The sequence below is a fragment of the Abrus precatorius genome, unplaced genomic scaffold (genome assembly GCF_003935025.1).
Source record: "Abrus precatorius isolate BTA unplaced genomic scaffold, Abrus_2018 Scaffold6, whole genome shotgun sequence".
NCBI lineage: Eukaryota > Viridiplantae > Streptophyta > Magnoliopsida > Fabales > Fabaceae > Abrus > Abrus precatorius.
This window is the reverse complement of record NW_020874406.1, coordinates 19,247,326-19,308,273: the sequence shown is the minus strand read 5'-3', so window position 1 is coordinate 19,308,273 and position 60,948 is coordinate 19,247,326. Positions and strand designations below refer to the sequence as shown.

General features: G+C 33.5%; 2 protein-coding genes, 1 non-coding gene and 1 pseudogene across 4 annotated transcripts; 1 reads left to right on the top strand and 3 right to left on the bottom strand.

Annotated features, from left to right (window-relative positions):
* Positions 1-496: 496 nt before the first annotated feature.
* On the bottom strand, positions 497-2,942 carry LOC113870338 (glycosyltransferase BC10-like). The gene is made up of 3 exons (XM_027506931.1): positions 2,752-2,942; positions 1,892-2,556; positions 497-1,138 (listed from the first exon to the last, which is right to left on the bottom strand). Exons 2-3 carry the CDS (start codon positions 2,423-2,425, stop codon positions 497-499), a joined length of 1,176 nt encoding a protein of 391 aa, XP_027362732.1. The 5' UTR covers positions 2,426-2,556; positions 2,752-2,942.
* Positions 2,943-9,611: 6,669 nt separating this feature from the next.
* On the bottom strand, positions 9,612-9,718 carry LOC113870543. The gene has a single exon (XR_003505566.1). It is a non-coding gene; the product is annotated as a small nucleolar RNA R71 (small nucleolar RNA).
* Positions 9,719-19,471: 9,753 nt separating this feature from the next.
* Positions 19,472-22,603, bottom strand: LOC113870337 (annotated as a pseudogene).
* A 12,659-nt stretch (positions 22,604-35,262) lies between these two features.
* On the top strand, positions 35,263-41,036 carry LOC113869364 (nicotinamide adenine dinucleotide transporter 1, chloroplastic-like). 2 transcript variants are annotated; one of them, XM_027505657.1, is made up of 9 exons: positions 35,263-35,767; positions 35,936-36,019; positions 36,517-36,623; positions 37,199-37,247; positions 37,431-37,543; positions 37,950-38,044; positions 40,028-40,116; positions 40,227-40,321; positions 40,434-41,036. In XM_027505657.1, exons 1-9 carry the CDS (start codon positions 35,686-35,688, stop codon positions 40,818-40,820), a joined length of 1,101 nt encoding a protein of 366 aa, XP_027361458.1. In that variant the 5' UTR covers positions 35,263-35,685; the 3' UTR covers positions 40,821-41,036. The 2 variants fall into 2 exon arrangements, with proteins under 2 accessions (XP_027361458.1, XP_027361459.1); XM_027505658.1 differs by having other exon boundaries at positions 35,274-35,767; positions 37,434-37,543; positions 40,434-40,935.
* Positions 41,037-60,948: the final 19,912 nt, after the last annotated feature.

Here is a 60,948-nt window from a genome sequence, read left to right as displayed (position 1 = left end):
TGACCTTGTTACTTTAGAGGCGTCCAAACGCATTTTACTTTGCTTTTGCCCGCCAACTTTTTCTGTTCTAATTTGTTTAAGTTGAGCTTCCTGATACCGACGAACTTATTCAATTTGATGATCTTTGAATGTTAACTTAGGAAGATATGAAACCCAATACAAAGAAACTCAGTAACCGAGATCCATGGAGAATATGCTGGACTGTGATCGGAGAATGAGTTTATCAGAAGATGAAAACACTCACAAGATGGAAAGAATGAATTAAATAATCAGTTTTATTATTTGAACATTTAAAAATTAACATTGTTGATAACATTGTATATAATTATGTTTATTTTTAAATTTTTAATCCTTTTTATATATTTGTTATCTGAAAACATATTCTTCAAAATCGAAGTAGACGCGAGAAGATGTCTCTCTTTAAGGGCATTTACCCTTTCGTTTCATAATTATTAATTACTAGTGTGAGACCAATGCTTTTGTACATGTTAAAGTATTACAAGTGGAAGTGCATGACCCGTGGAGCAAACCTCATGAGCCTTGTCAATGAAGGGGGCAAGAATTTCCTTGCAAACAGAAAACAAACATCTGTGCTGTTTCCATTATACTCACATTTCTGATTCCTCAAATTCTCCAAGAACTCCACAGTAATCTCTGGTCTCACAAATTTAGCAGGGTGTAGCCCACCCTTTGACCAGTCAACCCAAGTCAAACTCCTATTTGAATTCCTCTCCCAAAACTTGATGCTAACAAATGTTGGCAGGTAATGCTCATCAGCATAACATGATTTCTTGCAGTACTCTTGAAAAACTGGGAAGTAGGTTCTATCTGATACTACTTCTAGTGCAAGATCTCTGTCCATTTCAAACCATTGAGACCCTTTTCTCCACTGTTCGAGTGTGACCATTGGCGACATGTGGATGTTGTAACGTCCACGTCCAACTGCACTAGGCTCATCATAAGCCATGACATAGTTTTGGGTAGAGTTCATCAAATAAGAGTAGATTGTTGAAAAGTTGAAGAGAGGGATGCATGATTCTGATATGAGAACAAATCGTTGGTTTGAGAAATCAAGAAGGGCATTGGCCAGCAGGCGACGCTCTGCTTCAATCATGTTGAATTTTCCCCATTCTACTTTCTGCATTATTATGTGAGTTAAATCAGATGAACAGCATTACTGTTTAAATGCTAATCACCGCTTCTTTCTAAATTGAGACAAAATGATGGATCTAGAATTAGATTTAAGTTTCTTAGATCTTTCGACCACATTTTCTTATGTTTATTCGATTCAAAATGGGAATGAGTAAATGCCATACGAGGCTGGCAAATGACTGCTATATTGGGTAGTTTTTAATCTCAAGGGGGGTTGATTGGGTAGATCAAGAAGTTTAAAATTTGAGAAGTTGTAACTCATAAGTTTAAAATCCTTTGCTCATTTTATTTTTAGTGTGTAAATGAGTCATCAAACTAAGGCTTTTATTGAATTAGATTTGTGGATCTCTTTAACCTAAAGCTTAGCAACAAAAAAAAAGTGTCATTTCTCTTTTATGATTAGTTTCTCTGTTTTTTTTTTTTTTTTTTTGGCAAGGATTCGTTTGAAAACCCTTTTTTTGTCACGGAAATGATATTCAAAGGCCAAAGAGGCACTAAAAGATATGAAGCAATTACATTTGCCCCCTCTTCTTTGTTCTGTTTTATTACCTTCCCCTTCCTCCTTCTTTGGGCTTACTTTATTTGTGCGTACTTTTTTTTATTTTTTTCGTTCATTTTTAGTTGTTCTTTCTATTAATCACCTTGCATATCTACAATAATTTTAATTCAATAGAATACTATTCATTCGGAATAAGTAATTGTGAATGTAAAAATGTAATTGAAGAATAAAGCAACTAACCTTACTGGGAATTCTCCTGCCATGAAACACTGGACTCTCTGGGTCTGATCCAATGTAAGATGGATTCGAATGCACGTAAATAGAGTAGTACCCTTTATGCCCTTTGAAGAATTTTTGCCACAAAGGAGCTAATGGCACAGGACCCCTTACCAAGAACAAGAAGGCCACCTTTGGAACTCGATCAAAAGGGTATTCATGGATCTTAGGGGTCATTGACGCTCTCCATAACAGTTCTTCATCACTCATACCATGCATCGCATGAAAAGGCCCAATAAACTCTTTCAATCCTACATGACTGAGGTTAGATAGTTTTGGACTTTCAATTGGAGGCAGCATTGGTTTGTGCAATGAAGAGAGTGAGAATTGAGAGAACTGTAGATTGAAGGTGCAGCTTTTAATATAGAAACTGATGATGACTCCAATGGTTATGCCAAAGGCCAAAAGGAGGAGATAGGGAAGGAAACGAAGCTGGAGATGAGCATTGAAATGCTTTGAAGCAGAATGTAATGGGTATTGATTATTTGAACTTTTCATTTTCGAAAGCTGAAGAAATTAAAAAAGGACAAATTCCCTAGTTTTGTTATCTGGGTATGAAGAATAACAATCTAAAAAAGACTTGTGGGGCTTTTATCAATCAAGGCTAACAAGTGCCAAAGTGGATATTCCTATGGAAGAGTTATTATAAGGATACATTTGGTACAGATCTGTCTAGGGCTTATGGAACAGGTGTAAAGTGTAATACTTTAAAATAAAGTTAATGAACAAAAATCAGCGGCAAACTTATCTTCTAATCAAAATATCTAAATAGTCATAAATAATAATGAAACAATCACAGAAAGGTCCATGGAATAAAGGATCACCAAGGTAAAACTTTTCCAATTTTGAGATGGACCCTTGAACGGGTGTGAGAGATATAAAAAGCTGTATAAGAGTTAGAGAGATTAAGGTCCTGAGTGCTTTGGATGGTTCAAATTTATGCTCAAGGGGATGCGGAAGCTGTCACATGGAGTTGGTGGCTTTGAAGATCACTCGATAAAAAAGCCCTTCCTCTTTTTCTCTCTTCACTTCTCAGTTTATAATTTATTAGCACAGAACCGTTATTTGGTTGTTTTGGAAACCTGTAGAATGGGATTAACTTCTGTTAGAAAAAGAAACCATTATATATTACACACACGTAGTTGGAACTTGGAAACAGCGACTATTGTGTTCAAACTTTAGAAGGAAATGCAAAATTTGTAGTCCAATAAAGACCAATTTACGTAGCCGCCACGCCTGTCATTTTTCTTGACCGTGACTTTGATTGATTGGTTGATGCTTTTGTCACATAAGAGTAATTAAGAGAACTGAATGGAATGGAGGCCAAACATACATAGGAGCATATTGAAGACTTTTCAACGGACTTAACGTTCGTAAGATCAAAGCCAAAAAATTGAAAATGATGTTACTCAATTAATAAAGCTAAAAAGAAAAATAATTTTTCTCTGAGTAATTGTCGCATCAAGCAAAAGTTGATGATAACATCAAGAGATACTTTAAAATTTATCAAATTTTGATTTTTTTCTGTGATTTTTTTTAATTTTCATATTCTTAATAAACAAAATTAACATATTTTAAAGAACTTAAAAATATATTTAAGTCTAACGTTAAAATAATATCAACACAGATTTTAATATAAACTCTGCTATTTTGATGTACCTTTAAGCTTTTAATTAGATATATCTTAAATATCCTACTTTTGCAAAAATTAGTCGAAGCATGTTTAGCACAGCTTGAAACTAATTTTATTTTTTATTTAATTAAACTTTAAATTTTGTTTTGAGTACAAATATAATCCACCAAATACCAACAATTATTTTTATCATAACCATAAACATACATTTGATTCGTTTGAGAAATGAAAGATGAAACAAAAACAAGAATAACTATTCTAAGGTTGAGTTAATAATAATGATAGGAATGCACAAAGAAAAAAATTATAATAAAGGATAAAATAGAAAAGGATAAAATGTTATTGCTCATTTAATTAAAAGATAATGTTTATTTTGTATATAATTTTATTTCAACGTAAAAAAATATTTTTAATCTGCCTTTTTTCTAGTTCTCTCTTTAGGTATGGTTGCATATTTTGCTTTTCAAATGGTTTATCTTATCTATGAAATAATTTAGCTAATTATAATTTACAAATTAATTAGAGAATAATCTCTTATCTTATATACAATATCATTCCAAAAAAATAATTAATTTTTCTTTTATTTTTCTTTCTCTTTTTCTTTCTCAAGAGAAAATTTATGATTATATGTATTATTATCGAAATGGACCATCAAATCAATAAATTAGTTCAACATATTATAATTTACAAATGAGTTGTTAAATTTATATTTAGTTACTTATTCTTATTCAATTTTTTAAAAAGAAGATGTAAAATAAAATTATAAATAGAAAATTTGTTTTATTTTCATTTACTAAAATAATAGTTATTTTTTGGGTGTATTAGAGGTTTGAGAAGTTATGTGTAAACAAAGGATTTATAATTTTTTTTATTAAAAAATTATAAAGGTGAGTGTTTGCAAGTTTTTACATTTGTTATATGTGAAATAATTTATTTTATTTAATAAAAAATTATAAAATAATAAAATCTTCTTAAGAGTTTGTGAAATGTCAAACAACATTAAGTTTATGTGTTTCTTCTTCTCTTTTGTTTTCTTTTTTATTGAGTGAGTGTTTCTAAGCATAAAAAATTCAAAGGAATTTTTTCTTTTCCCTTGATAATGGTGTCAAAGTTGATGGTTCATCTAAAGGATTGACTTGAATGCATATTCAAGTAAATTGGTGATGTGTTTGAGTTCCTAACGATGTGGGAGTCAAGTGACATGTACTATAAATACTTGTAATTAAAATGATTTAAAGACTTTTGTTGGAAGAAAAAATTACCTAATGAAAGAGATTCATACTTAAGGAAGAGATTGTTGAAGTTGAAGTAACAAGTATGAGCTAAGAACTCCAACATTAAGTAAGAATAAAGAAGTTGAATAATATAAATGATAAAGATTCACAACTTAAGAGCTTGAAAGTTTTAAGTTTCATGGGATTTATGAATCTACTTGTATGATTTAATTGTGACGGTTAATAGAAATCTCTCTAATATTTTAATCCCCTAATATATTACATCATTTTTCAAAGTTTATAATTTATGAATTTCTACCTTGATGGATTAGATAGATAAATCAACCAACGCCATAAATATTAATACAAAAAAATTATTACCTATTATTTTTATATTAAATATGCATGCTATGTTACATGTAGACACAGTTAAATTTAGAATTTTTATCAAATTAATCGGTAGTATAATAGGATAAATATTAGAAACTATATAATTTCATGGCAAATTCTTAATTTTTAATGAAATTGGTAGTTTTCTAACATAAAAGAATCTATTTTTAAATCTAAGTTCTATTTTATTAAAAATGTTTAAATAATTAGTGACTTTAATATTTTACATCATTTTAAGTATTTCAAAATATTTTTAAAATATTTCCTTCGACAAGACAGTTAAATTTTATAAATCTCAATTATAAGAATAAGAAGATAATAAAAGCCTAAGAAAAAAAAAATTGTATTTCACTGCCTAATTCTATCATGCAAATGAAGGGGTTGAGGCTTCAATAAAGTTAACTAGTGTGTGATTGGGTAAAGATGTTTTTTTCATGAAAAACAAACAAAACGCTCATTCCATCATTTTCTTACAAACAACCAGTGACAATATGTTTTTTTATCTTTTCTCTCAAGATCATAATTTTATTTTACTTAATATAAGAGTAAAGATGGAGAATATATAAGAGAGGGCACGATGCTGAAGATTGAATTTGCTAACAAAATTTAATAAAGCATAAAATAAAATTTTATTTATGATACAAAATAATTTTTTTATAAATAATATAAATTATTAAAGTATAAGTCTTATTAATTATAACATAATTAATATAAATATTATAATTATTGACTATCTTGAAATGAAGATTTTGGACCATATTTTAATATGAAAACTTATAACATAATCCTTAAATTATTGTTATAAATAAAAATTAAAGTGATTTTAACTTTTATGGTAACCAAAGTTTATTAAATATTAATAGTTTTGGGCGGCTGTATCGTAACTTTCCAAACGAAGAAGTTAGAATTATACTGAAGCTTCTAGGAAGAAAAATTGGCCATAAAGCATCAATCTCTATTTCATTGCGTCAATCTCAGCACGTTATTCACCTACAATTCTATGTGTCATTCAACTACTCACCTTTGAAGGTCACCTGCTAATCATTCGATCAGCAGTCTCTACGCAAAGGTTCGCATCCTACCCTTCATAAACTTAATGCCTCTAACATTGTCAGTGCAATCCCAGTATTACATCTGCAGAGAAGTAAGAGAAACATTCAAACACCAGAGACCTCCTAATCTTAATTTCTATTGGAAGTTCTATTTCTAATTATTCTTTCAAAAAGAAAATTGTATTTAATAGAGTCATACCCCTAAAAATAAAAGAATCAATTTTTTTTGAGATTATTGCAATCAAATCTGGTTCCTCGTTGAAGCTTTGCTATTTAGAAATGCAACATAACCGTCTCGTCAATTATCATGTTGGGATGTGCATGCCTGAAATTTATTCTATTATTTGGATCAGATGTGATGTGATTACTGTGCTCATTATTTAAATTTACACACGTAGCAGATTGAATGTTACCTTCAAGAACTATACAGTTATTTATTCAAATGCAACTTGTCTATAGTATATTTTAGTTAGCAAATTCGCTCCTGTGCCTACAAAATCTTGATACTTATGGGATTTGGAAATAGATTTGGGAAACTTAAATAAAAATCAATAATAATGAAAGGCGAGATATAACAATAGAGAGAATCATGAAGAGAAGAACAAAAACTTGCCATGGCTGACCGTGGTGCTTGACCCGGGATACAATTCCATAGATGGAGAGAAGGAGGAAGAAGACAAACAATAGCCCAGTTCACTCTGTTCCTTGTATTTTAAAAAACTGTCAAAAAGAAGTTGCGGTAGAGTTTTCTAAACACCGGTTAACAGACTTATATTTAGGCTTAAAATTTTTGACCCTTTCAATAATTGAAGGAACTAGAGAAAAATTATAGAACAGAAAATTTGTTTGCAAGAGTGTTTACTAATTATAGTCTGTTCGATTATAATTTTTTTTTCACTTCTAATTATCAAAATGCCATTGCTTTTTCACATTGTTTTCTTGTTTTTAAATTTTTTTTTACATGAGATGGAGAAACTAATAAAATGGAATTTTTAAAATAAAATAAAATAAAATACATTATTATAAATATGTCCTTTTCTATAAAAATTTCAAAAAATATTTTTTTATACTACATAAGTCACACTACTTTAAAACAATTTTAAATTTCATATTATGTAACTTAGTGATGCACCATTGTGCTAGTGTATAAGTCACACTAAATTTATACAACTTATGTGTAAATGCACTATTATATCTTTTTGGTACAACTTATACTTTAACACGATTGTTCTCGACATTTAATTATATATAAGTCGCCATGAAATAAAGCGACTTAAGCTAGGACATCTATTATATAAAAAAGTCAGCACAAAATTTTTATTATTACATAACATTCACCTTTGTAAAATAGTGTAATCTTAATAGAAATATGACTGAAAATTGTAATATTATTTCACTACAATAACAAAATTATAAATACCACATAAAGAGTTACTTTTTAGTAGTGTTTGACTGATCTATATAGTTGTCTATCGATCCATCAATTATTTATAGTTGCAAAATAATATATTGCAGTAATTAGGGCATGAAAATAGCATGCATCTAATGAAAATGTTGTACAAATTGCCCATTGATAAGTTCATATTTTGATATATTTTATGGCTTATATTTATACACTTAAACTCTATTTTATATATATTTACACTAATTATGTTATTAATTATCGCAGTTTAGCTGAAAGTTATTATTAGCTCATTATAGAGATATTTTGGATAAAAATTAGATATTTTTAGTCCTTGGAAGTACTATGTGAAGTTGAGTTTAAATTTTGAATTTAAAATTTAAACTTGGATATGAAGATTTGGAGCGATTCTGATTGTGGATAAAATTGATTTGAAAAGATAGAGCTCAACCAATTAGAAACTCAGGTCATAGCCTATATAAGGAGGCCTTATGCTCCATACTTGACACTCCTACTTTTACACACTTTCTTTCCCTTCTTAGTTCTATCTAAACTCATCTTTGAGAGTCATTGGAGACCATTGGTAAGGACGACAAGTTTCCTCTTAGAGTCTAAGCAAGTGATTGATCACCCCTTCGGAAAACGAGTATTCTCTTCATCTTCTACCTTTCTGGGTTTCTTTTGTTTGAATTTTCCTTTGTGGTTTTAAGTTTATTAATCACGTTCTTTGTAGTTTATTTTGTTATAAGTAACTAAACTCATAGCTAGGGCTATGACAGATCCTACTACAAACGTTATGTGATTTTTACTTTAATGTTGGTATTAGTTTTTCTTTAATGTTTGGTTTTATTCTATTGGATTATATTATGTATGTTAAGATTTGACCACCCTTAGCATTCCATAGTTAGTTGCATTATAGGCAACCGTACCACATGTAATTAACGAAACTATAAGATAAAACGAGATAAAGGACTAGATTAATCATACTTAATTTCTTTCTTTCAGCCGTTATGAAATTAACAAACTCATAGGGATGCTTTCTTGACCAATTACCTTGCATGATCATTGAGGTGTTTGCTCAGAGAAAATAATATTGACATTGCATGATCATTCGATGTTAATAGAACTAATTATGAGTGGTTGGCAAATATTTTGATACCAATATCTAGATTAAACTAATTAGAACATAAAGAAATGTAGTAGGTGAACCCATAAGTCTTAGTTTCATCTCATTTGATCTCTCTCATATATTGTATTACTGTTATTTTAATTTATTGTTAACATTCATCTCTATTTTTGGTCTATTACAATCTCGTTATGTTTAAACAATCGAATCAAGTTATTCTTGGTACTTAAATAATTTCTGTAGGATGATAACTTTGGAACTCTTTTTTACTTTTTGATGGGTACACTTGCCAACGAACAAATTTTTGGCCCAGTTGCCGGGGATTAGTTTTCAAAATAAAAAAAATCGAGTATTTGGTTGATTTAAACATTTTTATTTTTATTTTGTTTTATGCTCACTCGTTCTAAACCTATTGTAGAACTCGCTTTTGATTCAGAAATCAAGAAAATCGCACATAGACTAAGGAAGGAGTGTAGAGAAAAGAAAAAGATGGCAGAAGAACGATCAAACTTGGAGTACATGACACCCATTGTTGAGGGTAATGCCAAGAGTATTGTAGCACCTGACTTAGAGGCCAATAATTTTGAATTAAAGTCTGCCTTGATCAATCTAGTCTAGAACTCTACAATATTTTCGGGGCAACCTGACAAAGACCCTCACCTTCATCTGAAAATATTTTTTCGACTCACGGATACTATCAAATACAATGGGGTCACCAAAGATGCTATAAGGCTTCGCCTCTTTTCATTCTCTGTCATGGAAAGGGTGAACGCATGGTTCTTCACACTTCCATCTAATTTAATTACAACGTGGGATGGCCTGACACAACAATTCTTAACTAAATATTTTCCACCATCACTCTCTGCAAATTTGATGACAGAGATCTCCAATTTTTAACAATATGAGTCTGAATATCTGTTTGAGACGTGAGAGCGTTTTGGAGAACTTCTGAGGAGGTGTCCACATCATGGTTTCCCTGTGTAGAAGCAGATGCAGATTTTCTATGTTGGACTTTCATCTTCTAATAGAGCCACAATTGATGTTGCCGCTGGAGGATCCTTCTTATGCAAAGGGCCAACTACAGCCTAGACATTGATAGAAAATTTAACATCCAGTAATTTTCAATGACATACAGACCATCACAGAAGCAAAGAGAAGGAGGTCGCTCCAATCTATCAGGTACAAAAGTAGCGACATAATAACAAATAAGCTAGAAACTCTATCAAGACAAATGGAATTAATATTAAGAGCACAAGATCCATCAATAAAACCTCCAGAAACCAAGGAGATCAACTTCTTAAGCAACAACTACAATTCGGGATGGAAAAATAATCCTGCAAATTCTAATGTCTATCGTCCTCCCCATATACAAAATCAAGGAGCAAGACCAAAGGGAAAGGAGGCTCCTAGATTTTAGTCTAACTTTCAGGAACAAATGATGCAATATATGCATTATTTTGACAAGAGGATGAGAGAGCTTGAATCTAAGTTGGAACAGGAAAACCTTTAAATAGACCAACAAGCCCAAACAATAGACAGAAGGTTCTCTGAGATAAACTCTGATGTGAAAACTCAGTCATAAAAAATAAAGGTACAAATTCAACAACTTGCCAATCTTTTGAGTCAAAGAGTGATGGGAACATTACCATCTCAACCTGAACCTAATCTAAGAGAGCAATGCAATGCCATCACCCTTAGAAGTGGAAAGAAATTACAAGAATCGTAGAACAGAGGCTCATGCATGCCCATGTTTAATGAAAAGAATGTCCACAGTGATCGTACAAGCACTCTATGCTTACTGATGAGCGTGCCTGTACTATAATAGAAGCGCGCCCGTGCCTAGACAAAGCACGCCCATGTCAATGATAAAAGCATGATCGTGCATCTCCATGAGCAAAGTAGTGCTTTAAGCGCGAAGCCTGAAAAAGAAAAGAATGAAAAACCTCTTGTGCAGCAAAGGCCCTATGAGCTTAAGATACCTTTCCCACAACAGCTAGCTCCAAGCTCACCCTCCATACGATGAAGAGTTCAACAAGTTCTTAGACCTATTGGGTAAAGTGCACGCACATCGATATGCCCTTTATCGATGCCATATCCAAAATGTCTAAATATGCTAAATTTTCAAAGGAGATTTTGACCAACAAGAGAAAGCTGAGAGCACATGAAATTGTGAAGCTCACTAAGGAGTGCTCAGCTATACTCCTTAGAAAGCTTTCACCTAAGCTTAAGGATCCAGGGAGTTTTACTATTCCTTACACCATTGGAAAAACTCATATTAATAAGGCCTTATGTGATTTAGGAGCAAGTATTAACCTTATGCCTTATTCTATTTTCAGGAAACTTGAAATGCATAAACCTAAGCCGACTCTCATGTCACTTCAGCTAGCAGATAGGTCAATCACATACCCTAAAGACATAATAAAGAATGTATTTGTAAAAGTTGGAGAGTTTATATTTCCTACTAATTTTGTGGTGCTTGACATGGAGGAAAATGATGATGTCCCTATCATACTAGGGAGACCATTCTTAGCCACTACAAAGGCCATCATATATGTGCAAAAGAGAAAGCTCACATTAAGGCTAGATGATGAGGAAGTTGTATTTCAAGTTTTTAGTTCTCTATAGTACTCTTCTAGCTAAGAAACCTGTAACTTTGTGAGCACTGTGGATGTTGATTCTCCTACTCTAAATTTTGTAACGCATGGAACTCCAAGTAGAGGATCAAGGAAGAAGTCATCTCAAAAGAAGAAAAGACAAAAACTCAAACCATCTACTATTAAGCCTCATAACTTAGAGCTTAAATTTTTTTCTCTTTATTTTGATTCTTTTATTATGATTAATATTTCTGGTGTGACAAGACTGTGGAAAAGAAATTGTTGGGAAAACAACTACATATCAAGGGAGTCACCTCTGAGACTCATGCCTTTTTCCCACCATGATTTAACAGGACGTCAGGCTCGTGACGTAAAACAAGCGCTTACAGGAGGCAACCTGTGTTTTATTTTTTTTTCACTTTTATTTATTTTATGTTCTTGTTTTTCAGAACAGGATGGTTTTTCTATGCAATTTGTCTCACATTCAAGGAGTCCCTTTTACTTTATTTTTCTTGTCCTCTTTATCCTTACTTCTTCTTCTTTTCTCTAAACATTGAAGACAATGTTATGCTTTAAGTATGAGAGAATTCCATTATTACTTGTCTCATTACTTGCTCTAAAGTAATTTTCTGTGCCCCTATTTTGAGGAAATTTTGAAAATTTTATCTTAAGTAACTCAATTTTTTTTTTTGAAAATAATAAGAACATGATTGAGTAATATTCATTGAGTTTTGGAGTAAAAAAAAAATATAAATATATAAAATGATTTGAGATCTCTAATTTTTTGCTCTACATTAAACTTTAACCCGCATATGAGTTTTGATCCTTAAAGAGTATTTTTATTCTAATTTAATTGTATCTCTTTCCTCATTGCTTTGTGTGATTGTCTCCTTGAAATTTATGCTCTAGAACTTGACTTGTAACCAATTTGAAGCTACTCCTTTTGATTGCATGTTTTAAATATGATTGAGACATATTAGGATTATTTTTTTCTTGGCCTTCAACATGTTTGAGAAAGATATACAACTAGTTATCCACTTTGAGCTTTATTGATTTTTCTTGGTCCTTTATATTAAAATTATGAAATATTTTGTTGACCTTGGGTTTGTAACTGGAGCAATTAAGTTGTTGGACTGTTAGACAAATTCTTCTCTATACCTCTTATGTGAAAAGAAAAAAAAGAAAAAAAAGTGTAAGTTGCAAAAGAAAAAAATAGTAAAAAGAAAAGGAAAAAGGGTTACATTTGAATGAAAGAAAAAAGGAGTAAAGAAAGTGAAAATATAAACTTCAAGAGTTTCATTTATAAACCTGGGGGATATTTGTGATTGTTTTAATTAAGTTAACCCTTTAGGTATCTTGTTCCTTCATTTATCTCATCTTAATTATTATAACCTTTTGGCCACATGATTTTTAATTGCATTCAATTGATTTAGTGGAGAGTTGGTTTACTGTCAAGCTTATGGTAGTATATTTCTTCTTAGAGGGACTGAGCGTTTTCTATTTTTATCCTTATACACTAAAAGAGAGAAAGGGGAGTAGAGTATCACAGTTTGATGATCGAGCAAGAAGATAGAGAATATACAATTTTAAATATCTTTTGATCACTTGAACTCAGTGATCTTTGTATCTCTGGTGTTTTGAGCTTCTTATTTTAATGATATGTTTCAAATTATTCCTTTATTCTTTAGCTGGGGTTTTTGCTTGAGGGCAAGCAAATCTCAAGTATGAGGGTGTTAATAAGCTTATATTTTGATATATCTTATGACTTATATTTATACACTTAAACTCTATTTTATATATATTTAGACTAATTATGTTATTAATTATTGCAGTTTAGCTGGAAGTTGTTATTAGTGCATTATAGAGATATTTTGGATAAAAATTAGATATTTTATTCCTTGACAGTGCTATGTGAAGTTGAATTTGAATTTTGAATTTAAAATTTAAACTTAAATATGAAGATTTGGAGCGATTCTGATTGTGGATAAAACCAATTTGAAAAGATAGAGCTCAACTAACTGGAAACTCAGGCCACAACCTATATAAAGAGGACTTATGCTCCATACTTGACACTCCCACTTCTACACACCTTCTTCCCCTTCTTAGTTCTACCCAAACTCATCTTTGAGAGTCATTGGAGACCATTGACAAGGACGACAAGCTTCCCCTTGTAGTTCAAACAAGTGATTGAGCGCTCCTTCAGAGAATAAGAATTCTCTTTGTCTTCTACCTTTTTGAGTTTCTTTTGTTTGAGTTTTCCTATGTGGTTTTAGGTTTATTAATCACGTTCTTCATAGTTTATTTTGTTATGAGTAACTAAACTTATAATTAGGGCTATGGCAGATCCTATTACAAATTTTATGTGATTTTTACTTTAATGTTGGTATTGGTTTTTCTTTAATGTTTGGTTTCATTCTATTGGATTATATTGTGTATGTTAAGATTTGATCATCCTTAGCATTCCATAGTTAGTTGCATTGTAGGCGATTGTACCACGTGTAATTAATGAAACTATAGGATAAAACGAAATAAGGAGCTAGATTAATCATACTTAATTTCTTTCTTTCAGCCGTTATTAAATTAACAAACTCATAGGATCTTCATACTTTATTGATCAATTACCTTGCATGATCATTGGGGGTGTTTGCTCAGAGAAAAGAATATTGACATTGCATGATCATTGGGTATTAATAGAACTAATTATGAGTGGTTGACAAATATTTGTATACTAATATCTAGATTAAATTAATCAGAACATAAAAAAGTGTAGTATGTGAACCCATAAGTCCTAGTCTCATCTCATCTGATCTCTCTCATACATCGTATTATTGTTCTTTTAATTTATTGTTAACATTAAGCTCTATTTTTAGTCTATTACAATCCCGTTACATTTAAACAATCAAATCAATCTATTCTTGATACTTGAAAATAATCTCTGTGGAACGATAACTTAGGAACTATTTTTGAAAATCCTTTATTACTTTTTGATGGATACACTTGCCCACAAACACTCATAGTGATTGGATAAGGTGTGATTAAGTATACTATTTATCCAAATTTTAGTAATAATGATATGAATATGATGTTTAATTTTCAAATTCGATTTCCAAAGATTTGCATAATGAAAATATTTGTAATGTTGTAAGAATGTCAATTTAGTTTAGGAGATTCTAATTTGCAAGATTTAGTTGTTGGGACACGTGCTCCCTAACAAGTTGACATAAATAATTTTGAACAACAAAGAGGAAATGTTGGTGATATTGTGGCTAGTGCAAGCTTTGCAAAACTTCCTAAACCGTTCAACGGTCAGCCTATTGCTAGTTTTGATTGTTCAAATCAGATTGAGCATATGGAAGAAGAGCAATTTGATGTCTTATACCAAATGAAATTGTTGAAAAATTTGACAAAAGATAGCACAATCTCATTTTTAATGACAACTTAGTCAATACTCAACATTGAATTTTGATGCAATGATATGGAGTAATGTTGATGTGTTCTTAAGTGAAGTTAATAGATATCACAATCTCAAGAGAGCACTAATTAGCAAGTGTATTAGTATTATTGTAGTAAGTTGTAAAATAATTTTATAATTTATTTGAGTCTCAAGTATTGTCCTCAGGGATCAGATCTTTCAATTATCACTTCATAAATCAATAACTAGTTGAGTTAAATGAAATTTGGAAAGGTTTTGAATCATTTAACAATTGAAGTAAAATGTGTAGTAAAATGCAAAGCTTTAGTAAAACAGAGCTATGAATTTAGATTTGTAAAGATATATGGAATGAAGTTAAGACTGATTTCACCTCTTTATCAATTACAAAAAGGAATGAGATCTGAACTCTAAGTTCCTTAATTGATTGATAATCAATTTCTTTAGATTAATCAATGTTCAATCCCTTGACTCGTTGATCCTAATATTCAATTAACTACTCTAATTCTTATTCTTTAGGTATAAATCAATCAAATATTGCATTAGGCATTAGAAATTAAGAGATCACAAGATCATGAATACTTCTCTCTAAGATATCAATAACATTGACATTCAATTCAAATTTGAGAAATTAACTCAACTTCCATTGATGAAAATTCTCTAGGTTCAATTCAATTAAATAGCTAATCTAAGAATTATATGAAGAATATAATTAAATGTTCAATACAATCAAAGTCTTAAAATCCAGATCCACAATCAATTTATAATATCAAAATCGAATCCATTAATCTCTAACAAAAATAAATCAGAACATATTCTTAAAAGAAAAAGAAAAAGTAAAAGAAGAAGAGCTGCAAAATTTCTTCATAATTCCAATTCCTAGCCTGGATTCCTCAAAGTTACCCCATTCTCCCTCTCTAAGGATGGAAACATGTCAGGCCAGGTCAGGCTTTACCTTAAACAGGCTTGACTTATAACATAATTATTAGGCTTGAGTCTGGCCTGTTACCTGTTAAAGACTTTATTTTTAGCCTAGCGTGACCTGTTTAGATGGCCTGATCTGGCCTGAAGCCTGTTAACAAAGCCTGTTATAAAAAGAAAATCTTAATATTAATAAAAATATAAATATTTTATTGTTAAATTAGTTTATATATATTTTTACTTTTTATCTGTGTTATTGATAATTATTAAATAATTGTAATAATTTTATAAATATTTTTTAAAATATTATTTGAGCATTAATTATAAATGTTTTATATTAAATAAATTTTAATTATTATTTTTTGATTTATTTTTAAAATTATTAAAGATTTTAGTTTTTTTTAGGATCATATTTTATTTGTTTAAAGACATCTTATATTTAATAAATAAAGTCACAGGAAACACATAAAATTGATCACAAAAAATAACATTCACATAATTTGTTAAATCAAACCTCTAATAAAATGCTCACCCGTAACCCAGCGGATAAAGTATATTACATAGTCCGTTTTAAGGATTGGTAACTTATCCATTCAATGACTTTGGCACCGGACGTTCCCAAAATGGGTACTGTAGTCTCGGGTCGGGTGAATTCAAGAAATAACTCTTCACGTGCGAAATTATAGAGGGTCCCCTTTAAGATCAAACAATTCCATCGAATTGAGTATGATTGTATGTGTAATAGCATCTACTATATCAGGAATATCAATGAACCCGATTATTGAAATTGCTCAGGATTCCTCACTTCTTTCTCTCATTCAAACCCGATTATTATATTTTAAAAAATAAATAAATTTAAATTCAATGTAATATATATATATATATATAATGAAAATAATAATAACTATTATATTAAAAAATAAAATAATTACAAAATATTTAATTTTATTTATTTCATTAATTTGTTATTTTAAATTAACAAATACACATAAAATTAACAACACTATAACATTAATATAATATAAAAAAATATTACTGATACAATAAATTAAAATATATAATTATATATAAAATATAAATTGATAAATTATCTAATAATTTAAATTTTTATTTATGTAAATATTTATGAATTATTAAATTTCAAATGTATGTTAATAAATTTATTAAATTATTAAAGATTTTAATTATTTTTTATGATAATTATATTTTGTTTGTGTAAAAATATCTTATATTTAATAAATAAAATTATTGTAAATACATAAAATTGATAACAAAAAATAATATTCAGAAAATTTGTTGAATCAGCTAACAAAAATTATTATACTTAAAAAAGTAAATAAATAGTTATTGTAAAAATTATAGGTAAAAAATATTTATATTACAAAATTTAAGAATGTAAAAAAATAACATATGAGTATAGTAAAAATTAATAAAATTTATATTTAAATTAAAATAACTTATATTTCTAAATTTTATCTTAATAAAAAAATATATAATAAAATTTAATATATATATATATATATAATGACAATAATAATAACTATTAAATTAAAAAAAATAATTATAAATTTTTTTATTTTATTTATTTTATTAAATTAAGAAATATACGTAAAATTAACTACACTATGACATTAATATAATATAAAAAATATTACTAATACAATACATATATTATAAATTGATAAATTAATTAATAATTTAATTTTTTATTTATATTTTTTTATAAATATTTATTAATTATTGAATTTTGAAGGTATATTAACAATTATATTTCTTAAGAAAAAAGCTATTTACATCTATGTCAAATTCATGAAAAATAGTTATTTAAAATTTGACATATTTATATTTAGGTATATTGTTGTACGTTGTGTATATGGTATGTAAAAGTTTTTTATATGTACTTTACTCAAAAAATTTATACTAATAAAAATAAAATACATATTAAGTTACAAAAAGTATATATTCTTATATATAATTTATTTAAAATTATATTATTTATATTATTTACTATATGGTCCTATTATATATATATATATATATTTATTGTATATGAAATTTTTTATTTTATTTTTCTATCATTTTTTTATAAAATTTTAGTTTTGAATAAAATATAATTCATATTTAAAGAATTTTTATTTATTATACATAATATATTAATATAATAATTAAATAGTAATAATAATAAAATTTAGAATATAAAAAATATATTAATATAATATTGTTATTTCATTTTTTAATTTTATTTTGTTCGATTTTGATTGCTTCTTATTCTTGTTCAAAAATTTAAGCACTCTTTAACTTATTTAAATGTAACAAATATGATAATTTATTATTTAAAAAGTATAATTGTGTATAAATATTTTTAATTTTTAATAGAATATAATTTCTATTTATTATAATTATAAATAAAAAATTATAACACAATATATTAATTTAATATAACAAAATTAAAAATATATTATTAAATAACTATTATTTAAACATGTTTTAACAGCTGTATTTTTAAATTATATATATATATATATATATAGACCTACTTGTCAGGCTTAACAGACTTTAAAAATAACTCAAACCTAACTTGTTTACTTAAACAGGCCTTAAAAAAGCCTAAGCATTGTTTGTTTATTAAAAAAATTAGACTAGGCCAGGCATAAACAGGGCTTGCAGCCTGACCTGTTTCCATCCCTATCCCTTCCTAACTCTCCTAAGGTATAGAAATAAAAAAATGAAAAAAGATTTTCAATTTCTAAATTGAGTTCGTATTTATAATTTTTCTGCCTTTTTGGCATAATTACTGTGAGTGCATGATCATTTATAATTTTTTTTTCAGAATTTAGCATGCGCATGTTCACTTTGAGTGTATAGAGTGAACACGCACAACTCCCTTCAAGTCATAGCTTTTTGTACTGATCACTTTATGTGTAGAAAGTAACCATGCGCAAAGTGATCACTTTCTTTACGAATATTGATCACGTGCAAGGTATTTTTGTCTAACAGACTTACTCGTGTTCACTACGAGTGCACAAAGTAAACACGCGCAGCTCTTGTTGTGGTAATAGGCTTTGAAGTGTTCAATTTATGCAAAAATAGTGAACACTTTCATTCCTGCTTTTGAACAAAGGCTTTGTAGTGTTCACTTTGAGTAAAAATAGTGAACACTTTCACCATATTTTATTGAATTCACTCCAAAGCTGTCACTTTATGCATAAATAGTGAACACTTTCATTCTTCTTCATGAATAAGGTCTTTGTAGTGTTTACTTTATACAGAAATAGTGAACACTTTCATTCTTTATTGCTAGATTAACTTCAAAGTTATCACTTTATGCACCAATAGTGATCACTCCCATTATACAACTTTGAATTCTTCATTCTTTTTGTCCAGATTTGTCACTTTTTTTTTATTTTCTCTTCTTGAATCCTTACCCTCAAGACTCTTAGTTTATAATCTTCTACAAAACTAGTTCAATCAACAAAATTACATCAAAATTCTATTAAATTCACACAATTTGAGTTATTAAAGACAAAAATTGACTTTATTGAATATTTATATATTTTTGTGTAGTTTTTACCTTCCTAATTACCTTTTTTTAATAAAAAATAACATAAAAAACTACGTAAAAACATAATAAAATTTAAATTTATCAGTAGAATTGTAAAAAATATTAGTTTGAACTTTACTGTTAACTACTTCAATTTAATAGTAATAAAAATATATGTCCTACTAAGACATAATTTGTAGAGAACAAATAGAACTGGAAGTAAGACAATTGTTTAGGGGTAAGAAAATTATTTTATTTATAATCAGGAGTTATAATCACTCAAATGTAAGAGCCATTTAAAATAAACTCTAGAATCAAATTTATCTGCAAATACAAATTCACTAATTACTTACATACAGTGTGTCTGAGTATGGCATAAAATTAACTCTAAATTAGTATTTTTTGGCAATTTTTGGAAATTCACACTTAACCACAAAAAATTCACATAATTCCCTTTCATGTTAATCTAGGACGATTCACAATGCTAAGATATCATGACCATTCATTCAATGTGCATCCACTAAAAGCCAACCATCCTTCCTAGTAGGGTTGTAAAATGAGTATTTGTGAATTTCAATAACGTCGAAAAACAGAGATTTACTTGTACCAATTGCCTATTAAAAAACCAGTAATATAATTTTCATTGTAACAAAAAATTAAGAGTGCACTGTAGTCATTACTTATATTAGCTGCAGCTTTACTTCGTCGAAATTGATTCACATGTTTGTGATGCAGGGAACGATGAATGTGTCGAGAATGAAGAAAGGAAAGGTTTGGGTGGTACTCGCAACAAGTCAATGCTTGCTTCCATCATTTCCACTACTTTACTCATTGCGGGTCGATTGGAAGGGTCAGTTTGTATGCACCACAAGCTGACTATTGTCATTTTTCTCACCATTTCTTTATCACCTTGGTTTTTAATACATCGCAATTGTAGTTCTTGATTTAATTCAAGATGGTTGTAGATCCAATTTGGAAAGTAATTTTCACTTGAAAACTCTACTCTGCTATCATTAGTTTTCTCTCTAGCACCAAGCATTTCCAAGACCATCATTCCATAACTATAGACATCAGATTTATGTGACACCCCACCAAAATTTCTGCAGAACACCTCAGGTGCAATATATCCTGCAGTGCCCCTTGCAACCATCATTGATATAATACTTTTTTCTCTTGGACATATTTTAGCAAGCCCAAAATCTGATATTTTTGGGCAAAACAACTCATCTAGCAGTATATTATGAGGTTTTATGTCAAAATGCAAGATTTTAGTGTTGCAACCCTTGTGCAAATACTCCAATCCTCGAGCAACACCAATAGCAATATTGTACATAGTTTTGCTATTTAGTGTGAGATGAAGCCTTGAAGGATCTTTCTCTTCATATATGAACTTCTCAAGAGATCCATTTGGCATATACTCGTATATGAGAACTCTTTTGGAGCCTTCCAAACAAAATCCTAGTAAACTGACAATGTTAACATGAGATGTCATGCTAATACTAGCAACTTCATTGATGAATTCTTCTCCGTCACCTTTTAATTTACTTAAAATCTTCACTGCCACAAGACTTCCGTTTTGTAACCTTCCTTTGTATACACTACCATATCCTCCTTGGCCTAATTTGTTTTTGAAGGAGTTGGTCATTTTCTTGACCTCCAAATAACTGTACCTTTTGGCTGAAAGATGTCCATGCTGCTTCAGAAAATTCTCAATCATAAGGTAGGTGGGATTCACCTTGTGGCAATAATATTTTCGTAAGATGCAAGCCAAGACAATCAAAACTCCCAGTGCTCCAGTAACAGAAGTAGCTGTAGAATTTATTTTATTGAGAAGTTAAAATGACAAGCAATATATATATATATATATATATATGTATGTATATAATTGATAAACAATTTACGGACAATTTTATTTTAATGTCTAATATACATTTTTAAATTATAAGTAAATGTTAATCATAAAATTACATATCTATAAATATTCAATTTATTTAAAACTTGACATGCATAGTTAACATAAACATATAATCTTATTCAACGGTTGGATTGTTAAAAGTCAATATTTATAAAAGAGTTATTAATTGGAGTAACAAAGAGATTTAACATACTATGTAACAAGATTAACCAATAGTTTGCGAAAGATTTATCTGTGAGATCAAAATTAAATCATTGGCAAAGATAATCAGAAGCAGAAAACGTTGTACCTGTTGCTACCACTATCTTCACCTTTTTATTAGATTTCTCTGCAAAACGTAAAAATAAATTGGGAATAAAAACAATAAACAACAATAAGTAAATGGTAGAACCATAACTAGAAATAGCCACGGTAGTTTGGACCTACATTAAATCCAGTTTCTTCATGCTGCCGCAGGATTACAACTAATAAATTATTGGCTTAGAAACAAACCATATTAAACTCTAGCAGATAGAATTTGGAATATTTATTTGCTATTCAAACTCTTTTTCATGTAAGTAGTTGGTTTAAATGATACATTCTTAGTTTCCCTTAAATTTTGAATTCGAGCCTTGTGTATGAAAACAATTAGAATTTCACTGGAAGAGTTAGTCTCACCAATAATATGAATGATTTTAACTTGAACAGGATTGTTTCTCATAGATGATACTTAAATTGGAAAAAAAAAATGCATTTTCCATGTACACACAAAGTACCTTGTGCACAAAAGAACACTCCTTTGTTGTCGAGTTGACACTGGCCCCTTCTGAGATAATAACAAGAAGAACAAGCAGGAGATACGTGTACTTGGATAGGAATATCAGCCGATACATAATCAAAGAGTTTTTGAGGATCAGGAATAAAACCCGCATCTCTGATTGGTAGCCGAACCATTCCACATGCTTTAAAATACTGATAATTGTTGTTGGAATTAGAACCAAGGGACTCATCATCCACATCCATATTTGTGGTGCGATAGAATATGTCATTATCTGGGCATATTGTAGATTTATAGAAGGTTGAAGGAGGGGTGACATGAAGGGTGCGATTGCATATGAATAGTGTAACATTTGTGAAGTGAAATGAAAAGAAAGAAGTGGCACCTAAAGTGTAGTTTTTACTGAAGACCCCACAACTTCTGGACAACAAATGGTCATGGAAATCTTGATCTTCGAACAATATGGTCTTCTCATCACGTGTGACATAAAACCATTTTTCGTTGTTCTTAACGGTTTTAACCGCATCTGGGTCACGATCTTCACAACCATGTATCACCAATAAGCCACAGTGGGGGTGTTTGGTGTCAGTGTAAGGGAAATGCATAGTGCCAAGGTCCCCACAATGAAACGAAGGAGGACACTTTCCATTTGCGGCTAACACAAGGGTAGAAAGGAAGAGGATGCAAAACACTTTATTCATGACCTTCTCCAATGTGATCTACTTTTGTTACCCTGCTGTTTGTAATTTAATCTAAATTTTAAAAGTATAAGCAATTGAAAGACTTGAAAGTGGGCATTTAATGAATTGTGTGGTGTGTCATGTGTTGGGTCAGTGTGTTGACTTTGAACAAGTTAGCGAAGACTACAGCACGTCGTTTGGACTTGTAACCCGTCCTAGGTGAAGAACGATCTCTCTCATCTAGAACAAAATACAAGGCAAGGGCCAAAAATTAAATAAATTTTGTTATATACATAATGAGTTTTTAATACATTGAATAAATATTTTTAATTTAAAAAATTAAGATTGTATACTAAAGTATTAAAGAAAACGTATATAAAAGAAAAATGAAGACTCCATTTCACAATATATGAACAAAGAAATTATACGTTTAAAATTATTTAAAAAAGAGTGTGAATGAGATATTTTTTGTATTAACAATTAGAAATTTCAAAATTAACTAAATTTAAGTAATAATTTTTTAAAAATGACAAAATATGAAATGTTAAATATAAGTCTCACACTTGTGATAAATACTTAAAAGTGAGAATTTTGTCATTAATTAAACATGATTTAAACAATATAACATCTTAAACAAAAAAAGTTATACAATACATTAGGAAAAAAATTTCATATTTAAAAGAGTAAAAGCTTAAACAAATGGTAGGCTTCAAATCAATGATCTTTTATCTTAAATTTACTTCATTTTAATTGAATCAACAAAAATCTTGTTTAAGCTAAATAACTTAAAAGCTCTTTTCACTTGCTTAGGAGAAATTCACGATGATTTTTTTTTCGCTTAAGTTCTATTTTAGTGACTTAAGTGAATTTTTTTCATTTTAACAAAAATATACTACAAGCTGTTGTTCTTATTAAAACAATTAAGAATCTAAATTTGAAAACTAACACTTTTAAGTGCTGAGAAAAAAAATATCAAAATTTATGACCAATAAATCTAAATATTTTAATCAAATACTGACAAAAGAAGTCACCATTTTAGTCCCAATGTTTTTAGAACAAAATAATTTTTTTCCCTGAATTAAGTAAAATTATATTTTAGTGTCTAATATATGTTATAATTATTGATAATTTTAATTTATGCTATAATCTAAAAAGTTACATGACATAACAAATAAGTTAACGCTTTAAAAGAGGAAAAAATAAGAGAAAAAAAAATAAAAAAATAAAGTAAAAAAAATTTGTATTCAAATAAGAAAAAAATGATAAAAAATTAATTCTACTTATTTAGATGAATAAAAAAGAGTACAGAAAAAATAATTGATTTGTATTAAAAATATTCATAAAAATTAAAATAATTTTTTAAAGAATTATGTGTAATTTTTAATATTATTTAAGTTTGTAAAAAATAAAAATATTTATGCCCGTCTCCTTTTTTTTTTACTCCTCTTTTTTCACTCCTTCACTATTTCACTATTTATTTTCCATAATTTTAAAATGAGATTATTTTATGGTAAATCTTATAGAAGACAATCTCTTTCATTTTTTCGTCACTTCCTTCTATACCTCTTAAATTCACTTTATCTAAATAAAGTGTAAGTTCATATGTTAATCAAATATATGTGACATGTGTCATGTAATAATTATGTGTTAGAATATCAACTCAAAATTCATAAAAATTATAGGTCTCATATTATTTTAGTTTCTAAAAAATTATTAATTGAATTAATTTTTAAACAATCTTTTTATGACCTAATTAATTAGTCAAATATTTTTTAAATATCAATTTAATCAATCAAGGATTTTTTGGAGACAAAATTTAATAGATTTTGAAAAACAAGAAAAGAGTTTCTACCTATGTCATATTGTTACGTCATTGTTAAGTTTCATCTGTTGCATTCATCTGGTATTTAACATGTCAACTCAGTATATCATTAGAGCAATTAAAACATGAGAAATGATAAAAACTAACAAATAATTGATGGGTTAGGAGTGTTTATAATCTACACTTATTTTTATTTTATTTTTACTCTTGTTTGATGCGAGACTTTGAGGGATAACACATAAAACCTAGTCAAAATTAATGAGTTTATAGGTCTTAGTGACATCGTATGTAGAGTGTCACAAAGCTAAAAGAACACTAACTAGCAAGTGTACTAGGTAGTTATAGCAAGTAATAAAATTTGGAATTTAGTTTGAGTCCCAAGTATCGTCTTCAAGGATTAGTTCTATCAATTATCACTTCACAAATCAATAACTAGTTGAGCTAAACAAAATTTGAAGTGTTTTGAATCATTTAAGAACAAAAGCAATAAACTGTAGAAATAAAAAAATAACAGCAAAATATAGTGACAAATTTAGAAATAAAATGATATGTGAATGAAGTTATTACTGATTTCACCTCTTTATCAATTGCAAAACTAAAGTAGATCTAAACTCTAAGTTCCTTAATTGATTGATGATCAATTTCACTTATTTAATCAAAGGACAATCCCTTGCCTCAATGATCCTAATATTCAATTAACTACCCTAATTCCTTATATGTAAATCAATCAAACATTGCATTAAGTATGAGAAATTAAGAGATCATAAGATCACGAACTCTTATCCCTAAGATATCCATAACCTTGACATTCAATTCAGATCTAAGAAATTAACTCAACTTCCATTGATGAAAATCCTCTAGGTTCAATTCAATTGAATAGCTAATTCAAGAATTGCATTAAGAAAAGAATTAAACATTCAATACAATCAATATCTTAAAATCCAGATTCACAATCAATTTACAATATCAAAATCGGATCTATTAATCCATAAGAAAAAGAAATCAAAACATGTTCCTAAAATAAAAAGAAAGAGAAAGAGTAGAAGAAGAGGAGCTACAAGATTTTTTCATAAATCCAATCCCTAGCCTGATTCCTCAAGATCTAGAGCTTGGAAGTCGTCCACAATCTCCCTCTCTAACTCTCCTAAGGCGTGGAAATGAAAAAATAAGAAAAAAAATACAAGTTTCTGGGCTAATCTCTTATTTATAGAATTTCCCGCCTTTTTGGCATTATCACTATTTTTTATAAAAGTAGCCACACAGAGGCCTAGTGTTCACTTTCGTGTACAATAGGAGTCACCCAGAGGCCGCGCGTTCACTTTCGTCTACAATAGGAGTCACGCGCAACTTGCTTTGCTAGAGACTTCTCTAGAACAATCACTTTTGTCAGCAATAGTGATCACGCACAGCTTGCTATGCTAGAGACTTCTCTGAAACAATCACTTTTGTCAGCAATAGTGATAACGCGCAGCTAGCTATGCTGAAGCTTTCTCTGGAACGATCACTTTTGTGAACAAAAGTGTTAACGTGCACCTTGCTATGCTTGAAAGCTCTCTGGAACGATCACTATCATCAGCAATAGTGATAACGCACAGGTCATCCTTCAATGTTAGGCTCTGGAACAATCACTTTTGCCAGAAAAAGTGATCACGCCCAACTCTTGCTTCACCAAACCTTGTTCCTTGATTCCAATTTTTGTTACTTTCTTCAACTTTCCCTCTTTATCTTTCAATCTTATGATCTCAACTCAGAGTTTCCTGCAAAATAGGTTTTGATCAGTACTTTTTACATAGAAAATTCACAAAATCTAAACAATTAAACTACTTAGAAATGAATTGAACATTCTATTATTTTTATGAGTTTTCCAACTTTCTCCATCATGTTTTTCATATGAAATGTATTAAAAACTAAGGTAAAATACTAGTAAAATCTGCATTTATCATAGAGTTAGGTTCTCCTTCTAATGTCCTAAGTCCTCTTTTGAGCACCAACATCATTAAGCTCACTACATATTGAGTATTATTTGCTTTGCCATTCATGGTCCTTACGACTTTTGTTAAGGGATTTTTGTAAGTATACCAAGTTTTTGATGTAGTATAAAATGTTGTTGTATCCACAAAGAATATGGACACTTAAGCAGTTTCAGCTATCCAATTTAAATTAACAAATTCTTAAATATTTACAATTGTACAACTAAGTGAAATTTGGATTTTTTTTTTTTTATATATGAGCTCATTGAAATTAAAAGGTAAGACAATAAAATGTAAACTAAAGTACTAGGATAAAAATGGCGATTGGATACATTGAACAACTACCAAAGTTCTATAATGAACTCTTATTATATTCACTCATTGGATTTCTCTCACCTGAGATTCTAAGATATATTTATTCAATGATAATTCTTTACTTAATCAACAAACAATTCAATATTACTAGTAAGAGTTATATAGTATATAATAGATTAAAATCTATTCCTAGAGTCTCAACCTATTGCATGAGTTTATCCCAGCTAGATCCCAAGGTTGTTTTCCAATTCACCTCAAGTTCTCAGATCACGAATCATTCTTCGTAAAATAGAAATAAACATTACAATCAAAATAAATACACCCAACTCATGACAAATGAACAAACATATATTAAAAATACAAAAACATTCAGAGTATGAAAATTAAATCAAATCCCTAGAATTTTATGCATTCAAGGCATACATTACAATAAAAAAATGCAAGGAAAAGATATAGAAATTAGTTCCCCCAATGGTTTTTGATCACTTTACCAAACTCCTCCATTGTTCTGTAATGCCAAATTAGGTTAATGTGTATTGGGGTTTCAAAGCTTGCTTTGACTCTCTCTTTTCGAGATGAATCTTCTATTTTTGTAAAGCAATAAGTGAAATCTCGCTCAAGCGAGCCAATTTTTGTTCAAGTGAAAAACAGCCTAAGAACAAAGTTTGTTGTAGGATTTCTCGCTCAAGTGAGCAAATTCTCACTCTGGTGAGGTCCATTCTTGCTTAAGCGTGAAAACCAGCAAAAAATTTGTTGTAAATTCAGCATTTTTTACTCAAGTGAAGTAATTTTCGCTTGAGCAAGACTTGAATTTCTAGACAATTTTAACATATCTAACTCATCTTAAAAAAAAATAAAAAATAGAAAACAACTTCAAATTTAGCAAACTATATATGCATTTTGAAGCTTCGAATGCGTATAATCTAATGCAACTAGAATTAGTCAAAAATAATATTTGTAGAAAAAGTTATGACCAAAAGAGTTGATAGAAGTCAAATTGGCTAAAAATATAAAAATTACATTATTCATGCAAAATAAGCCTAAATCATTTCTATCATCGAGAAATGGTAAAAACTCTCAAAATAAGACATATGAAGGGTGTTTTGAAGACACGATAAAGCTATAAATGTGAACACCTCATCAAGCCTTTACCCTTAAGAAAATTCACATAAGAAAAGTGGATCAAATATCTTCTATTATTTGAAAAAATTAAGGATAAAGTTGTTGAACTTAAATGACATGAACTTAAATGCATTAAAATATAAATTGCATGAAATTTAAGTGCAAACTATGTAAAAAAGAAGCAGATGAGTGTCGATATATATACTGACAATTACTAAAATATGACACTTATTGACTTTGTTAAAAAAAAATGTCATGAGAATCTAGATCTTTTCCTATTATGATAAGAAATGGACTTGTCCAATTTATTTTCGTTTAAGAAAATTTAGATTTGCTTAAGCAAATTATAAAAAAATGATGAAAAATAATATAAAATTCACTTAAGCAAATCTTCTTATCTTTTTCTTTCTTTGAATGCTTGCCTATAAAAATAGTCTTAAAAATCTATCTTTGAAAATTTTGTGGATGGATAAAAAGAGAAAGTGATGATAGATAGAGTTTTTTTTACTGGAGGAAAATTTTAGATGAAAGATTGGAGAGGACAATGTGGAGGATGTTTAGTAAATGAAGATTTTGTGAATTTTTTGTTTTGTGTGAGAAATTGGAAAGCCACACCCCCTTATTTGAAACAATCTAAAGTTTTGATCTTGAATGATTGTTTGAGATTGCACATGGGTAGGGAGAAAATGGAGATTAAGATTAAACCCAAACTTGAGCATGAAAAAAAAAAATAGATACTATAAGATTTAGGGGTTGTTTGATTTCTTTCTCAAAAATAATTTTCTCCTTTTTAAAATAAAATATAATATAAAATGTTTTTGAGAAGGAAATCAAATAACTCCTTAATATATCAATAATATTAAATATGACAAATTATAAATAGTTTTATTTAATATTTTTAATGTGTATTTATAATATATTTATTATAATAACAGATAATTACCTAGCTTAAAAATAAGAAAGGTCAAATGAAGTGTATTATATTAGGATTTTAAAGGACTTTTTTAGTTGAAAAAGTCCTGTATATTTTAAAAGACTTTGTAGGATTTTTATTTTTTTAAGATTTTACAGAATTTTGCAAGATTTTAAAATCAGGATTTTAATTGATTATGCAAGATTTTAAAGTTAAGATTTCAATGGATTCTACTAGATTTTGTGGACTTTGCAGAATTTCATAAATTTTTGACATAAAGAGTTCAAATTTTTTTTCATACATTCAAACTTAAAAAGAGTCAAAGACAAAAAATAATAAAAAACAACAATTTCTCTTTTTGCCTAAGTTCTAAGATTTTCTGCTTAGCTTTGGCGCTGATCTTAAAAGGTTTAAAAAGAGGTTTTTCTAGTTGTGGTTGGGAGGATGAAGAAGCAGTTTCTTCAATTTTCGTTTTGACAGGATTAACAGAGATTTTCTCTCCTAAAACCTGAAGGTATTTATTGGTATAATTGGCCTGTTCCATAAGGCCTTGGATGTCATGAGGAGTGATAGACTCATCAGCACTCTTAGACTTGAAAGGAGTGGCAGTAACAGGGTTACCGCCTTTGTCTTTCAGATTAGGCAATTGGTATTGAGATGTGGGCGGTAAATCACTTTGGACTATTTGTCCATCTTTGATTTGCCAGGTTATAACATTAGCAGAGGAGGTACTAATAACATCTTCTTGCCAGGGATAATTAATATTATTTCGAATGGTATAAGCATGATACCAATCAAAGAATGGAATATTTTGTTTGACTTTTTCGAGAAATTGATAGAATTTCTCTTGGATAGCAGACCTGTCTTTTCCCCTATAATTTTGAAAGAACCACTCTCTTTGAGGTTTCCATTCCTCAGAGTAAAAATCTTTCCTAAGGGTTTCCTTATCTATAATGAATTTATGAGATAACATCATAAGACTCATTAAGGGAAGAGTAAGTTGGAGATTGGATACTCTGATTTTCGTCTTCTTTTTCAGAAGTCTGATAAACATTTCTAGGAATCCTAGAAGAAGTGTCTAAACCTTGAAGATTTAGAGAGGGGTCATGATTAACAGACCTAGGAATATCAGGTCTAACATAAGATCTAGAAGAAAAAGATCTCCTAGCAGAGACAAAATCAGATCGATTACTATAAGCATCGATCCTAGAGGAGAAAGAGTTTCTCCTATCAAAGGTTATTTCAACCTTTCCAGAATTGTCCTGTGAGATGTCCTGTATTTGAGGAGCAGGACGAGGAACACTAGGTGAGGCTTTATCCATCACCCATTTTTCTGGGAGAGTAACCTCATCCCATTTAATAATTCTAGGTAGAGAAACATTAGCCTTTGTCATATCAGTGATAAACAAAGTAGTTTCTCCCTTTTGAGGCTTGAGAAGGACTCTAGAGGCACAAGAATTCATGACCTTATACTGAATCCTATAGATTAATGCGGCGGGAATAGATCCCTCTTTCATGTCTAACCCATGAAAGCAAATATTAAGAAATAAGGAGTCTAGGATGTGTTCATCCATAAGACTCACAGTTTTGTTGGGAAAATAGTTAAAATAAATCGGACCTTGACCGAGACTGGTTTCAACTGTTCCTATGAGAGAATCATCAAATTTATTATGACGAATGTCTCTGAGACAAATTAAGACAGCAGCATCTATGCCTATGTCTATCAAAGGTTTAATTGCTACCTGAACACATCCTATGTGAAGATACTTGTACTTTCTTTTATGGTCATTGAGGGAGGATTTAGACAGGAGATGAAATTCTTCCCCTATACCTTTCCCTAAAGGGATATTATTTTCAACAGTCTTGATAATATAATCAGAACTGTTTTTCTTAGGTTGGTCTTCAGGAACATATAAAGTATCCTGAGGAATGACTGGGATGGTCCAGTCATCCATACTTTGGTTGATCTCTTCAAAACGAACAGGAAGTAGGAATATAACTGTTAATTGTCTGTAACTATGTTCTTCTGGATCTGGACTTTAAATTCCTTTATGAAATTTCTGTAACCATGGTTTATAGGCTGGACAGCTGACAGGCCCTTCGGGTGAGATCAGTAATGATCGTCCCTGTCTGTAACAACGCCACGAACTAATGGTACTGAAATATTGCTTTTGTACAGTTCTGCATATCTGAAAATCCTTTACTGGAAGTACAGCAGTTCTTCGTTCTTTTGAATAGGGCTGTAGCAGTAAGTCCCGTATGGTTGAAAGGGCAGTAAGGCTAATTTGACGATGCTGTATTCAAAAGAAACAAAAGAACATAAGAAGCTGGTGGCTATAGTAAAAGAATTTTCAGAATTTTGTAAAAAAAAAAAAAAAAAAAAAAAAAAAGTCCACAAATAACCAGATCCAGTTGAATAAGTTATAAATAATTAACAGATGTATTGTTACGGAACCAAATGAGAGTGATGAGCCAGATGTTTTTATATCATGTCTAGACTCTTACGCTCTTTCTCTCGCATTTCCTTTCGTTCTGGCTCCAGTTCCTCCTCCTCCTCTCCAACTAAAACCAATCTCTTTAATGACCAGGAGAATCATTCTCCTGAAATTATACCCAAGCACAACCTCTTCGACGAAGAAGTTCGTTTTGAAGAGATCAACCAAAGTATGGATGACTGGACCATCCCAGTCATTCCTCAGGATACTGGCTGTAGAACCTTACAAAAAGCCCTATAAGCGCAGGTACAATAGAAAACCTAGTCCTAAGAAACAAGGGGATAATGTCATCCCCACCAATATTCCCAAAAAACCCAGAACAGGCGTAACCTGTTACAATTGTGGTAAACCTGGCCATATTAGTAAGTATTGCAGGCTAAAGAAAAAGATTAGTAGCCTCAATCTAGAGCCTTCTTTAGAGGACCAAATCAATAATCTCCTGGCTAATACCTCTGATGAAGAGGAAGATTCTAATAAAGAATCTGAAGAAGAGGTCAACCAAATTTAAAATGATGACCAAGCTTCTTCTTCTGACAGTGATGAAACTCCAGAAATCAATGTTTTGACAAAAGAACAAGATCTTCTTTTTGAAGCTATAAGCTCTATTTCGGATTTTCAAGAAAGAAAAGAATTTTTAAACAAATTCAAAGAGGTTTTAGAAAATAAACCTAAACCTAAAGAATATTTTACTTAAAACAAATTCGATATTACAGATATTTTCAAAAGATTAGAAAAAAATTCTAATATTAAACCAACCACTATTCAAGATCTCCAGATTGAGATAAATAATCTCAAGAAAGAAATCAGAGAAATTAAAGATCAACAACAAATTCACCAAGTTATTCTTTCTCAGTTAGATGATGATTCTGACATTGAGAAAGTAGAACTTCCTGAGGATAATGATTCTGTAAAGGTTGACTCTGGTAATCCAGAAGAAACTTTTATGTGTTTGATCAACAAGGTCAAAATACAAAAATTTTACATTAATATCAGAATCGTTATTGATGATTTTGTTCTTGACACTTTGGCCCTTTTTGATACAGGTGCTGATTCAAATTGTATTTTAGAAGGTTTAATTCCTACAAAATATTTTGAAAAAACCTCTGAAAAACTCAGCACTGCTAGTGGTTCAAAACTGAAAATTAATTATAAGCTTTCTAAAGCTGTAATTGAAAATCAAGAACTTAAGATTGAAACAAACTTTCTTCTTGTTAAAAATTTAAAAAATGAAGTGATTCTGGGAACACCTTTCATAAAAGCTCTTTTCCCTTTGCAAATTTCGAAAGATGGTATATCCACTCGACATTTAGGGAAACAAATAACTTTCAAATTTTCTAATAAGCCCTTTACAAAAAATATTAATTTTATTCAAAACAAAGTTAATCAGATTAACTTTTTAAAAGAAGAAGTTTCTTTTGCTAATATTGAAAAACAATTAGGTAATTTTTCACTTCAAAAGAAAATCCAGTCTCTTTTAAACAAAATCCAAACTTCTATATGTTCTGACCTACCCAGCGCTTTCTGGAATAGGAAAAAACATATTGTCAGTCTCCCTTATGAATCAGGATTCAAAGATACCCAAATTCCCACTAAAGCCAGACCAATTCAGATGAATGAAGAACTCCTCCATTATTGTCAGAAAGAGATTACAGATCTCTTAGACAAAAATCTTATCAGGAAAAGCAAGAGTCCTTGGTCTTGCTCTGCTTTTTATGTTAATAAACCTGCTGAGATTGAAAGAGGTACTCCCAGACTTGTTATCAATTACAAACCCCTCAATCAAGCCCTTCAATGGATTAGGCATCTTATCCCCAATAAAAAAGATCTTCTTAACAGACTCAATTCTGCTAAGATCTTTTCAAAATTCGATATGAAATCGGGATTTTGGCAAATCCAAATTTGCGAAAATGATAGGTACAAGACTGCCTTTACTGTTCCCTTTGGGCATTACGAATGGAATGTTATGCCCTTTGGTCTAAAAAATGCTCCTTCTGAATTTCAAAAAATCATGAATGACATTTTCAATCCTTATTCAAAATTTGTCATTGTCTACATTGACGATGTTTTAATTTTTTCTCAATCCATTGATCAACATTTTAAACATATAAATGTTTTTATCAATGTTATTAAACAAAACGGTCTTGCCGTTTCAAAATCAAAAATTAGTCTCTTTCAAACCAATATCAGATTCCTTGGACATAATATCCACCAAGGTACCATTATCCCTATCAGTAGGTCCATTGAATTTGCTGATAAATTTCCTGACAGGATCCTTGATAAAACCCAATTACAGAGATTTTTGGGATGTCTCAATTACGTTGGGGATTTCATCCCCCACCTAAATAACATCATCAAGCCTTTACATGATAGGCTTAGGAAAAATCCTCCCCCTTGGACTGATGTCCATACTAATGTCGTTAAAGAAATCAAAAACAAAGTCAGGAAGATAAATTGCCTATATCTTTCCATCCCCCAAGCCTTCAAAATCGTTGAAACTGATGCCTCAGACATAGGTTATGGAGGTATTCTTAAGCAAAAAATCAAGTCTCATGAGCATATCATTGCATACACTTCAAAACATTGGAATTCTGCACAACAGAATTATTCTACTGTTAAAAAGGAAGTTTTGGCAATTGTTTTATGCATTTCAAAATTCCAATATGATTTATTAAACCAAAAATTTTTAATTAGGGTAGACTGCAAGTCTGCCAAAGAAATTTTACAAAAGGATGTTAAAAATCTTGCCTCAAAACAAATTTTTGCGAGATGGCAAGCAATTTTAAGTGTTTTTGATTTTGACATAGAATATCTCAAAGGCACTTCAAACTCCCTTCCTGATTATCTTACCCGTGAATATTTACAGGATAAGTAAGATGCCTAGAAAGGCAGTTACCCCTTCTAGGGGAGGAACCACCAGTTACAGACAATTAACAGTTATATTCCTACTTCCCCATCAGGCTCTGATACCAGATTATCTAAAGTGGATCAAGGAAACAAAAATATGTAAATTAAAAGACTGAAAGGAAAGTAGGCAGTAGCAGGACTACTAAATGATATGCAGAAATTAAAAGTGCAGTATGTAAAACAGTTAGCTCTGGAAACCTCAAAGAGAGTGGTTCTTTCAAAATTATAGGGGAAAAGACAGGTCTGCTATCCAAGAGAAATTCTATCAATTTCTCGAAAAAGTCAAACAAAATATTCCATTCTTTGATTGGTATCATGCTTATACCATTCGAAATAATATTAATTATCCCTGGCAAGAAGATGTTATTAGTACCTCCTCTGCTAATGTTATAACCTGGCAAATCAAAGATGGACAAATAGTCCAAAGTGATTTACCGCCCACATCTCAATACCAAAGTGATTTACCAATTGCTCCTGTGTTTAAATAATAGGCTCAAAATTATAACCGGTAATGTTAAAAATGAAGGTTCATTCTTTAGTTCAATTGAAAATTTACTAGAATGACATTCCTTGCATTTTTACCAATAGATGAATGGAACGAGAACAGTAGTACAATATTATATATGAGTAGTAGTGCATTATTATTAGTAGAGAAAAAAATGAAGAAGATAGAAACATAGAAAAAAGGAGATGAAAAACTCACATAAAAATTCTTTAAGCACTTAAAAAGTCACTTCAAACAATTTTCTAAAATTTGATAGGTTTGAACGTGATTATTTATAAATTTAATATTTATAAATACTACTAAAAAATCATTAAAAATCTCTTTAATGTAACAATCTTTATATTTTTTAATATTAATAAATTATTTTTAAATTATAAAAAGTCTCAAATTAATATCAATAAATTTTTTAAAAATTTTAAAAATTAAAATTAAATATCACAAAACTATTGTAAATCACAAAAAATTTCTAGTTAAATACTAACTTACTGTTTTAAAAAAAATCTTTTAAAACATTATGAAATCTTAAACCAATGCATTCCTAAATCTTTTCCCAAGTCGGGGGTCTGCTGCAACTTGAATTTAACCTGCATCTGGTTATTGGTTAAACAAAAGTCAGAGTTTCAGGTGTCAGGAGCAACCCAACTCAAAATTCCCCACTTTTTCGCATACGTTCCTCTCAATCTCAAAGACCCAGAAAGAGAAGAAACAACTCAACCAGAACGAAAAAGAGTAGAAAGAACCCAACAAATTCGCATGGTCTCTCAACTTTCAACTCTCGCGACTGGTCGTTGTTCTCACAGTTTCCCCATCCCAAAGGACACGTTGCACTTGCACATCCCTTCTTAGACCAATTATCCGCATAAACAAAACCCTTCTTTCAAGTTAACCCCAAAATCATTGCCACCCCTTTTCCCCCTCTCAGCACGTTGAAATGGTATAAAGAAACAACAAGTTCATAAAGATCTGCCATGAGAAGAATAATTCCCTTCCCTTCTTCTGCATACGAAGGAACTACTTTCCTTTAATTCTGTCAAACTGCGCGCTTTTAGATTCTAATATGAGTTGCAATGACCAAGCCTCTGGTGCTAGTCTCAACATTAGGGGCTTACTTTGCAACGCTGGTGCTGGTGCCGCTGCTGGTAATTAAATTAACCCTTTTTCTTTAATTTGGCTTCAACCCTTTTCGTATTTTGGTTTCAGCTTTATTGGGTCTCTCAATTTGGTAACTTTTGTTTCCCAGTTGCTGTTTAGGTGATATGATTGTGTGACATTCGCTATTGGTATATTAACTTGATTTCATTGTGCAGGGGCAATTGCTGCTACATTTGTGTGCCCGTTGGATGTGATCAAGACTAGGCTCCAAGTACATGGTCTTCCTCCTGCACAGAAAGGTACCCCTCTTTGTTGATTCCTTAGTATTGGGTTTTAAACTGCATTTCAAAGTCATGGTTGTGTTGCGGTCTGGTGTTGCGGTCTGGTTTTGCAATCGCGGCTTGATGAGGTGCCATTGAGATGGTCGTGAAATGGTCTGTAATTTGAGACATTGGGAATAGGTCATGGACAATAGTGAGATTGATGTTGAAATTGTGTTGAGATTGGGAAGAGGTTTTTGAGAATTGATAATTGACATATGTTTGATAGGTTGATGTATTACGTTAAGTTTTACTGAAGAAGTGCTTCTCCTTTGAGAGTTTAGTGTTTGTGACCGTGTCATCAGCATGACTTGAAGCTGGGCTTTGTATATTTTATCGTTGAAACTTGAACCTGGTTATGTTAGTTCAATTCAAAATGTATGATATATGTAATGGTATTGTTCTAGTATGAGTGAATTCTGTTGTACTTTTGGTAAGTGATTATTTGTTGAGCCTAACACCTGCTGTTCTCCTAGGTAGTGTCATTGTCACGAGCTTGCAGAATATAGTAAGGAATGAAGGCTTCAGGGGAATGTACAGGGGCCTTTCACCAACAATATTGGCATTACTTCCAAACTGGGCAGTGAGTTTCATTCCCTGTTGCCTCTCTAAAGTTTTGTATTTTGATCAATGTCTGTTGCAGCTAAAGTTGCAAGGGTCTGTGAAGCGGGGAATACCTTCTCTTTCTGTCTTGTTTCAACATTATTTGTCTTCCATCTTCTCATTTCATACACACAAAACTATTGATAAACATAGATGAGACTTAATTGATTAGCCCAAAATCTGGTGTTACATGGGTCATATGTTTTGTATATCTGACAATAATCTTCATATCAATTCTTATTTGTCATGCAATCCTCTCTAGTTCCAGTCTTCATTGACCTTCATAATTATCGTTCATCACCACTAGTTGCAAAATCCTTGATCTCCTTAACACATGTTTTCATTTTCTTCATTTGCTTCATTTTATAATACAATCCAATGTTGTCAAGATCGGGATCTTACCTAGGACCGGGAGGGATGGTAAAAAATCGTAAATCAAGTTTCTTATATTAGAATGTGGATAATCTTTCTTTTATTGTTTAATTTTACATTTGTAATATTTTCTTTTGATAGTTCATATCTTTTCAAATAACAGAAAGCCTATTACAATTGTAGGTTTACTTCACAAGTTATGAGCAACTAAAGGGCCTGCTTCGTTCACGTGGTAAATATTATCTCAATGCTGAGTACTTTTTACACACATCTGTTCTTCTCTTAAGTTGTCTGAAGTATTACACCATATTCTGTTCAAACTTTTTTTTTAATTTTTACCAATTTTGGTTTCTTTAGATCCTGAATTAAAAATTTTACCTATATTTTTTGACATTCTTTATTGATAATACTGTAGCAGATGGTTGCAATGAACTCACAACTCTTGGCAATATTATAGCTGCTGCTGGGGCTGGGGCAGCAACAGCAATTTCTACAAATCCACTGTGGGTTGTTAAGACAAGACTCCAAGTAAGATGGTGCTTCTCACGTCTGTAATCTTGGACAAGACTACAATCTTCTCTTTTATTGCTCTTGTTCTCTGCCCTTTCACTGTAGATATTTCTCAATCTTCCATACATGCATATGGATCTGCCATCTTATTTGTTTCAGTGTAATTTTGATTATTTTTAAGTATTCCAACTAATTGGTTAGATTGAAAAGATTCTGATTATTATAATTTAATTTACATCTCTGATGAGAATAGGTTTAGAATACATCTATAATGTATCCCTTGGTTATGCCTCGTTCTGTTCTGAAGAAGTTTATTATTAAAATACTAGCTATTCATTTAATCTAATCATGTATACCGATACTGATAAATGTTTTTGTTTTTTTAAAATTGGACATTAATTAATTTTTTCTTGATACCTATTAGACACAAGGAATGAGGCCTGATGTTGTTCCTTACAAGAGCGTTTTTTCTGCTTTGACAAGGATTACACATGAGGAAGGCATACGAGGCCTATATAGGTCAGTTTCTGTGTTCCAATTTTAGTGTTGATGATTTGGGCTGATACTTTATGGAATTTCCAAGGGTTGATATATATTATATGTCACTTTTTATGTATATATGTAGTTGTTTTTATTTTCATGATGTCTTTCCCAATGATTAATGGCCAACTGATAACCTGTTATTGTACAACAAATGAGGAAAACATTAAAATAGGAGAAATGGAGTTTCTTTTATCCCTTTATTGTGGCAGACACTCTAAATTTATTATTAACTTCCGCATTTTAGATTGAGGAAAATGTATTCTCTATTATAATATGCTATAAAGCCTATCAATTTGGGTACATAACTTCACCAAATAATATCTTTATTCAGGAAAAATGACCATTAGTTCTGTTTAGCATTTTTGTGTATTTTCTTTTGAAAGGGAGAAAACCTATTTCCTATTTTGATAAACTATTCACTTAACAAAGATTGTAAATCATAGAAAGAACTGCATTTGGCAAACTGCAAGCTAAGATATATGAATAATGTATCAATCAGTTAAAGTGAGATGAATCATGAAAAAATAATCAGCCTTGCGTAAAATGTTGATGACAAAATAATTCCAGTACCTATATTGATTAAGATTACCCTAAGCCTCTTGAATTTCGGATCTAATTAGGAGTAGGACGTAACTCATGCTATAGAACTCGGATTGGAGTGTTTCCAAAACGAGAAGAAAAGTCACGTTGTGAATCACAATTTTGACTCAAAAATCACTAAAAATGAATTTGTCGATCATGAGATATGAGCAAAAGATATTTCCGACACGAATTGGAGTTTATTTAGCATAAAAGACTATGAACTCTAAAATTCAGAATTGGAAAAAACAAAATTGTTACCTTAGGAATAGAATAAGGGGAAGGTAATATGATAGGAATGGTGCAAGAAATAAGGATGCTTAATAAGTCAACAAGATCGCCACTATAATGGGTGAGTTCTTGATAAGATCAATGGTTGCAAGATCCCTAGCAAAGAAAATACTCACTATACTTTGATTCCAATAATGTATATCCTCAAATGATCTCCAAGTGTTTTAATACAACTTAGTTTAGGAGTTTGTCCACTTGGACTTGAAAAATTGAAAATTAAAAAACTAATTCCTTTAGCACAAGAATGATATATATGTTTCACTGGTTAAGTAGGCATATTTAACTTCAAGTATCTGAGTTCTAGTCCTATTGTAGACAATAATATATATTTGTATATTTTTATACATGGTCTCAAAATAAATAAAAAGTCTTGTAAATTTAGATTAAAGCTTTGAGATCTTCTCCTCTCATTCCAAGTGGGCTATGCATGTGTACATTTTAGAATTAGAATTCAAGTGTCGGGCTTCATTTGGGTCAATGGCTTTACATTAGGGTTGGGCTTCTAGCAAAGAGCTCAACATGTGTTTTAGAGTTTCTTGCATTTTCCTTGATCTAGCTCTTGTCTTGGCTTTGGGCTTCCAGCAAAGAGCTCAATATGTATTTTAGAGTTTCTTGTGTTTTCCTTGATGTAGCTCTTGTCTTGGGCTCTCTTAAGCCTTGTAATGGATCTTGGACATCTTATGGTGCTTGGGCCTGGACTTTGGTCTTAATGTCCACATCGTATATACTTTTGATGAAAAATAAAGATGTCAGTCACTCGATCATGTTCATATTCTTGTTTGAATTTTCCAAGTTTTGGTATGCAAAATCTATATAATAATGTTACAAATTGAACAGTTGGATCATTGAGAATTGTGTCTTATAGAAGTTCTTGAGTGAACTAAGAGTATCAAATCATACTTAGTTATAATCTGATCCTGACCCATGTTTATCTCCCTGATGCCAAGTCTAGAAAGGTTAAACAAACAGCCTTCACTTGATAACTGCTGCACAGAATCAAATTAGCTTTTGAAGGGAAAAAAATAATAGTGTGAACTGAAAGAATGATAGCCTGAGTTTGTTTTTGTGTATTTTGTTCATGTGAAACAGTGGCATTGTGCCTTCATTGGCTGGCGTAAGTCATGTTGCTATTCAATTTCCTGCATATGAAAAGATAAAGTCATACATGGCAGAGAAAGGTACAACTGCTAACAATAAATTATGTATTTACTCAGCAGTTGTTGAAATAAGTGAACTTTTTTTTTCTCTGTTTTCGTACATGTTACTCATCAAATTTCCAATATTTCAGATAACACAACCGTTGACAAGCTAAGCCCTGGGAATGTTGCCATCGCATCATCAATTTCAAAAATAATTGCATCGGTAATGACTTATCCGCATGAGGTATGTATGACCTCCTTCTGGCCAAATTGCTAGAAGATAATTTCAGGATCCTGTTGTGTACCAACTTTGTTTTTCCCATGTATATGTAACTACTAGAATTTCACACTTTCAGGTAATACGTTCCAGGCTGCAAGAGCAAGGCCAGGCCAAAAATATTGGGGTTCAATATGCAGGGGTTGTTGATTGTACTAAGAAGGTGTTTCAAAAGGAAGGCATTCCAGGGTTTTATCGTGGTTGCGCAACCAATCTGTTAAGAACAACACCATCTGCTGTTATTACATTCACCAGTTATGAGATGATACACAGGTTTTTGGAGCGAGCTATACCTCAGGACAAGGGGTATCCTCAAGGCCCTAAATCGAATGAATTTAAGCCCCGGCCAGAAGCCAGTGAAATTGATGTGAAAAATGGCACTGGTAAGGGGCATCCACCGTCTCAGTCTAACATGAAATCTTCATCAATTCCTCTCGGAAACAAAGAGCAGCTAACAAGACATTGATAGGCAATAATTGTGTTCTTTTTTACTGTCTTTCTAACATTTAATTTATAACTTGGCTCTGATTTTTTCGTTTTTATTTTTAGTCCGGCATGCCAATGCTAATTTTTACCAGAATTGTGCATTATATTGGCAAAAAAATAAAGGTCCCTGTACTTATAATAAAATTGAGTAAAATATAGGAGGAATTGAAGGATTTCCATGATTGGCCTTGAACCTGATCTTGCTTGTGTTTATGGTTTGTGTTACAATTCAGTCTCATCAAATATTTTGATTTTGGTCATCACACTTCCTCCTCACTTCAATTAAACAACTTGAGTGGCTCTGAATTAAAACTGTAGCCCATATACGTTTGCACATTAAGTGAGCTCCCCTTTTTAACTCTTGGGGACCATACTTTATCTGTTTGTACAGGTTCCAATTCCCAAGACTTGAGACGAAATACTTAAAAGGGAGTGGAGACTCTCTCATTTTTAAGGCTAGGCTTAGTGTTATCAACACAAGCAATAATCAAACTTACACCTTTCAAATAACACAATCATTACTACACTTGATTCAATTCCTATTGGTATATTTGTAGTTTATATTAAAGGGTTCTATAATGTGATTTTATCAAAGTTTGAAGGTGCGAAATCAAGATGAACGCAAATTATATTCTCTATTAGGAAAGCGGGGTGGGGGGGGGGGGGTTCGTAAACGCTTAGATACTGGAGTCATAAAAATAGCTGTGACGGCAAGTTACTAGGATTATTGTCTGAGAGAATTCTAATGCAAAAAAAAAAAAAAAAAAAAATCCCAATAAAATTGTATTTGTGGCAGTTAGTTGTGGATTATCATATACAAGGAGATAAGTGGTTGGTGGGAACGGAACAAACATTAAGAGCAAAACTGAAATATAGAGAAAGGTAGCCCATTAGTAGTCTGACTAAAGGATTTGAAAGGGGCCATGAGTCCATGACACTTTATCTCCCAAACTCTACAATTATGGAGCTGAAAATGATAAAAGGGAGGTTGGGCTATACGGGGAGAAGTAACATCTGCAAATAGGAAAAGATGTCAAAAAATGATGAGGATGGGATAGTTAGCAAGGGTGACGTGCTATTTGGAGAGCAAGACAATGTAGACTATATAAGGATTAAAGGATGAGATGAAGAGATATTTTTCCTTTTTCATGTTTTGGCACTTTGAAAGTTGGATAACTTTCCCAAGAGAGTAAGAAAGAAGAATGAAGGATTTTTTTGTCAAAAGACCTTCTTACAAATGTGTTCTCTAAATTCACAGACTTAGAGTGCGATATAGAGATGAATAATAAAATTTCATAATTTATGAATACTACAAAACACACTAAGTGTATTTGAATGAGTGTTCCTTGTTATGCTTAAGCGAAGGAATGACACTTAAACAACTTTGAGAGTGCTTTACCAAACAAAAATTTATGGGCGATATTTGGCTTGAAGGACTTTCATATGCACTTTATTCTAATAGCGACATTCTATACCTTGAAAAGAAGGGTAGCGGTTGCTCTTGGATGTAGCTTACATCTTGAGGCATTAAACAATCTCTTACAAGAATGAGACATGTTGAGAGATGAGAGTAAACTCATTTTCTCTAAAAGAACATGTTACACTCACCTTGTTCACTCCTACAAGTCGAGTGTCCATGAGTTTCTATTCATTCTTGTGTACTTTATAAGTTTACAAACCTAACTTCTTGTAACATTTTTTATACATAAAAGTGGTGAAAGAGTTTTACTTCTTTGAACTGATTCAATTGGAAATTTCTTTTTTCTTTGACAATGGCTAGTTTGATATATCTAAGATCAATACTTATTACAGTGTAGATTTTATTGGGGACAAGGGGAGCCAATGCCACCCCCAAAATCATTGAAATGAAAGATATGGCCTTTGTAGAAAGATATTGGAGTCCGGTTTTGTAGAAAATGGATCTCCGACCTGAAAGATATGGCCTTCCCAGTTTGTTCCGACCAGCTGCACCCCTTCAGATTCTGAGCGTTTTCGGGCAACATTTACTGTTTCGATGATATCTCGAGTTACAGGCCAAGTTTCGAGACAATTATTTTTTTGTTGCAAAGCTCTTTTCTGGGACTTCACTATGGACTCTGGTTTTACAGAAAACAGAGCTCGCAGATGAAAGCTATGGCCTTCGCAACTTGTTTCATACAGTTGCACTTTTAGCCCGTTTTACTGTTCTGGCAATATCTTGAGCTGCGAGACAAGTTTTGAGCCGGTTCCTGATTCATTTCAAAAATCTTGTCAGGGGTTTCACTCAGGAGTCTGGTTTTGCAGAAAACGGATCCCGGACCTGATAGATATGGCCTTCGCATTTTTTTTCGACTCGCTGCACCCCTCTAGATTCTGAGTGTTTCTGGGCAACATTTACGGTTTCGACAATATCTCAAGCTACGGGCCGAGTTTTGAGATGATTCTTTTTTTGTTTCGAACCTCCTTTCTGGGGCTTCACTATGGACTCCAGTTTTACATAAAATGGAGCTCGCAGAAGAAAGCTATGACCATCGCAACTTGTTTCCCACGGCTGCACTTTCAGCCCCGTTTTACTGTTTTGGCGATATCTTGTGCTGCAGGATGAGTTTTGAGTCGGTTCTTGATTCATTTCGAAGATCTTGTCAAGGGCTTCACGCTGGACACTGATTTTGCGGAAAATGAATCATGAACCTTAAAGATAAGGCCTTCGCAGTTTGTTCTGACCTGCTGCACCCCACCATATTCTGAGCGTTTCCGGGCAACGTTTACTGTTTCAACGATAGCTCGAGCTATAGGCCAAGTTTCAAGACGATTCTTTTTTTGTTGCGAAGCTCTTTTTTGGGGCTTACTTGTGGACTCCGGTTTTGCAGAAAATGGAGCTCGCAGATGAAAGCTATGGCCTTTGCAACTTTTTTCACACAGCTCCACTTTCAGTCTCGATTTACTGTTTCAGCGTTATCTTGAGCTGCGGAACGAGTTTTAAGCCGGTTCCTGATTCATTTCGAAGATCTTGTCATGGGCTTCACTCTGGAGTCTGGTTTTGCGGAAAATGGATCCCGGAGCTGAAAGAAATGGCCTTCGCAGTTTGTTCTAACCGGCTGCACCCCCAGGTTCTGATCGTTTCCGGGAAACGTTTACTGTTTCGACGATAGCTCAAGCTACGGGCCGAGTTTCGAGACGATTCTTATATTGTTCGAAGCTCTTTTCTGGGGCTTCACAATGGACTCCGGTTTTGCAAAAAACGGAGCTCGCAGATGAAAGTTATGTCCTTCGCAACTTGTTGCACACGGCTGCACTTTCAGCCCTGTTTTACTGTTTCGGCGATATCATGAGCTACGGGACGATTTTAGAGCCGGTTCCTGATTCATTTCGAAGATCTCGTTAGGGGCTTCACTATGGAGTCTGGTTTTGCGGAAAACGGATCTCGGAGCTGAAAGATATGGCCTTCACAGTTTTTTCCGACCGTCTGCACCCCTCCAGGTTCTGAGCGTTTCCGGGCAACATTTACTGTTTCGACGAAAGCTCGAGCTATGGGCCGAGTTTCGAGACAATTTTTTTTTGTTGCAAAGCTCTTTTCTGGGGCTTACTTGTGGACTCTGGTTTTGCAGAAGACGGAGCTCGCAGATGAAAGCTATGGCCTTCGCAACTTTTTTCACATGGCTCCACTTTCAGTCTCGATTTACTGTTTCAGCGTTATCTCGAGCTGCATAATGAGTTTTAAGCCGGTTCCTGATTCATTGCGAAGATCTCATTAGGGGCTTCACTCTGAAGTGTGGTTTTGCAGAAAATGAATCTCGGAGATGAAAGATATGGCTTTCGCAGTTTGTTCTGACCGGCTGCACCCCTCCAGGTTCTGAGCATTTCCAGGCAACGTTTACTGTTTCGACGATAGCTCGAGCTACGGGCCGAGTTTCGAGACGATTCTTTTTTTGTTGCAAAGCTTTTTTTTGGGGATTCACTCAGGACTTCAGTTTTTCCAAAAACGGAGCTCGTAGATGAAAGCTATGGCCTTCGCAACTAGTTTCACACCGCTCCACTTTCAACCCTGTTTTACTAATTCAGCGATATCTCGAGCTGCGGTATGAGTTTTGAGTTGGTTCCTGATTCATTTCGAAGATCTCGTCAGGGGCTTCACGCTGGACATTGGTTAAGCGAAAAATGAATCCTAGACCTTAAAGATATGGCCTTCCCAGTTTGTTTTGACCGATTGCACACCACCAGATTTTGAGCATTTTTGGGCAACGTTTACTGTTTCGACGATATCTCGAGGTTTAGGCCGAGTTTCGAGACGATTCTTATACTGTTTGAAGCTCTTTTCTGGGGCTTCACAATGGACTCCGGTTTTGCAGAAAATGGAGCTTGCAAATGAAAGCTATGGCCTTCACAACTTGTTTCACACGGCTGCACTTTCAGCCCCGTTTTACTGTTTCAGCGATATCATGAGCTGCGAGACGAGTTTTGAGCTGGTTTTTGATTCATTTTGAAGATCTCGTTAGAGGCTTCACTCTAGAGTCTGGTTTTACAGAAAACGGATCCTGGAGCTAAAAGATATGGCCTTCATAGTTTGTTCTGATCGTCTGCACCCCTCCATGTTCTGAGCGTTTCCGGGCAACGTTTAATGTTTCGATGACAGCTCGAGCTACGGGTCGAGTTTCGAGATGATTCTTATATTGTTTGAAGCTCTTTTCTGGGGCTTCACAATGGACTCCAGTTTTGCTGAAAATGGAGCTCACAGATGAAAGCTATGGCATTTGCAACTTGTTTCACACGGCTGCACTTTAAGCCCATTTTACTGTTTCGGCAATATCATGAGCTGCGGGACGAGTTTTGAGTCGGTTCCTGATTCATTTCGAAGATGTCGTTAGGGGCTTTACTCTGGTGTCTGATTTTGGGGAAACAGAACCCGCAGCTGAAAGATATGGCCTTCGCAGTTTGTTCCGACTCTCTGCACCCCTGCAGGTTTTGAGCGTTTCCGAGCAATGTTTACTATTGCGACAATACCTCAAGCTATGGGCCGAGTTTCAAGACGATTCTTTTTTTGTTGCGAAGCTCTTTTCTGGAGCTTCAGAAAATGGAGCTCGCAGATAAAAGCTATGGCCTTCGCAACTTGTTTCACATTGCTGCTCTTTCAGCCCCGTTTTACTGATTCAGCGATATCATGAGCTGCGGAACAAGTTTTGAGCCGGTTCCTGATTCATTTTGAAGATCTCATCAGGGGCTTCAATCTGAAGTCTGGTTTTGTAGAAAATGGATCTCGGACCTGAAAGATATGGCCTTCGCAGTTTGTTCTGACCGTGTGCACCCCTCCAGGTTCTAAGCGTTTCTGGGCAACATTTACTGTTTCGACGCTATCTCAAGTTACAGGCCGAGTTTCGATACAATTCAATTTTTGCCGCGAAGATCTTTTCTGGGGCTTCACTGTGGACTCCGGTTTTGTAGAAAATGGAGCTTGCAGAGGAAAGCTATGGCTTCGCAACTTGTTTCACACGGCTCCACTTTCAGTCCCATTTTACTATTTTGGCGATATCTTGAGTTGCGGAATGAATTTTGAGCTGGTTCTTGATTCATTTCGAAGATATCGTCAGGGGTTTCACTCGGGACTTTAGTTTCGTGAAAAACGAATACTGGATTTGAAAGTTATGGCCATTGCAGTTTGTTTCGACTGGCTGCACCCCTCCAGATTCTAAGCGTTTCCATGCAATGTTTACTGTTTTGGCGATATCTAGAGCTACGGGCTGAATTTCGAGACGATTCTTTTATTGTTCGAAGCTCTTTTCTGAGAACTCACTGTGGACTCCGGTTTTGCAGAAAATGGAGCTCGTAGATGAGAGCTATGGCCTTCGCAACTTGTTTCACACCGCTGCACTTTTAGCCCCATTTTACTGTTTCAGCGATATCTCGAGCTGCGGGACGAGTTTTGAGGCGGTTGCTGATTCATTTCGGAGATCTTGTTAGGGGCTTCACTATAGAGTCTGGTTTTGCAGAAAACGAATCACGAAACAAAAAGATTTGGCCTTCGCAGTTTGTTTCAACCGTCTGCACCCCTCCAGGTTCTGAGCGGCTCGGGGCAACGTTTACTATTTTGATGATATCTCGACCTATGGGCCGAGTTTCGAGACAATTTTTTTTTATTGTTTGAAGCTCTTTTTTGGGGCTTCACTGTGGACTCTGGTTTTGCAGAAAATGGAGCTCACAGATGAAAGCTACAGCCTTCCCAACTTGTTTCACATGGCTCCACTTTTAGTCTTGTTTTACTGTTTCGACGATATCTTGAGTTGCGGGATGAGTTTTGAGCCGGTTCCTGATTCATTTCGAAGCTCTCGTCAAGGGCTTCACTCTGGAGTTTAATTTTGCGAAAAAAAATCTCAGACCAGAAAGATATGGCCTTCGCTGTTTGTTTCGACTGTTTGCACCCCTCCAGGTTCTAAGCGGTTCTGGGGATACGTTTACTGTTTTGGCGATATCTCGAGCTACGGGCCGAGTGTTGAGATGATTCTTTTATTGTTCGAAGCTCTTTTTTGAGGCATCATTGTGGACTCCGGTTTTGTAGAAAATAGAGCTCACAAATTAAACCTATGACCTTCGCAACTTGTTTCATACGGCTGCACTTTCAGCCCTGTTTTACTATTTCGGCGATATCTCGTGCTGCGGGATGAGTTATGAGCTGGTTCCTGATTCAAGAGGATCTCGTTATGCGGCGATAGCTCAAGCTACGGGCCGAGTTTTGACACGATTCTTTAATTGTTCGAAGCTCTTTTTTGGGGCTTCACAATGGACACTGGTTTTGCAGAAAATGGAGCTCGTAGATGAAAGCTATGACCCTTGTAACTTGTTTCACACGGCTCCACTTTCAGTCCTATTTTACTATTTCAACGATATCTTGAGTTGCAGAATGAGTTTTGAGCCGGTTCCTGATTCATTTCAAAGATCTCGTCAGGGGCTTCACTCTTGTGTTTGGTTTTGCAGAAAAAGGATCCCAGATCTGAATGATATGACCTTCGCAATTTGTTCTGACCGTTTACACCCCTCTAGGTTCTGAGCATTTCCGGGCAACGTTTACTATTTTGGCGATATCTCGGGCTACTAGCCGAGTTTCGAGATAATTCTTTTATTGTTCAAAGCTCTTTTTTGGGGCTTCACTGTGGACTCCGGTTTTGCAGAAAACGGAGCTCGCAGATGAAAGCTATGGCCTTCGCAACTTTTTTCACACGGCTCCACTTTCAGACCTGATTTACTGTTTCAGCGTTATCTCGACCTGCAGAATGAGTTTTAAGCCGGTTCCTGATTCATTTCAAAGATCTCATCAGGGGCTTCACTCTGGAGTCTGGTTCTGCAGAAAAGGAATCCCAGAGCTGAAAGATATGGCATTCGCAATTTGTTCTGACTGGCTGCACCCCCCAGGTTCTGAGCGTTTCCAGGTAACGTTTACTGTTTCGCCGATAGCTCGAGCTACGAGACGAGTTTCGAGACAATTCTTTTTTTGTTCGAAGCTCTTTTCTGGGGCTTCACAATGGACTTCAGTTTTGCAGAAAACGAAGCTCGCAGATGAAAGCTATGACCTTCGCAACTTGTTTCACACGGCTGCACTTTCAGCCCCGTTTAACTTTTTCAGCGTTATCTCAAGCTGTGAGGCTAGTTTTGAGCTGATTCTTGATTCATTTCGAAGCTCTTGTCAAGGGCTTCACTCTGAAGTTTAGTTTTGCGAAAAACAAATCCCGGACCAGAAAGATATGGCCTTCGTTGTTTGTTCTGACCGTTTGCACCCCTCCAGGTTCTGAGCGTTTCTGGGGCAACGTTTACTGTTTTGGCGATATCTCGAGCTACAGGCCGAGTGTTGAGACGATTCTTTTACTATTCGAAGCTCTTTTTTGAGGCATCACTGCGGACTTCGATTTTGCAGAAAATAGAGCTCGCAAATGAAAGTTATCGGCTGCACTTTCAGCCCTGTTTTACTGTTTCGGCAATATCTCGTGCTGCGGGATGAGTTATGAGCTGGTTCTCGATTCATTTTAAAAATCTCGTCAAGGGCTTCACTCTGGAGTTTAGTTTTGCAGAAAATGGATCTTGGACTTGAGAGATATGGCCTTCACAGTTTTTTTCCGACTCGCTCCACCCCTCTAGATTCTGAGCTTTTCTGAGGAACGTTGACTGTTTCTGCGAAACTAGATATTGCTGAAACAGTAAAATGGGACTGAAAGGGAAGCCGTGTGAAACAAGTTACAAGGGCCATAGCTTTCATCTGTGACCCCCGTTTTCTACAAAACTAGAGTCCATTGTGAAGCCCTAGAAAAGAGCTTCAAAAAAGAAAAGAATCGTGTCGAATCTCGGCCCGTAGCTCGAGCTATCGTTGAAATAGTAAACATTGCCCAGAAAGGCTCAGAATCTGGTGGTGGTGCAGCTGGTCAGAACAAACTATGAAGGCCATATCTTTAAGGTCTGAAATCCGTTTTCCACAAAACCTGAGTCAAGAGTGAAGCCCCTAACGAGATCTTCGAAATGAATCAGGAACTAGCTCAAAACCTAGTGCAGCCTGTGAAACAAGTTGCGAAGGCCATAGCCTTCATTTGCGAGCTCCATTTTCTGTAAAGATGGAGTTCATGTTGAAGCCCCAGAAAAGAGCTTCGACACAAAAAAAGGATCGTCTCAAAACTTGGCCCGTAGCTCGAGATATTGTCAAAACAGTAAACGTTGCACATAAACGCTCAGAATCTGGAGGGGTGCAACGAGTCGTAAAAAACTGTGAAGGTCATATCTTTCAGGTCCAAGATCCATTTTCTGCAAAACCAAACTCCAGAGTGAAGCCCCTGACGAGATTTTTGAAATGAATCAGGAACCGGCTCAAAATGCGTTCTGCAACTCAAGATATTGCTGAACTAGTAAAAGAGGACTGAAAGTGGAGCCGTGTGAAACAAGTTACAAGGGCCATAGCTTTCATTTGCGAGCTCCGTTTTCTGCAAAACCAGAGTCCATTGTGAAGCCCCAAAAAAGAGCTTCAAACAATTAAAGAATCGTGTCGAAACTCGGCTTGTAGCTTGAGCTATCGTTGAAACAGTAAATATTGCCCAGAAACGCTCATAATCTAGTGGGGTGCAACTGGTCAGAACAAACTGCAAAGGTCATATCTTTAAGGTCCGGAATCTGTTTTATACAAAACTAGAGTCCAAAGTGAACCCCCTGACGAGATTTTTGAAATGAATCAGGAACCGGCTCAAAACTCATCCCGTAGCTTGGGATATCGTCGAAACAGTAAAACGGGGCTGAAAGTGTAGCCTGTGAAATAAGTTGCGAAGGACATAGCTTTGATATGCGAGCTCCATTTTATGTGAAACTGGAGTTCACGGTGAAGCCCCAGAAAAGAGCTTCAACACAAAAAAAGGATCGTCTCAAAACTTAGCCCGTAGCTCGAGCTATCGTTGAAACAGTAAACATTGCCCGGAAACGCTCAGAATCTGGTAGGGTGCAGCCAGTCAGAAAAAACTGCGAATGCTTGATAACAACGTCGCAATGGTATCAAACAAACTAGATTTTCTTAAAAATTTTGCAATATAAGGAGTAAACCTAGGTCATCTCACAAGGACATAAGATACATTCTGTTTCTGATTCCATCATGTGATTTCAGATTAGCTTAGAGAAGGATTGTTTTGAGTTAAATTGTAAACAACAGAAAAGAAAAGAACAAGGAATAATTATAGCGAAACGAAATATGAAATTTAACCAAATCAAGATCTCAATCACTACAACGTAATTCTCATTGTTACACGAATATAATTCCAATGAATTTCTAATCAACACTAATTCAATACGACATTAATAACCCAAAATCTAAATCTAGATTATGAATTTCATCAAAATAAGAACTGCAATCGCAAATCCAATGCTCTAACAAAATTCAGAACAATTGATTTATTGAATTAGGTGAATTCATTTATTTCAAATATGAAATTCTCATTCTCTGTTTAGAATGCAAACAAAAAATCAATATCATGAAAAAGTAATTATCCTAATCAGAAAAGAGGAGAAAAAGTGCGAATTCGATAGAACCTAACCCGAAACTCAAACGCAATGTTGTTCTTGAAACCTTGAACCGATTGATGGATTAGCCTTGCTTCATGATCATGTTTGCTTCGGCCAAAACCAGAAAATATGAAAAGATGGAAGGTAGAGAGACGAAAATAAAGGAAAGAATTTAAAATAAAGACTTGTAATTCTAAAAAAAAATTGCGAGAAAAGAAAAACAAGGATTCATACATAGAGTCATAACCTCTATTTAAAGATAAAATAATTGGGCTTAATTAAGGCCCAACTCCCTAATGAGTTTTCTAAACACCTAACTAAGTAAAAGACATAATAATTGGGCTTAATTAAGACCCAACTCCCTAACTAAGTAAAATCAACAATACAATCGAATTGTAAAAATTCTAGTGTAGGGCCGCAACATTGTGACGCAATTTTGGACTTGAAGATGCTCAAACTGGGCTTTTCTCCCAGCAGAGAAGTTGTAGATCTCTGTCTTATCTTTCCAGGGACACCAATTTTGTCCAATTCCGAGTAGTGTAGCTGCAGATATGGTCTTTGTAAGAAACTGTGTCAAAATAAGAAATAATGGCGGGAATTAAGAAAGATTTATATTTAAATCCTAAATTACTTACTAACACAAATCTAAACTAACACATCAAAATAATGCACTAATGAAGCACAATTAAACCAAAAACATGGAGAGAAAGATGTACTAAAATATGACTATCAAATACCCCCACACTTAATCCTTTGCACTCTAGGGCAAAACTTTCTAATGAATTTCCAATGCAAAGAATAAAGAAAGAGAACAAACATTTCTAGAATCAAGGCAACAAACAATCAATGAGACACAAATGACATTAAAAGTAAGCAAGAAGGCAAGTTAAAATAAAGAAAGATTCAAAAATGATAGAATCTCACAGATAGTGTATAGCTCTCAACTCTCAAATATTTTCGGCTAGTATTTACGCTCAATACAACATGAAAACTAGCACAATCAAGCTTGGACAAGCTTCTAATTTTCACAACTTGAAACACATACTATTAAAGATCAAAAGGACTTTTATTTAGCTTGTAATGTGGCCAAGGTAAAGGTTAGATAGAAAAGACATTTAGGCTTAAACAACCAAAGAGAAAAGAGGAGCAACGGGGAATAAGTTTAAATAAGCAAAAAGATTACCCCTAGAAAAATCTCCTAACCCCAATGGTTTTCAACGTATATTTTCTTTATATATATACTTTTTTTTTCTTTTGCTTGCTTTTCTTTCTTTCTTTCTTCCTTTTTTTTTGTTTTTTTTTAAATACCAAACAACTCAATATCCACAATATAGAAGTATTTCCTAGAGGCACCCCCACACTTATTAAAGACTCATTCCCAAAACAATGCAAAGCTCCTATAATCCCTAAGGTTATGGAACATCATGGTTTTTCACTATATGGCTTATAATGAGCTAAAATCAAGGAAGGGTTATAAAGGCTCAAAGGGGGTAAACAAGAGGAATCAATGTAAGGTAAGTCAATTTGGCAAAGTAGCTACAATTTGAAGAAAGGTCTAAATCATATCAATAATGCATGTGACAAGAAGCCTAAAAAAAATACAAGGCAAAACCAAAGGTAATCTAGCAACATGAGTGAAATCACACAAGAAAGAAGTAAAATATGCTCAAAATTCTCACAAGTTTTATATTCTATCATTAATGAATCAAACTCAAAATTTTCAAGCAACTTGCTCGACTAAAAATGTAAAAATGACTCATATCAAGTATTGCAACCTATCAACTAAAAATGGTGTAACAACTTTCACAATTCCTACATCTAGAAATTAAAAAGAAAGGATGAAAACTCCAACAAAACATCATCAAAACAGAAAAATAGAAGCACAAACTGCAGAATTTGAAAAACAGCAGAAAACAAAAAAAAATGGAAAACAGAAAACTGCAAAAAAAAAAAAATAGAAAATGAAAACTACAGAAAATGAAAAATAGAAAACGAAAATTGCAGAAAATGAAAAACAGAAAATGAAAAATGCAGAAAATGAAAACAGCAAACGAAAACTGCAAAAAACAAAAACAGCAGAAAAAGAAAACAGCAACACAAGCTTTCATGCAACTCCCCCCACACTTAAAAGTTACATTGTCCTCAATGCAGCCAAATAACAAAGACAATTTCAAAGAATACAGAATAAGGAGAGAACTCCCTCAAGGTTCAAGAGTTGGTGCTTCCAAGGACATGCTTTTTACAATTTCCTCCTCTAACTTTGGACTTTGATGAAATTCCTTGAGTTGATGTCCATTGACCTTGAAAATGCTACCGGTGACTTCATTCTTAATTTCAACTGCACCATGGGAAAACACATTAGTAACAACAAAAGGACCATCCCATCTAGATCTAAGTTTACCGGCTATAAGTTTTAGGCGGGAATTGAACAAAAGCACTTGTTGGCCCACTTTGAACTCCTTTCTCAAAATATGTCTATCATGAAAGTGTTTGACTTTTTTCCTTGTATATTTTTGAGTTCTCGTAGGCTTCCAAACGAAGCTCCTCAAGCTGTTGTAATTGAAGCTTCCTTTCCATACCTGCTTGTTCAAACTCCAAGTTACAATGTCTTACCGCAAAATATACTCTATGCTCAATCTCAACAGGCAGATGACATGCTTTACCAAACATAATCCTGTAAGGAGACATCCCAATCGGTGTCCGGTAAGCTGTCCTATGAGCCCAAAGAGCATCCTCCAAAAATTTGCTCCAATCTTTTCTATTGGGGTGTACTATCTTCTGCAAAATCTGCTTGATTTTCCTGTTAAAAACCTCGGCCTACCCATTAGTTTGGGGATGATAAGCTGTAGACACTCGATGCACAACCCCATACTTATGAACCAAAGCCTGCATGCTTCTATTGCAGAAATGGCTTCCCCTATCATTGATAATGGCTTTAGGCACACCAAACTTGCAAAAAATGTTAGATCTAACAAAATCCACAACAACTTTAGAATAATTAGTTTTGGTGGCCTTAGCCTCCACCCATTTGGAAACATAATCTACAGCTAGTAAAATAAATGTGTAACCAAAAGATACAGGAAATGGACCCATAAAATCAATACCCCAAACATAAAAAATCTCACAAAAAATGATCGGCTGCTGGGGCATCTCATGTCTCTGTGTAATGGCCATCCCTGCTCTCTCACACTGCTCATAGGTGCTGGAGAATTGATGTGCATCTCTGAAAATGGTAGGCCAGTAAAACCCACTCTCCAACACCTTCCTAGCTGTCCTATATGATCCATAATGTCCTCCAACAGGTGAACCATGACAAAATTGAAGCACAGAATAGATCTCCTGATCCGGAATGCACCTTCGAATCACTTAGTCGCTGCAAAATCTCCAAAGATAAGGGTCTTCCCAAACATAATATTTAGCCTCACTTTTTAGTTTGGCTATTTGTGCTTTAGACGCATTTGTAGGAAAGACACCTGCAACCAGGTAATTCACAATATCAGCAAATCAAGGAGTAATATCATGTAACTGCATCAACTGCTCCTCAGGAAAATCATCTTTAATCGGAAAAGGGATCAACATTCCCCCCTTCAATCCTACTCAAGTGATCTGCTACCAAATTCTCTGCACCACTCCTATCTCTGTTCTCAATATCAAACTGCTGAAGGAGAAGCATCCATTTGATCAATCTGGGTTTAGCATCGGGCTTCTTTAACAGGAATTTCAAAGCTGCATGGTCAGAATATACAATAATCCTAGAGCCTAGCAAATATGAACGAAATTTATCTAAAGCAAATACAATAGCTAGAAGCTCTTTTTCAGTAGTGGTGTAATTAACTTGAGCTGCATCCAATGTGCGAGAAGCATAAGCTATTACATGAGAAAGCCTCCCAACCCGCTGAGTTAGAACAGCTCCAAGTGCATAGTTCTATGCGTCGCACATGAGCTCGAAAGGAAGCTCCCAATCAGGTGGCTGAACAATAGGTGTGGTGGTAAGCCGCCGCTTCAGCTCCTGAAAAGCTAGCTGACAAGGCTGATCGAAAACAAACTCTACCTTTTTCTGCAGAAGCTTGGACAATGGCAGTGCAATCTTGCTGAAGTCCTGTATAAATCTCCTGTAAAAACCTGCATGTCCAAGGAAGGAACGCACTTCTCGCACAGAAGTGGGGTAAGGTAGATAAGCAATGATATCAATTTTAGCCTTGTCAACCTGAATACCCTGACTGGAGACTAAGTGACCCAAGACTATACCTTCTGTGACAAAACAATGACACTTCTCAAAATTTAACACAAGGTTAGTTTGGATGCACCTATGTAACACCTTAGATAAATTCTCTAGGCATGCATCAAATGAAGAACCATAGACAGTAAAATCTTCCATAAACACCTCCATGCAACTCTCCAAAAGGTCAGAAAATATACTCACCATACACCTCTGAAAGGTGCCCGGAGCGTTGCACAAATCAAATGACATCCTGGTGTAAGCAAATGTGCCAAATGGGCAGGTGAATGTGGTCTTGTATTGGTCCTCTGGTGCAATATGAACCTGCATGTATCCAGAAAATCCATCTAAAAAGCAGTAATGAGATTTACCTGCTAGCCTCTCCAAAACCTGATCGATAAATGGAAGAGGGAAATGATCCTTGCGAGTATCCTGGTTAAGTCTTCTGTAATCTATACAAACTCGCCAACTGTTTTGAACTCTGGTTGGAACCAACTCATCATTCTGATTCTTCACCACAGTCATCCCAGTCTTCTTTGGGACCATCTGCACAGGACTAACCCATTTACTGTCAGAAATGGGATAAATAATACCTGTTGCCAGTAGCTTTGTGATCTCTTTCTTCACAACATCTAGAATAGTAGGATTGAGTCATCTCTGTGGCTGTCTCACGGGTCGAAACTCATCCTCCAATAAAATTTGGTGTATACAAATAGCAGGACTAATTCCAGGAAGGTCAGCAAGAGTCCAACCAATGGCCTTCTTATGTTCTCTCAAAACCTGCAATAATCTCTCCTCTTGATCAGAGTTGAGATCACGAGCAATAATGACAGGAAGTCGCTGGTTGTCCTCTAAGTAAGCATACTTCAAATATGCAGGCAAAGGCTTAAGCTCTACTGATGGAGGTGGAGATAAGTCAACTGCTAATGTTGAAACATCTACTGGTGTAACTATATCTGCTGCATCTGTAACATCAACACTACAAACAACACACATAGATGAATCATCACAAGTACAAGATGGGTTAGTGAAATCTGCAAAATCAGCAAATAAATCATCTAAATTTTTGCAATCATCAACAGTTAAATCAATAACATCTAAACTGAAAACAGAATGGTTCTCTGTTGGGTGTCTCATTGCTTCAAAAATGTTGAAATGCACCAAATTGTCACCAAACTCCATAGAAAGGGTCCCTGCATGCACGTCTATCTTTGTTCGCGCGGTCCAAAAAAATGGTCTCCCAAGGATTAATGTAGCATTGCTGGGTAGGTCGTCCTCCATCTCTAGAATGTAAAAATCAGCAGGAAAAAGAAGGTCTTCAACCTTGACAAGAACATCTTCCACGACACCAAGTGGCTGCACAATGCTTTTGTTGGCTAGCTGGACTACAATTCCTGTAGGAATCAAATCTCCAATTTGCAATGATCTAAAAACAGATGCAAGCATAACATTAATTGAAGCACCTAAATCCAGCATATCATTTGTAAAAACTTCCTCTCCAATAGTACAAGGAATGATGAAAGTTCCTGGATCTTTTCACTTCTGTGGTAACTCAGGTGGAATGATCGCCGACAAATTCTTATTCTGGAGAAGTGCATAACCATTTCTCCCCATACTCACTTGCTCATTACCCTTTAGCTTCCTCTTGTTAGTACACAATTCCTTTAGAAACTTTGCATATTTTGGAACTTGTCGGATGACATCAAGGAGAGGAATATTTACTTCTATTCTGCTGAACATGTCTAGCAACTCATTATCTGACTCTGGTTTTTTTCTTGATGCTACTGGTCTGTTTGGGAAGGGCAGTGGAACATGTTTCTCAGTAGCTGCATCACTATTGTTTTTAGAATCTGGTGCTGCAACTGCAACTGCTGGTAACTCTTTTCCACTTAACAGTGTAATAGCACTCACATTTCCCTTTGGATTTATGACTGTTTGAGAAGGCAGATTACTGGAACCTTGAGACTAAATCTGACTCAATTAAGTTGCTAGCTGTCCAACTTGAATCTTTAAATCCTAGACAATTGCTTGCATGTTCTGTTGAAATTGCAGGTTGTTTGTAGCCATCTGTTGCATCATCTCCTGAAATGACGGCTTACTTCTTTGTGCAAGAGGGGGTGGTTGTTGCCTGAATGGAGGTTGATATTTGCCTACAGCAGGTGGAAATGAAGGTTGTTGGCTTTGTTGTTGTTGCTGCTGCTGCTGTTGCCCCCCATTTCAGGTTTGGATGATCTCTTCAACCTGGATTATATGTCTGGGAGTATGGGTTATAATTTTGATGCTGCTGATTTGGAGCTCTATATTGCTGCTGTTGGTTTGTGTAGATTCCAGAAACATTCGCATCTGTCTCATGCAATGTAGGGCATGAATCCGTAGGGTGCTCAGTGGAAGTACATATGCCATAGACTCTTGCTGGTTGCTCACTTACTGCACTTACTTGTTGTTGACCAATTTCCAAATGCCTCACCATGGTGGTCAACTCGTTGATTTTGTTTTCCAGCCTTTGATTTTCCACACCATAAACAACACTAGTACCAGGACCAAGTGCTATCTCATTCACTCCCTTAGCAGCTCCTCTGAATCCGAATTGTTGAGTGTTGGCTGGCATGTTTGTAATAAGTTGCCTTGCAGCGTGTGGTGTCTTATCCATCAATGCTCCTCCACTTGCCGCATCTATCATACTCCTGTCCATCAAAGTTAGTCCCTCATAAAAATATTGAATTAGTAATTGCTCACTTATTTGATGGTGGGGACAGGTAGCACACAACTTGTTGAATCTCTCCTAGTAGTCATACAAAGTCTCCCCATTCAGCTGCCTTATACCACAAATCTCTTTCCTTATTGCTGCAGTTCTAGAGGCAGGGAAGAATTTTTCCAGAAATAACCTCTTCATTTGATTCCATGTAGTGATTGTTGAAGGTAGGAAGTAAAGCCAGTCTTTTGCAACACCATCCAGAGAGAAAGGAAACGTCTTCATCTTGACATGGTCTTCAGGCACTCCCTGAGGTCTCATGGTGGAACACACCACATGAAACTCTTTTAAATGCTTATGAGGATCTTCACCTGCAAGTCCATGAAACTTTGGCAACAAATGGATAAGTCCAGATTTAATCTCATAGGAAATTGTTTCATCTTCAGGATATTGGACACACCATGACTGATACACAACATTAGGTGTGGCCAATTCCTTCAAAGTTAGCTCAGGGTTATCAGTCATATTCTCAATTTCAAGTTCAGATTCACTAATAGTAGGATTAACAATTTTAGAAGAAGCACCAAATACACTACCACTGTTTTTGCTAGCTCTTATCCTACGAAGTGTTCTTTCTATCTCAGGATCAGGTTGATTCACTACACTAGGGTTAGCCCTGGTCATGTAAGGTTAGAACCAACAAGAACAATAAACAATCAATGAATGCACAAAGTAGGTTTACAAAGCAAGTACCATCAAAATGCAAGATATAAATGAAGTGGGACCATGATAAATCTCTTTTTGGTATAGAAAAACACCACAAAAAATTTCAGATTTTTTTGAATTGATTTACCATGGAAACTAGAAGCCTAAAATCAAGAAAAATAGGTCAATAAATGCTGAAAAATAAAAAACTTTTAGAAAACATGCGATTTTTGAAAATTAGGGCAGCCTTGACTGGAGAAGCGGGTTGTAGTAGATAGGAAATTTTTTTCTACCCCAAAGTCATGTGTGGTGGGTTAATTTCTGACATTCCTAGCAAAAGTTATGACACTTTTAAGTTTCACAAAAATTCTCTTGGCCACCACAATGTATCTCTTTTTCTATTAATGATTTTTGCAATCTACCAACTCTAAACACTAATAGACACTAAAAGAAATGTGGACACAAAAATTCAGATCAAAATTCAATCTCTAGGTATTTTTTTGGAATTTTTCAAAATCTGATGAATAGTGCATGAATAGTAAAATATGATATCAAAATATGCAACAACTATGTTTTTCGCATGCAGCCACAACAATTGAACCAATCACAATCACACACTCAATTGCAATGAAATAATGGAATAGACAATCAAAGGATCATGAATAAACACTAAAACATGAATTGATCAACACACATATACGAATTGAAATGCAAAACTAAATCTGCAAACGAACACAGAAACACAGAATACTTAGTTTCAGAGTTTGCAAACGAACATAAACACAATACGCAGAACGGAATAGACGAATAAAATGCACTATGAAATAAAAACACAGATGAAATGTAGCACAAACACAGAAACACCGAATCAGTTAGTACATATGATGAAATAAAAACAAATTGACTTATGTCCCCGGCAACGGCGCCATTTTGATAACCACGTCGCAATGGTATCAAACAAACTAGATTTTCTTAAAAATTTTGCAATACAAGGAGTAAACCTAGGTTATCTTACAAGGACATAAGATACATTCTGTTTCTGGTTCCATCATGTGATTTCAAATTAGCTTAGAGAAGGATTGTTTTGAATTAAATTGTAAACAACAGAAAAGAAAAAAACAAGGAATAATTATAGCAAAACGAAATATAAAATTCAACCAAATCAAGATCTCATTCACTACAATGCAATTCTCATTGTTACACGAATATAATTCCAACGAATTTCCAATCAACACTAATTCAATACGACATTAATAACCCAAAATCTAAATCTAGATTATGAATTTCATCAAAACAAGAACTGCAATCGCAAATGTAATGCTCTAACAAAATTCAGAACAATTGATTTATTGAATTAGGTGAATTCATTTATTTCAAATATGAAATTCTCATTCTCTATTTAGAATGCAAACAAAAAATCAATATGATGAAAAACGTAATTATCCTAATCAGAAAAGAGGAGGAAAAGTGCGAATTCGATAGAACCTAACCCGAAACTCAAACGCAATGTTGTTCTTGAAACCTTGAACCGATTGATGGATTAGCCTTGCTTCATGATCATGTTTGCTTCGGCCAAAACCAGAAAATATGAAAAGATGGAAGGTAGAGAGACGAAAATAAAGGAAAGAATTTAAAATAAAGACTTGTAATTCTAAAAAAAAATTGCGGGAAAAGAAAAACAAGGATTCGTACATAGAGTCATAACCTCTATTTAAAGATAAAATAATTGGGCTTAACTAAGGCCCAACTCCCTAATGAGTTTCCTAAACACCTAACTAAGTAAAAGACATAATAATTGGGCTTAATTAAGACCCAACTCCCTAACAAAGTAAAATCAACAATACAATCGAATTCTAAAAATTCTAGTGTAGGGCCGCAACATTATGACGCAATTTTGGACTTGAAGATGCTCGAACTGGGCTTTTCTCCCAACAAAGAAGTTGTAGATCTCTGTCTTATATTTCCAGGGACACCAGTTTTGTCCAATTCCGAGTAGTGTAGCTCCAGATATGGTCTTTGCAAGAAACTGTGTCAAAATAAAAAATAATGGCGGGAATTAAGAAAGATTTATATTTAAATCCTAAATTACTTACTAACACAAATCTAAACTAACACATCAAAATAATGCACTAATGAAGCACAATTAAACCAAAAACATGGAGAGAAAGATGTACTAAAATATGACTATCAATGCCATATCTTTAAGGTCTGGGATTCGTTTTTCGCAAAACCAGAGTCCAGATTGAACCCCCGGACGAGATCTTCGAAATGAATCAGTAATCGGCTCAAAACCCATCCCGTAGCTGGAGATATTGCCAAAACAGTAAAACGAGGCTGAAAGTGTAGTCTGTTAAACAAGTTGCGAAGGCCATAGCTTTCATCTGCGAGCTCCATTTTCTACAAAACCGAAGTCCACAGTGAATCCCCAAAAAAGAACTTCGCAACAAAAAAAGAATTGTCTCGAAATTTGGCCCGTAGCTCGAGCTATTGTTGAAACAG

Excerpts from the sequence above, each read along its gene's own strand:
- LOC113869364 (XM_027505657.1), top strand. The coding sequence starts at position 35,686 with ATGAGTTGCAATGACCAAGCCTCTGGTGCTAGTCTCAACATTAGGGGC. Across the intron at positions 35,768-35,935 it reads TGGTGCTGGTGCCGCTGCTG|GGGCAATTGCTGCTACATTT; the intron begins GTAATTAAATTA and ends TTCATTGTGCAG. Across the intron at positions 36,624-37,198 it reads CATTACTTCCAAACTGGGCA|GTTTACTTCACAAGTTATGA; the intron begins GTGAGTTTCATT and ends TTACAATTGTAG.
- LOC113870338 (XM_027506931.1), bottom strand. The coding sequence starts at position 2,425 with ATGAAAAGTTCAAATAATCAATACCCATTACATTCTGCTTCAAAGCAT. Across the intron at positions 1,139-1,891 it reads GCAGGAGAATTCCCAGTAAG|AAAGTAGAATGGGGAAAATT; the intron begins GTTAGTTGCTTT and ends ATAATAATGCAG.